The sequence below is a fragment of the Callorhinus ursinus genome, unplaced genomic scaffold (assembly GCF_003265705.2).
Source record: "Callorhinus ursinus isolate GAN/ISIS: 27379988/994484 unplaced genomic scaffold, GSC_fseal_2.0 scaffold4, whole genome shotgun sequence".
In the NCBI taxonomy this organism is placed as follows: Eukaryota; Metazoa; Chordata; class Mammalia; order Carnivora; family Otariidae; genus Callorhinus; species Callorhinus ursinus.
The window spans coordinates 137,479,418-137,551,506 of record NW_027397066.1 but is presented as its reverse complement, the minus strand read 5'-3'; the positions used below and the strand labels follow the sequence as shown (position 1 = coordinate 137,551,506).

Below are 72,089 nucleotides of genomic sequence, written 5' to 3'. Positions count from 1 at the left end.
CGCTTAACCAACTGAGCCACCCAGGCGCCCTCATGGTGAATTTTTTTTTTAATGTATTATTGAATTTCGTTTGCTAGTACTTTATTGAGAATTTTTGCATCTATGTTCATCAGGGATATGGGCCTATAGTTTTCTTTTTTTAGTGGTGTCTTTCTCTGGTCTCGGTATCAGGATAATGTTGGCCTCATAGAATGAATTTGGAAGTTTTCCTTCCTGTTCTATATTTTAGAATATTTTTGAAGAGTAAGTATTAACTCCTCTTTAAATATTCGGTAGAATTTACCTGTAAAGACTTCTGGTCCTGGAATTTTGTTTGTTGGGAGTTTTTTGATTACAGACTCAGTTTCTTTGCTGGTTATTAAGTCTGTTCAAATTTTCTATTTCTTTCTCTTTCAGTTTTGGTTGTTTATGTTTCTTTGAACTTACCCATTTCTTCTAGGTTGTTCAATTTGTTGGCATATAGTCTTTTACAATATTCTCTTATAACTGTATTTCTTTTGGTGTTGATTATTATTTCTCCTCCCTAATTTGTGATTTTGTTTATTTGATTCCTTTCTCTTTTTTTCTTGATAAGTCTGTCTAGAGGTTTACCAATATTATTGATTTTTTCAGAGAATGAGCTCTTGATTTAATTGATCTGTTCTATTGTTTTTTAGTTTCTATATCATTTATTTCTGCTCTAATGTTTATTATTTCCTTCCTTCTACCAGTTTTAGGTTTTGTTTGTTGTTCTTTTTATTGTTTCTTTAGGTGCAAGGTTAGGTTGTTTATTTGAGATTTTTCTTGCTTCTTGAGGTAAGCCTGTATTGCTATGTACTTCCTTCTTAGGACTGCTTTTGTTGAATCCTAAAGGTTTTGCACCATTTCGTTTTCATTTTCATTTGTTTCCATGCATTTTTTTATTTCCTCTTTGATTTCTTGGTTAACACATTCTTTGTTTAGTAGCATGTTATTTAACCTCTGTATATTTGTGATCTTTCAGATATTTTCTTGTGGTTGATTTCCAGTTTCATAGTGTTGTGGTTAAAATATGCACGGTATCATTTTGATCTTGAATTTGTTGAGGTTTGTTTTGTGTGCTAGTATGTGACCTATTCTGGAGAATGTTCCATGTGTACTTGAAAAGAATGTGTATTCTGTTTTTTTAGGATGGGATGTTCTGAATATATCAGATGGATTTTACAGATATACCCTAATATTTATTTTTAATAATTTCCTCACCTTTCTTTGCCCTTTAGCCATTTAGGTTAACCCACCTAATATTTGTAGTTTTATTGTGCCTTTTTTTTAAATATACATCAAGTGGAATAACATACTATGTATTTTTTCCTGTAGCTTTATTTATTTGACATTATGTTTCTAAGGTTCATCCATGTTGCTGAATGTAGCTGTGATTCCTTCATTTTCATTGTTGCCTGGTTTCTATTCTGTAAATGTGCCACACTGTATCTGTCCACTCGGCAATGGCCATTTTTGAGATCACTTACAGCTCCTGGCTATTATGGAAAATTCTGACATAAACCTTCTACTGTGTACATTCTACTTTCTAGGTTTTCTTACACTGGACTCTGAGATACATCACTTTGTGCAGTGGCTGGTTTATCTGTGAATTGACACCACTTTGCACAAAACTTAAGAGCTGTAGTAGCCCTATGAAATTCTTGTTGAATTAGGACCAAAAAAGTTATTGAATAAATTAATGGAATATTTGTAGTGGGAGAGTAGGATTTTGAAGAAAATTGAAACCTAGATAAGCTAAGGGTAAATGAATTTTAATGGCAAGCTTTCAAAGGTCAATCTACTCTGTAGCATTCTATGAACATACCGTTCCTATTCCAAATCCTAGGTAGAAAATTAAGTTCTTACTTATATGTTGAGAGGAAAGACCAGAATGCTTACTAGCATTTGAAAATGAGAACATATTAGACATATGAGCTGTTTACAAGGAGAATGCTGACCACAGATCACACCGATGAACAGTTTCTACCATCTCTATTCAAGCTCACATCTCACTGTTCATTATATTAGCCTATTTATTAAGCTCCTTATTATACATTTAATAATTTATTTTTAGATTTCAAAACTTATAAAGGACTATAGGTAATTAAAAAACATTTTTCTATCTGTCAATTAAGTATTCAGAGGCATTCCAATTATTTTTAAGTATTCATGATTCAGAGATAGCCTAAGGCTGATAAGAATGTTTTGGAGGGAAGGCAGCATTTATCCCCTTTACTCTCAAATTCCCAAAGGGTTTTAAATGCCTTGCAAGCATAATACACAGAATGGAATAAAAATGAAAACAAAAATATAAGAAATTTTAGAAGAAAATCTGAGAAGATCCAGTTACAGGTTTTGAATAATTTATTACCTCCAGGTAATTCCTAAGGTACAGGGGAACACTTTGCATTATCTGGAACAAATTACATGCTAGAAAATGGAGAGTTGCCAAAGAAAAATTGGCAAAACAGAATCCTGTTCTTACAGTCTACTTAAGTTCAATTTCAGAGTAATAATGAGAAAAGAGAGGAAAAACTGAGCCTCTCTACAAGACTAACACCCAAGAAAGAAGACTGTAGTTTAAGTTCTACATTGTTCTAAAATAAACATTGTAATAAAAAAATAAAATAAATAAAAATCTGTAATCTTTTATAATAAAAATAAATAAAACATTGTAATTTCTACAATCCCACTATCACAATATCCTGAAATGAAATGAATGTCATTTCAATTGGGAGATCCTCAATCCTGATCCCAAAAGATATTTTAGTACCATTAATGTGCTCATAGGAATAAATATAAGGGCATTATTGAAGGAAAGGCCTGGGCATGGCAAAACAGTGAAGCAAAATGCCAAAATACCATATTTTTAAATTTCCATCTTAATTCTCTTTTTTCTTCCTACTAGGAAATATACATTCCCTCCTCCAGGGGCAGGGGGAGGAGGCATACTTTTAACTCTTAAAATCCTTGTGAATTTTAATCTATGAAGTTTAAAATATTGCTTCACCTGTATTTACATCCTTTTGTGTGTGTCTGAGAACATTTAAGTTATAAACTCTTAGCAAATTTCAATTATACAATATAGTATTTTTAACTATAGTCAAAAATGTGTTAATTAACTCAGATGGTGGGAATCCTTTACAATATATACACATATCATTTCGTTGTACACTTTATTTCAATTTTATCTGTCAATTATACCTCAGTAAAGCTGAAAAAAATGTAGCTCTACCTAAAACCTCTTAAAACAAAAGGACTACCTTTAATCATTAGAGGCAGAGTTTTGAGAAGAGTACTAGACTCTCACTACTGAGCATCCCACCTCATCTGTAACATGAGGGCAGCAGTCATCCTGGCTAGATATCCCCTGTAGATGGGTCTAGCATAATCAGTGAACTAGCAAAAAAGATGAATGACTCCATCTGTAGGGAAGATTTTATTTGTGTCTTTCATTAGGAAAACTTATATAGGACATACACCTGTCTTCCCTTATAAAAAAAATAGATCAGCTATTACATGAAATGAAATGGGACTTGTCTTTTTTTTTATTCATCCAGATTTAATAACAAACAGTGAAGTTTGATCATTCTTTAAATTCAAATAGAATTGACTACCATAAGTGTTCTACGGGATGCACAAATTGAAGACCAAATGTATACATATATCAAAGACTTCACTTGAAAAACCAAAGATTGCTCTAAGTGCATTAGTGAAGATAAACAATGCTCAGGAGTGATTGTGAGAGAGTTAAAATAGGAAAGAAAGAACAAAGATGTTCCAAAACAGTCTTCAAAGATAGCCCCAAGGACTTCATTAGAAATTCCCTGATTAAGCAGTTGGTGAGTCTGTGTTCTAGTCCTGACTTCTCCCTCAGTAATTTCGACTTGTACTGGTTGCTTAGTCTCTTTTTATTTTCTGTTTCCTTTTCTTTTACACGAAGAAATAATGCATTACTGAGGACTGCAAATTATTGTCATAATATATACCACCAGTATACATTAATTTTCCAAAGCAATTCAAAACACTGTTTTTAGGTTTTTAGGACCTAAGATTTGTGTTCAGCAGAAAAGAACACTAGAACTACTCTTTGTTGTCTGCCATGGCTATGGAAAAGAAAGGATGTTGTATGACTGCCATGCATTTTTCTGACTAGATAACTTCCAGGGTTCTTCACTGTGCTTTCTAAGTTTTACTTTAGTTCTTTTGTAATTTATTCTGTCTTGGTATTTCTTTTTCACCTGGTGATTTTCATTGCTTTATTAAAAAAAATTTGGACGTGAGATTAGTAGTGGGAAGTCCGGATCCTCCTTCATGAAAAATTAATATTGTCACTAAGTATTGGCTTGGCACAGTGTCCCCGCAGGGGTGACACTAATCTCTCATACTTAATTAATCATCAAGATGGCTAGAGGCTTAGCTCTTATTAAAGTTCTTAAGAACTTTACTCAACAACTGCCTGTCAGTCCTTTCTATCAAATATACAGAAATTTGAGAAATAGAAAACAATATGGTTTAGTCATTTTTAATGTGATGAAATAATGGAAATTTATGACCCACTTACAGTAGAATGGAATAAAAGCACTAACAGAGACACACTACAGTGAAGTGTGGTAAACAGGGCCATGAGATAAAAGAATGGTTAATGACATGGTTAACTAATGTCCAACTAATGTCCAGAACCTGCTTCACACTTGCTGTGCTGGACCACAGATGCCATTCTTATTGGGGAATAAAATCATTTACATCAGCCTCTTGTGGCATGGAAGGAAAAAAGTCCCGACCAAGTACAGTATTTCTAACATTGTTTCCAGTCTTGGCACAAACTGGTTTTAAGCACTCTTTTTCTATCGAAAGGTTGTTCAAACACAATTTACAGTGCTTTAGTCTCCATTTTTCTAGGTGACACTTCTGTTACTTTTCTTCTTTTTCACTTACTCCTGGATAAGATTATTCCTCTAAATTCAACCTTCCACTTCTGATTTTTCACCCATAGTCTTTATTTGTGCCCACCTCTTTTATCATATTTCAAATCATTCCATATTTATATTAGCTGCAAATACAAGTGGATTTTCCTCTTCCGCAGCCCCAGTAGCCTAAATAAGAAGGGGCTGGCTACTCTCTCTCTCTTCCTCTCTCCCCCTTCCCCACCACCACTTTCTCTTTCTCACCAACTGGGCTGAATCTCAGTTCCACTATTTACTTGTTGTATGACTTTAGACAATTAACTCTCTGGGCTTACATGTCCTCATCTGTTAAATGAGTATCTCAGTAATCTTTATAAGGTTGTTATGAGGAGTAAGTATGTTAATATTTCTAAGGAGTTTAGAACAGTTTGTGAGATACAGTGTTATGTAAACGTTCATTCACTAAATAAAATTCAAATAACAGCCTAACAGTTTCTCCAGTGTGGGGAGGACAGGTTGGTGTTTGTCTCAGTAAAACCAAATCTCATATTAGCTGAGAAAGTCACTTCTAGTCTTCTTTGTCTCTGCCTTAGAGATGAGCACTTAGCCACTCATCTTTATTCACTGATACTTTGATATCTGCATTAAAGTCTTTCTTTTACTTTCAAGTCCTGCCATCATTCTGGACTATAAAATCCATAGATGACCAATTCATCACATTGGCTTCTCAGTTCTTCTCAACTACAATAATCTTCCCTTAGACTTTACTAGCCAGACTCCAAGAATTAACTGCACAAAAACACCAACAAGGGGGCACCTGGGTGGCTCAGTCAGTGAAGCATCTGCCTTCAGCTCAGGTCATAATCCTAGGGTCCTGGGATCGAGCCCCGCATCAGGTTCCCTGATCAGCGGAGAGTCTGCTTCTCCCTCTGCCTCTCCTGATCCCCCTGCTTGTGCTCACTCATGCGCTCTCTCTGTCAAGTAAATAAATAAAATCTTAAAAAAAAAAACACCAACAAATGGGTGATCAAGGCCTAAAATCAACATGAGCTGAAGTGATGAAGAAATCTTGCTCTGCTAGCAGGGCTCTGGCCTTATGTCTCTACTACTCAGTACCTTTCTATCACTCAAATCTAGTAGTCTTCTCAGACCAATAGCCTTGAATTCCCACCGTCCTCATTCAACATATTATGCTTCCTGATTATTCACTTATTAAGTCTATTATCTCCGTCATCTGAGCTCATGGAGAATGCCAGCTTATCAATACCCTTCTTATTTCTCCCTACCTATCAGAACCTTCTTTGAATCACTTCCTTTCTAATATAAATTAGATTATATAAATTAATGCTTATACCTAAATTTCTTAAGCTCTCTTACCAGAAAAGTCTCAACTGTGGATGAATAAAATTGTCCCCTTTATCTATGTATACACCCAAAGAGCTAAGCAACACTGGAGAATCTTACACATTAGGGCACACTATTGCTACCATAAATTGATGGTCATTAATCTCAGGATTGCCCTTAATATTGTTTCATAGTCAACTAATAAATGTAATTGATATTCACTTCAAATTTTTGTATTTACTATAACAAGTTTTCCCCAGTATTTTCAATTCAAACCCCAGAAATGTCTTTGCCTTTTATTTTCAGTGAGAAAGAAAATTTTAGAGAAAAATTACCTCATTTTTTCACAACCAAATACAAATAGTCCTTATTCTTTTCTCTACTCTTCTATCACAAGGATGGAGTTATATTTCTTTCCAGCTAAAATCTATAAGTACTTCCCCCTTACCACATTAGTACTTGAGCAGTCTCAGTTTCTATCCCAGAAACTTAGGTTATTGATGATCCTTCCATGACTCCCTTTCCTTTTCCTTATCTTCAATCTCTTTATTATTACTAGAATATTCCTGTCCATATTTAAACTTTTTGTTTATGCCACTTTCATTCTAGCTACTTGCCTTTCACAGGTGACCTCTTGAAAGAGTTTTTTGTACTCTTTGTACTTTCCCTTGGGTTATCGCCCATTAACTACTCAAACACAACCATTGGATTTTTGCTTAAATGGCCCTTAGGTAAAGAATTACCTTCATGCTATTAAGTCTAGTGGACATTTTTTTCAGTTCTCTTCTGGCTTAATGCTTTCTGGGTTCTCTTTTCAATCTTCATTTTTTGTTTCCTAAGTGGTTATTAAATGTTGAAGCTTCTCATAACTTTGTCCTGAACCTCTTTTCACTCAATAGTCTCTCTAGGAGATGATGATGATGATGATGATGATGATTTAATATTTACTGAGCACTTAGTTTTTGCCAGGCACTACTCTATGAACTTAATATATTTTAAATAATGAAATACTCTTGATACCTCCATAAAGTATCCACTATCATTATTCCCATTTCTAAAATGAGAATACAAGACATAGAGGAGGTTGATAAACTTACTCAAGATACTTCAGCTGATGTATGTTAGGACCAAGATTCAGATCTACTCGGGACTAGTCAATTTGATGCCAGAATTCATTATCTTAATCACTCTTTTAAAACATGTAGTATAGAGACTTAGATATCACCCATTTTTCTGGCTTTAGTTATATCTAAATATTGTTGATTCTTACATCTACGTCTTTGACCTAGACACCTGTATTAAGCTGTTTTGAATATTACATGACCATCTCAAAGAAACATCCAAACCTTAATTCATTGTCTTCATCCATACCTACTCAATAGATTTATTCTCTACTCTTTCTACTATCAATACAGGAAACTATCATTTACCTAAAAGCTCAAGGTAAAATCCTAGGAGTTATTCCCATTTTCTCTCTGTCCTTCACTTCCCACTTCCCTATAAATCAACAAAACCTGACAATTTTATGTTCTGTGTTTTTACTGAGAGCATTCCATTAATTCCATTCCTACTGCTACGTCCCCAAACCAAGCCAGGTTACCTCCATGTCTCACTCAAACTAATATAATAGCCTCCTAATTGAGGTTTCAAAGTCTCTAACCTTGTTTCTTCTGATACTTTTTTTCAGATAAGCCAGAATGATGTTTTTAAAGTGGAAGTATAGTCATGATATTGCCTGCTAACATCCTTTAATAAATCCTATTCTTATCAGAGTAAAGCCAAAATCCTTAATAGGGCCCAAAAGGCCCATCTCTCAAGCTTCACCTAGAGCTACATTCTTGCTCATCTCTGTCCTCCAGTCCTACTCTTTTGACCTGTAAATTCTTTAGCGTGACTGTTTTCTCAACCTGGAGTTTTCCTTCTCTCTCTATCCAGCTAATGTTATTTGTTTTTATGTCTAACCTTAATTTCTCTTCTCTGGATATTTTTTTTTTTCTTTTGAGTCTCAGACTTTGTTGGGTCCCTCTTGATATATTTATATAACATAGTTCCTAATGATTAACTTAGATATGTATATTTAAAAAGTGCATTTTTCCTAAACAGATGGTAAACTCTCTGATAACCATGATTTGCTTTTAAGGACTATGTCCCCTGCACTTAGCATAGTATATGACATAAAGTGAGCAACTGCAAAATAATTATTGTTTTGCTAGGTGATTAATAACTTCTTTATAGGGAAATTGTTTTAGATATTAATACAGCTACTTGCACAAAGTGTCTAGGCTACCTGAATTTAATGATAGCTGATAACCTACATTGTCTTACACTTTTGAATTCTCATCAAATATTATACATTCTTGATTTGGTATGTGCACATACATGTGTGTGTGTACGTGTGTGTATGTCTGCTGTGTTGGGAAGAATGGGAAAGGCAGGAAAACTAATTACTCTAGTTTTTCATGATTGGGAAAAAGAGTGGTACTTCTTATATATATTAGAAATAAAGATTCCACATTTTTAATATTTATACTCCTCTTCTACAGAGTAATGAGCAGGATGAGTAGTGTTTTCTTTCATGGTATTTTCACTATTTTTTTTTCACTTTTCAATTAGAGTTCTGATAAATTCCAGTCTCTCATTTTGTTCCTCACAGTAACCATTTCTGGGGTTTGATGTGTTACATGGCTTAACCCATTCTTCAGGTGATAAAACTTTAAAAAATGTATATAAATAGACAAAAAATAGTGCCTACTTACATTTCAGTTGGAAAAAGCAGCTAGTTGTATGTAGCTAAGAAAGGTAAATTACAGACTTGAAATTTGTCTTATTGATATATAGTCGGTCAAAGTATAGTCTAGAAGGTTTAATGCCTACCTTAGATGCAAGTAAGTAGGTCTGTATTGTTAAATAATCAAATTAAACTAAATTTGAAGATCTAATTGGCTTTATTAAACTATTCATGAATGGGGCAGCACCCAATTAACTAGTAGAGGGGCACTTCAAGAAGTTGTACAAAATGGAAAGAGGGTGGGCCAAGAAAGTTATTAGCAAAAGAAAAGGATTGTTCCCAGATAGAACACTTTCTAAGGGGAAAAAACAAGGTGTCTTATCATGCAAATTACCTAATTTTTCCTTGGGGGTGGGAGTGGAGAAGACCCATGTGGCTGACTCATTGGTTGACTACAGCTTTGATGGAATTTGAAACTGCAATTAGATTATGTATTAACCACCACTGTGGGAACTCCGTCTAAGTGAGATCATTTTGGAAGTGTGGGGTTTTTTTTAAACAGCAGTGGAAATTGCAATGAAAATTGACACAGTATGTTCCACACAATGTTACTAAACTGAAAAGAGTTCATTTGCCTGTGCAAAACTGAAAACCAAAGACAGTAGCATGGTCTTCTGCAGAGGGAGGGAAAGATTCATTTGCAAAACATCCAAGCAGGGAGACAAGAGTGGGTTCTAATCTGTCTCCCCGACTGGGGTTAGAACAAGTTTTTATCATTGTAGGGATTGGGATTGCATACATATTGAAGGAAAAGGCAAGGAAAACGTATGGCTCTTCATGGGGACAGATGGAGCATGTGCATAGAGCAAATATACATGTAACATGCATCCTATGTTCACTTTGGGGTGGAGACTCAACATTAAAATGAGGCAAACTCTGGCCCCTGACATCAGAAGGTCACCTGTAGGACAAAGAGAGGCGCTATGCACATGCTCTGAGAGTCAGTATTAACTGGATGGGGTCTTGGGCTTGTTATATTGGGTAAAGAATGAAGGCCTTGTTAATAGGTTGGAACCATGTGACCACCTGTGTCAGTAGAAGACTCTGTGGAGACACCTATTGAATTTATTAGTGGGGGCTGAAAAGAAAAACTAGCTGATTAGAAAGAAACACCTCTGAAAAACAAGCTTTAAATTTCCTGTTAGTCTCAACGTTCTTAGTCCTATGGGGCACGGTTTCAACAAGAGAATACGTTTACCATTAAGATGTTACCCACTAAATCATTATAACGTAATCATGAGGAAATGCCAGACCTGGAACATATTTGTTTTTTAATTCTGACATTGAAACAGGAACACTGTATCCCAGAGTCAATTTTGGACATGTTATTCTCAGAAGAACACTTCAAATCTGTAGAATAACTGGTAAGGATATTTTATGTATTCTTGAAAGGTACTCTATATACTTAACAGGGGCAGAGATGAGGAAAGTAGACTGAAATCAGTAAACAGATTCTTAAACCTGGAAGAAGTCCTCATAGCCAAGCTCTTCACGTTGAAAGTGAGGATGCTGAAATTGAGAGAAGTTTCCTTGATTGAGATGTGTTTCTGGCAAGCAGCGGATTTGATGAGAATCGCTGTTTATTGACTTATAAACTGTGCTTCTTTTTTTCTATTAAGCATTTTATTGGGCTAGATTTTAACAAGGAAAGAAAAAACATTAATGTCATATTTACATGCACAGGCTACTGAGCTATATATTTAATGTAGCAAAATACATAGAGAATTTCCTAACTAAAAGCTTTTCTTAAAATAATGTGTTTTGTACAATACCATGTGAATAGTTATAAAGGTCATTTAGACAGTAAACAACTAAAAATGGGGATGTAATAGTGAGAAAAAACACTGTAAAATTTTAAAAAATTACAGAAGGGCATTATAATGATATATATTGGGAAAACCAATGAGTGATACTGATGAGACTTGAATATTTAAACAAGAAGTAGAGAGGAAATTCATTACTTATAATTCGTTTTTAGAATTATTCTTTGAGGAGGTGAGATGCCAGAAAATATTTTAATCAAAGGATGGAGAATTCTTGGCAAATAGGAAATGAATTATAAATCGTGTCAAATATCTTCTGTTTCCCCTTCCAGGTAAAACTCTCTAAACTTTCCCAAATTGTTCTGTGCCCTGAAAGACTGACATATTCACTACATCAGTGAGATCCCAAGCTCTCTGGATTCTGGCTTCTAATTGGGCTAATGTGCAGGAGACCCAAAAGAGAGGGGAGCATGAGCTCAGGCTGTTTATTTTTCTAGTTGTCCTTGGCTGGTTGAATCCTTTAGTAGAAGGCTCCTTAGAGGGATGTTGTCCAACATCACCCTTTTCCTTTCTGGGTTCAGGCAACTCTCCTCTTGTTCCTTCCTGCCTACTGGGTTCACATCCCTGATGGGAGTAGTGCTGCCTTTCTGCACAATCCTTTTGTTGTCTCTCTACTTTAGCCTTTGTAATTATGTTCTTTGTAAATACATCCCCTTTGACAGATTTCAATTTTTGTTATTCCATTTGTTTCCTGTTGGATTCCTGATTGAACAGCAATTTCTCCAGGAAGTGGCCCCAAGATAAAGGTCTTTAAAATGGGATTCTGGAACTTTGTTTGTTATATATTTAAGGAATACAAATTAATTCCTTTTGCAGGTAAAAATGAGACAAAAGTAATTCACAGTGTTTGAAAAAAAAATCAGAAATATTCAAGTTATCACCAGAGGGACAGGGGATAAAGTGCATATGTTGAATAAGGTCTTGGGAGAACAAGGGGATGTGGCACTTAGTTACTATGGAGTGCAGAAAACAGTTAGCATAACAGTCCAGAGATTGCTTTCCTTAATAAGGCCTGCTTGCAAGATTGGCTCTTGCCTGGCATCTGGGAACTTGGACTTGGGGAGTGTTCTGACTGTTTCCAGAACCGCTAAAGAGTAGTTCATTATGCCTAAACTATTTGTGCAATGTGTTGTTGTTGTTGTTGTTGTTTTCCCACAGCTTTATTACAGTATAATTGACAAATAAAAATTGTATATATTTAGGGCGCCTGGGTGGCTCAGATGGTTAAGCGTCTGCCTTCGGCTCAGGTCATGATCCCAGAGTCCTGGAATCGAGTCCCGCATCGGGCTCCCTGCTCCTTGGGAGCCTGCTTCTCCCTCTGCCTCTCTCTCGCTCTCTCTCTCTCTGTGTCTCTCATGAATAAATAAATAAAATCTTTAAAAAATAAAAAAAAATAAAAAAAATAAAAAAAAATGTATATATTTAAGGTGAGCAACTTGATGTTTTGATCTACCAAATAATGTGTTTTACATTGAACACTGGCTTTCCTTTGAGAGTCTAGAATTTTGGTATGTGCTGGACAATGAGGGCCTACCTGACTAGCCCTCCATAAGACCCCTAGGAACTGAGTTTCCACTGAGGAACCCTGGTAGATGTTTTGTCACGGCTGGTTGCTGGAGAAATGAAGTAGGTCCTGTGTGACTCCACCGGTGAAGGACTCTTGGGAGCTCATGTCTAATGTCCTCTCCACTCCATCTAATGTGCCTTTCCCATTGCTGATTTTGCTTTGTATTCTTTTGTTGTATATATGAGAGTCTTGTCATCCTTCTGGTAAATCACTGAACCAGGGGCTGGTGTTACATAGAGTAACAAAAAACTTAGAGTGATTTTGCAATCACCTGGTTACTTCCTAACACTCTAGAGAACATATATAGAAAAAGAAGTACAAATTGGGAACTATGGAAACTATGGCAAGTTAAGAACACACATGGAGAGCCAAAGGTCTCCAAAGCAATTTTGCAATCTTATATTTCTAATAGTCACAGGGTAGATACAGCTGAGAATCAAGCTCAGAATTGCAAGGGTCTCAAAGTAGCAGCATGGGTTATACACTCTATCCCAACAGGTTTCTTACACTAAAGTCATGACATTGATGGGGAAAGGGTGGGGCTGTAAAACATGGGCTGGAGACCTTTGGGTAAACAATGTCAAAGCTGAGAAATCTCAATATCCAAATTTCCTTTAAGTGTTTCATGCTACAGGTGTCAGGCTATTCCCCTGTCTGCAGGGTCTTCGTCCATCTCTGCATAAACCTTTCCTGGGTCCCTGGCTTCCAAGCTGATACTAATTCTCACAGGACCCACTTTCCTTTCTTTTTCTACAGGCTATCCCTGAGTTCCATCCTGACACAGTCTAAAGTGACCGAGAGGTATAAGACAGGGTCCAGGAGAAGATAACCTATATATCACAAGACTTCCTCAATCTTTATCTTCAGGATCCCAAGAAGCATGTGTGCCTAAAGGCTGTATGATACCAGATGAAGGGACAAGTTATAGAAATCTCAGATAGTTCAAATTTATTGACAAGAGTGAATCAAATTAGGATTCAGAATTTAATGTATTGACATGAGTACTTGGGAGTGATAATAAAAAATATGCCAGAATAGTAGACTTAACTGAACAATGGGCTACACTTAATGCAATCAGCATGCTAGCATACTGTATTCTAAGGAAACTGAAACCTCGGGGAATTAGGAATATTGGAATGAATATAATAAGTAAGAGTTAGACCTGAGATCAATCATGTTATTATTTCCATGATTCTAGAATGTATAGCTGGAGTGTATATTTTTAGTAACTGGTAGAATATTAAAATTATCTGACTAAAAAAGTAAAGGCTAGGGGCACCGGGTGGTTCAGTCAGTTAAGCGTCTGTCTTTGGCTCAGGTCATGAACTCAGGGTCCTGGGATCAAGTCCTGCATCGGGCTCCCTGCTCAGTGGGAAGCCTGCTTCTCCCTCAACCTTCCACTCTCCCTGCTTGTGCACTCTCTTTGTCTCAAATAAATAAATAAAATCTTTAAAAAAAGTAAAGGTTATTACAGTACAAATTAAAGTTCCCAGACCCTCACTACCAGAGAGGATGTGCCAAAGCAGTAACACATTCTTGAAATAACCACAGAAATTAAGGACTCTATCCAAAACTACAGATGCAAGAATGGTGATTCCATTCCATTCCATTCCAACATATACTTGATATATCTGTTTGGCCAGCAAAAACAAAACAAAACAAAATGTCATGGAGAATTTCATTAGGTTGTCATGAACTAAACCAAGTAATGATGCAACTTAGAGCCACAGTTATAGATGTGTTGTTTTTAGTGGCACAATTCAACACACGTCCTTGTTCCTGATATTTAGCTATTTATTAGTCAAGTGTGCTCTTCTCTATTCTAAATCAGCAAAATCAGAAATAATCTACATATAAGTAGCACTCACAGTATTCATATTTCATGTTCCTGCCTTGTCCCTTTGCCCATTCTTTGGCTCTCTTCTATGATATCATTTGGAGGGACCTAGATCATCTTGATATTCCAAAAAAACATCACACAGGTCCACTACTTTGATGACTTGATGCTGCTAGGATCTAGTGATCAGGAAGTAGCAAGCATCTTCTATGCCTTATGGTTGAAAGTAAACTCTGGGAAAATTCAGAAACCTGATCTGTCAGTGAAATTTGTAGGGTGCTGGAACCCGGTGCTTGTCAGATTATCTCTTCTAAAGTGAGAGATGAGAAGATGCACTTCAAAGTCCCATCGTGAAGGAAAGTGGCACAGTAGTTGGGGAAACTTTTGGGTTTCAGGAGCAATATATATCCCACTTGGACGTGCTATTCCAATCTTTTTATGAGGTGACCTCAAGGCCACAGTTTTGAGTGAATCTCAAAGCAAGAAAGAAATCTGAAACAATTTCAGTCTGGAGTACAAGCTGTTCTGCTGCTCAGGTTTTACGATCAAGCAGGATGGAAGATGAGCATGGATGCTGAGGAACAGAGGTCAGGGACTCTTCCAGATAGCTTTCTTTCCACATCTACTCTCTCCCGTTCTCCACCAGGGCTCTCCTCCAGGAGCCGGGCCTGTGTGGATCATACCAGCAAGCTCCCATGCAGTCTGGCTTTTGTTTGGGTTAAACAAAACGAAAGCACTGGGCTGGGACCAGAAGGAGGGAGTGAGATGAGGTGAGGAGGTTTATTTCTGGGGCTTCCCTTCCTGAGAGTTTAGCTTGGCCTGGTGGTGTTGGCTCCACCCAACTCCCTTCCCTTCTCTTCCCCTGGTTCTTAGTGCAGAGGATGGTGACAGCTCTCCCTCCCGCCAGCCTGGTTCCTTCTCTATTTTCTGTGCTTTCTTTGCCTCTGCTTAGGTTTTGGTAATTAGTCTCTTTGTAAGTATACACTGTCCAAAAGATCCCAATTTTAGTCTACTCTTTTATGTTGGGATCCTGACTGAATAAAAGCAAAGCCAGTAGCTCTGCCCTCACCAGAAGTTGTAAAAAAAAAAAAAAAAAAGAAAAGAAAAAAAAAAGTGTGCTATTTGTCCCATTGGGGAACTGAAGAAAAGAGCAAGAAACTGGCGGAGAGAAAAGGCTTTGAATAGAAAACAATGAAGAAATTGAGATGACTTGCATATGCCTCTGCGGAAGAATAAGAGATGGTGAGTAGCTTTGCTTTTATTGAAAGTGCAACGAACCCTCCATAAAGATACCTAAAAGGGATGCAAGATAAATCTGGTTTAAGAAGGATGTGACGCTGGTATATGGTCTTCACAGTCCTCATCATTAGCAGCAGCAGCAGCAGCATCTTTGTTGACATCATAGTAACATATAACAGCAATAATAACACCAGCAGTTGTAAAATTCTAAAAAAGAACAGTATAAGAAAGTAGCCGCAGTATTTCTGTGTGTCAGGAAGTAATGTCGGGGTTTGGACAAAGCCACAAGTCTAAGGTTAGGGAGGTAAAACTGATTCCGGAGATATAAAGAAACAGATAATAAAGGGGATTTGACAGAAAATTAGCTTATATAATGTAGAATCCTCAGATGACAGCAATGATTTTGAAAACTGATAAAAAGAGTATTCATTCAGCCACAAATACTTATTGACTTACTTTTACGTGCCAGGCACTCAGATAAATTCTGAGGCTGTTCAAGTGAGCAGAACAAACAGGGTCTCATTTTTTAGCTACTTTTATTCATGACAGTATGAACAGCTTGTGAATAGGATTGTTATTATTTTATTTATTCTTGGTTATTCAATATTCAACTGAGAACTAGTTTAAATGCCAATTTTGAAAATCATCTAAAGGTCCCTTTTTCTGATCTCTATTTGGTCATATGGAACTATTTTGCATTGATGTGGTGTATCAGTTAAAGACAGAAGAAGAGGGGGCGCCTGGGTGGCTCAGTCCTTAAGTGTCTGCCTTCAGCTCAGGTCATGATCCCAGGGTCCTGGGATTGAGCCCTGCATTGGTCTCCCTGCTCAGCCGGAAGCCTGCTTCTCCCTCTCCCTGCTTCTCCCTCTCCCACTCCCTCTGCTTGTGTTCCCCTCTCCCGCTGTCAAATAAATAAATAAAAATCTTAAAAAAAATAAAGACAGAAGAGGAGAAAAGAAAAAGAGTGCTATTTGTCAAGGTAAGAAAGTTAAGCATGAAAAAATTAAAACTGGGATTCAAAACAAAATAACATTTTTAGGTTTCTAAAGCTTGTATTTCTCCATAGTTCTGGTCTTATTGTGTAATTAGAAACCAGGCTTGTAATAGTTGGAATTACAATTTCTATCCTTTTGGAGATGAGCAACACTTTGTGTTATTTACTCTTCTTGTAGAAACCCCCAAATTCTCTTCCTTTAGTTATATACTGTTTGTCATGTATATAATACTGACACCTGAAATAATTTTTATTCTTAGATTAATAAGATTATACAAATATTATTCTTTGGTTAAAAATATAATGCTTAATAAATTCAATTAGTTTTGAATTTATGGGATTTTCTGTGTTTTTAAGCTGATGATGAAAGCAAACATCTTAAGGCAGAATGTCAGTTTTATCAGTTGGGCCTGGTTTCCATATTCTTTTAAGAATGTTATTTATGAGGGCCGCCTGGGTGGCTCAGTAGGATAAGTGTCTGCCTTCAGATCAGGTCATGATCCTAGGGTCCTGGGATCGAATCCCAAATCTGGCTCCTTGCTCAGAGGGGAACCTGTTTCTCCCTCTGCCTGCCACTCCCCCTGCTCGTGTGCTCTCTCTTTCTCTCTCTCTCTGACAAATAAATAAATGAAATCTGTAAAAAAAGTTTTAAATGTTATTTATAAGAGAAAAGAGTTAAAAATAGGGATTGATCGTGTGCGTGTTCTTTTTCTTTCCCTCTACTAATAGATGAATAAAATAGTTATCAACAGAGAGACTAAAGAAGAAACCATTAGAAAATGTCTTCTGTAAAAATAAAGGAGTAAATTCAGAAAGGGAAACTATGAATAATCATAGTTTTCACGAGTGAAGTAAGGAGAGGAGTCCCAGGATGACAGATGTGTGGCAGGCAAGAGAGGAACAGTCTAGATTATAATAGTAGGGTCGAGGCCTTAAGGAAGGAGATCTCCATGAAAAACCACACAACTATTGTGTATGTAAGTGAAATATTTGATGTTGATTTTTGTTTCTGGAGTATGGGTGATCAACTTCTGTAAGAACACTGATGAAATGACCAATGAACTCACCAAAACATAGTAGTTATTTCTATTATGTAGTAATTAATTACAGAAGAGTTTCCTTTTTGGGGAGGAGGGGTACATACATTAAGCCCATTTTTGAAAAATAGAAAAAGATGATAACATAAATATTAATATAGCAGAAACCTAACATTAATGGTAAGAAGACCAAAGAGCCAACTACATTTTTATAAACTATGCATAAATCTTTTAAATCAACTTCATCATTAGTCTTTTCTCATAAAGTCTATTCCTAACATCAAAGTGGAGCATGTCTACAGATAGTTTTCTTTCCCAATTTACTTGATGCCAGTGCCAATTATAGAAATTAGCAGAGTATAAAAATAAGATACAAAAAAAAAAGGTAACCACTGCAACAGTAGAACCTGAAGCAGATAATTAAGAGCACCCCCCACGCCAAATACCTAACATTTAGAAGGTGAAAACTTTTAAAATAATAAATGCATAAGTTCTTGAAAATTCATGCCTTATTCCTATCACCACTTGTCCAGTGACCATGGAAAACCAGATCCCCACCCTGCCTGGGTCAGCCACTAACCATGGAATCCCATGAGTTGTACCAAAGCTCCAAAGTCAAGAAAAGAGTGACAATGTTGAGCTTCACCCAAGCCCTATACTTTCAGAAAACATCAGAGAGGAAATCTCCCTACTCGGGGCATCTGGGTGGCTCAGTCGGTTAAGCTTCAGACTCTTGATTTTGGCTCAGGTTATGATCGTGAGATAGAGCCCGACCATGCTAGGGGTGACACCTATTTGATATTCTCTCTCTCCCTCTCCTTCTGCCCCCCCACTCTTCCTCTCATTTTCCCACTCTCAAAAAAAAAAAAAAAGAAAAATAAATAAGTAAGTCCCCCTACTCTTTGTGTTCTCCAGGAAAGGGCTTTTGCAAAGAACCACACTTCTCGCTTGTTATCTAGATTAGATTTGAGGATGACCCTCTTATTTACCTAGGATAAGGCTGGACATATATGCTACAAATTCTATTTCTGTGTCTCACCAATGAATAGCTGAATTGTTTGTATCTACTGACCAATATAGACGAAATGCCCATTAACTTGACTTTACCACAAATTTTAGACAGGTTTCTCTCTTTCCAGGGACGCAAACTTTGACCCACCCTAGTGTATAGGCAAGCTGGGTAGCTTAAGCAGCTGTTAGCATGTGAAACAACCTTCCTCACGCTCACAGTTCCTTCCTGAGAATTGACAGACAGCAAAAAATTTCCTGATGAACTATTCAATCACTCCACCTTTTCATTCCATTCCCCCATACCTGGCCTTTTCTATCCTTGTCTGCTCTTCCCTATAAAACAGAATCCTTTTCTGCACAATCTTTGAAGCATTTATAGGTCTTATTATTGGAGAATTTTCCCTATTGTAATTGTCACTCTTCCCCTATTCCAATAGTATTTTCAAATAAAGTCTCTCCCTTAGGTCTGAATTTGTTTTTTGTTTGACAAGGGTATCTCCACATCTGGAGCCTCTTGGTAAAATGAAGGCTTCCTCTGACCCTCTTCTCTTTCATTTTCAATGTGACATCTAACTTTGTTAATTTCAGGGCATATCTACTGTAATAACGTCAAGTGTCAAATTTGCTTGATAAAATTGTGGATGAAAATGTTAGCAGTTTGTCTTTTTTGAAAATTTATTAAACATCAGGGACTTCATTAAGTACTTATCCTATATAATCTCTATGACAACACAGTAGAGTAGGTACTATTACTTAGGCCCATTTTACAAATAAGAGAATTTAAATTGAATGAGGGTTAAGTAACTTGCCCGAGTCATTCAGCTACTATAAAGCAGACCTATCGTTTCAACGCAGATTTGTTCAACACCAGATTGCACTTAATTTATGTAACTTTTATGCACACACACACACACATAAGTATATATTAAACTCGCTTTTTACTGGTCACCTAGAAGATTGGAGCAACAGAACAATCAAGCATTCTACATATTAATTCATGTAATTTTAGTATTTTAGTACTCTAAATATTTAGCAATATTTAGCATAGTTATTAACCTTGTAGTGATAGATGTGAATATGATCACTTGTAGAAGACATATAGAATTAAACACTAATGTTTAAGAGGTAGCCAGAGAAAGAGATAATTAAGAAAGTGTTTTTGAAAAGGTATCTGGAAAACCAGATGGAAGTGTAATCAAAGCTAAAGGAAAGTGGAATTTGAAGGATAAAACAGTGGATTGTTAAATGCAGGAAGATAACATAAAAAAGGACTATATGATTTTTGCATTTGGAAGTTAGTCTGCATTAACAACTCTGGCAAAGGAAGTTTAAGTGAAAGACTAAGAGAAAACTTAATGTTATAAAAGGGTGAGGCAAGGAAGTATGAAGATCCAGTACAAACTAAATAAATGATTGCACATAGAAACATGACTATAAATGGGTGGGTATATAGATATATAGGACTAACTGTAGGGAGATGTGGGAATAAGACAAAATTTATTTTTTAAAGATTTATTTATTTTAGGGAGGGAGTGGCAAAGGGAGATGGAGAGAGAGATTCTCAAGCAGACCCTGCACTGAGCATGGAGGCCAACGTGGGGCTCTATCTCAAGACCCTGAGATCATGACCTAAGCTGAAATCAGGAATCAGGCACTTAACCAACTGAGCCAGCCAGGTGCCCCAAGACAAGTTTATTTTTTAATACCCATATTAAAATACTATCATATTTATATACAGAGTTTGAGAAACAAATCTATAGGAAGATGGTGGGGATAATATAGTGGGAAGAGAAGTAATTTATGGAGTAATTCACTGCATAGGCAAGAGATAATGAAATCGAGTGTACATGCAGAGCCCTCAAGGGAGAAAAAAAATCAGAGGGAAAAAGAAAGTGAAGTCCAATTAGAATGATTTTAAGAGAAAGATGTGGGACTTCATATCTGCTGGACTATATTTTCTCACAGAAATCAGAAAAATGGTGGTATGCTGAGAGATGGAGATCATACATAGCTGTATTGGTGAAGATTTTCAAGAACTACTGGGAGAGTTGGAGAACACACTAAGGATTTGTAGATACCGCTGGGCACTGAATTTTTGCTAAAATTGAAGATCGTGAATTATTAGTCACACTTTTATGTTTGTAGCATTCAGCTTCTAAAAAGATATTTTTTATTTTATGGGCAACTATGTTTTCCATCACTTTCAATGGCAGGGGGTATTTAATTTGAATATAAATTCTTAGTTCATCTCACTTTATTTTAAAAAAACTGGAAGTGAAATCTATTTGAAATGTTAAAGTTATTTAAATGCATGAAATTTTACATCCATATTTAGGTAAATTATAAAACTCTGTGTCCCTAGATTTGATAGAAATGTTAACTGAATGAGACTGTGTTTTCATTTTGATGGTTGTTCTGGAACAGGAATCTAGCTATGCATTTTGATATGATGATTTAAAATCCAGTTTGACATGTACTAAAAAAATTCTAGTCAATAAATCTCTTTGATCTTTTTACTTTTTTCTGAGCCAAAGTTATAAGAATGTTAGCCCTTGTCTCTAAAGTTATTATCATAAAAGACTTCAAGGTCTTTTTTACCCCTCTAATGTCTGAACAGAAATCAAATTGAAAAAAAGCTATATGCAATTGTCTTTACTACACTATAGTGATATTATTGGGTTATTTTTCTCTGAAAGCATCAAGTAAACATTGACACTGTGCCATCCAGTCAAGTTTTATTTCAGATGGGCTGTCATAGCCCTAAGGTATACAAGCTCCTTTTGAAATCCAAATGCTTAATTTTTGTAAGGACTCTTTAACTCAGATTACTTTAGAGAATTATTAGATTTTAAATGCAATCTTCAGGGATATTAAAATATAACATGTTATTTATTAATTGTCAGGTTCACAACGTATCCATTATCTAATATAATTTCAAAGTGTACTGTGCTGTTGCTAAGATTAAAATTTTAAGATAAATATACCCTAAGGTAATTGACTTTAGGGATTTATTTATTTATTTATTTTTTAAAGATTTTATTTATTTATTCATGAAAGACAGAGAGAGAGAGAGAGGCAGAGGGAGAAGCAGGCTCCCAAGGAGCAGGGAGCCCAATGCGGGACTCGATCCCAGGACCCTGGGATCGTGACCTGAGCCGAAGGCAGACGCTTAACCATCTGAGCCACCCAGGCGCCCTTGACTTTAGGGATTTAAACCTCATAGATATGGATATACTGCTGGCATGTTTAAAGGATTTGTATTAAAATTCCTAGAATATGAAGTATTGATTTACTTACTTTGATATAAACTTAATCGTAGGGGGAGACGAACCATGAGAGACGATGGACTCTGAGAAAAAAACCGTGGGTTCTAGAGGGGAGGGGGGTGGAGGGATGGGTTAGCCCAGTGATGGGTATTAAAGAGCGCATGTTCCGTGTGGAGCACTGAGTATTATGCACAAACAATGAATCATGGAACACTACATCAAAAACTAATGATGTAATGTATGGTGATTAACATAACATAATAAAAAAAGAATACAAAGGATGTTGAATAAATGAAAAAAGTATAAACTTAAATATAAACTATTTTGTGACTAAATCTTACGTGCATGTTAAATCTAAAGAAAAAGTTAAACTCTTATTTTGTTCGCCTTTAGTTTCGCTCAGCATTAGATGAAATGCAAATAGCATAATAGGCAGGTAAACTGTGGAAAGATGTTCACAATATAAACTGTTTTGGGGATTATCTGCCAAATAATGTCTTCGCTTATAAGAAAATTGGTTAACTGGACCATATAAGATGTTTTGTACACTGTTGTCAGTGTCGGTGAAATAATAAACATGAATACATTTTACTTATGCCTTAGAGTATCTTGTGCCAGATGATGGTATATTGGGTGGGAAAAAGCATGCCAAATATCTTTGGCTAAGCTGCCATGATGCATATTAAGGGGTCGTGAACTAAATATACCTAGATAGTCCTTTGTGGGAGAACATGAAGGACAAAGAAGTTCCAGTCAGTGATTCCTAGCACTGACTGATGGGGGAACTGGACTTTGGCTATTTGCCAAATAAGTAGCCATCACTGAAGCACTGAGCTAGCCATTTGCTGATATTGTGGAGTGACGCATGGGTCATGGGGGAGGGAGGTTTGGAACCCATGACTGTTTTATGTTATTTTGTCTAATCACTGTAATATTTTTTTCCCCAAAGATTTTATTTATTTATTTGACAGGGAGAGGAAGCACAAGCATGGAGAGCAGAGAGGGAGAAGCAGGCTCCCCAGTGAGCAGGGAGCCTGTTGCAGGGCTATCCCAGGACCCCGAGATCATGACCTGCGCCATCCAGGCGCCCCCAATCACTGTAATCTTAACACTTATGTTACTTTATAAGACCCTGTGGGTCAAATTTGAGTCATTTGAATATCTCACCAGTTGCTTAACAGGGACGAGATAAGCTCTTTCTACTTTTGATTGTTTCATTTCCTCTAGAGTTTGATAAGGACGTTAGATAAGATGTTCCAAGGAAACTAAAGCCAGCTCAAAATAGGCGCCACAAAGGAAGCCCGAAGTCAATAGTTTTAGTACATAAGAATTCTCACATATCATGATGCTTGATCTTGGATGCTTTGCACATAGAAAGACTTCTAATTGTTCTATGTGGTTTGCACACATTATATCAGGAATTCATCACTACATGAAACCAAAATGTATGCCTTGCAATAAAAAAGTTCCCCCATTTCCAGCTTTACCCACCTAAATGTGGGAATCAGCTCAAAATTGAAGATTGTAAATCAGGAAGTTTATGATAAGACTACGGTTAGTATGGTAAATTTTAGTAATATATGTAATATATACCAATGTATGTAAGAATAGGCCTTTGTTAATTTACATATCACTAAGTGTGTATAACTTCACTGATAACTTTATCTTAATATATCCTCTAACATTTTTATTTTCTTTGCCTGAGATAAGTCAGTCTTTGGCTTTAACTTCAGACAGTTCCATTGCTCATTTTGACTGCTGATGTCCTAAGAAGTCTCCAGAGGTGGCAACCATGGCAATGTCAGAAATAGTAAAAATAAACACAGAATATACGGCATCACTACATTTTGTTAATGATATGTATGGTATGTCCACTTTATAAATGTATTATTTATTTAAATAATTAATGCTTTTACAAGTGAGAGACTTAGATGCTTAGTTGAAAATATTATTCTTGAACTTGGGAACAATTTCAAATAACATAGCAAACTTTCATCCTCACAGCTCTTTTAGATAAGCCCCGCTGACCTTGTGACATCACAGTCAAATTTCTCACAGAAGAGCCTGAAAACAGATCACAGGTATGCTCTGCCTTTTGAAGGCTCACATTATGACACTTCACTTTTATGACAGAACTGCACCAGTACCTGTTTTCACTAACTGAAGGAAATCCAAAGAGGATTTTCACTTTCATAAGAAAAGGCAAAACGGAAAACTGGCCTTCAGTGTTTGTTTGCAGCAAGTCCGTCTGGAGGGAGCATGCATCCCAAGCAGCAGGAGAGGCATCTGGAAGCTCCTTCCCAGAGAACCAACACTCAGCATCGCATCACAAGCTGCCACAACTTTGAACTGTGTCTGTGAGCATCTGTGATTTACCTCCATGTATTTTGTGTATCCATTAGCAAAATTTGCCCTAAGGTATCAGAGAAGCCTAAGAGAGGTTATTTTTTGGGTCTGGGAATGCACACATTTTTTTTCCATATAAATTAATGGTAATTGCTTCTTTGCTTTACACCTTTTTGGCTTATGAAAGTTTCCATAAGAATGCTCTACTTTTGTATAGCGGGGTGGAGGTGGGGAGGGAAACCTGTATTTGGGCGCGGAGTTAGAAATGGATTATTGACATGCTGAAGAACAAGAAAACTAAATTAAACTAAGCCAGATTGTGTAGTTAGATTTCATGGAGAAATAAAGACTAAAACATGTGTTTTCAGTCCTAATTAAGGATTTCCTTAAAATTGTAAAAAAAAAAAATGTGAAGTGATAGAGTAGAAAATCAAATCATCTAGATCAGCACACCCTTTGGGATAATAGCAAAGCATGATGATGGGGTTTCTCTCGCTGGAATAAATCAATGGTCTACAGGACAAATTAGGATTTGCTTTGTACATATCTAGCAAATTTAGATCTGCTTTCTACATTATACACAGTTCCTATTTCTTGAGCAGTTTCATTACCAAAAAATTTAAACCATAATCCATCTGCAATTCTTTTTTCTTTCTAAGATTTATTTATTTATTTTGGCAGGGGGAGGGGCAGAGGGAGAGGGAGAGGATTTCTCAAGCAAACTCTGCTGAGGACTCTAGGACCCCCAAGATTACGACCCGAGCTGAAACCAAGAATTGGACGCCCAACTGACTGCACCGAGATGCCCCATAATCCATATGCAGTTCTAAGTGGTTAGCTTTCTGTGTAATTATGGAGTCCAGGAAAAGATTATTCCTCAAATACCATAAACTTTGAAATTCTGCACAGGACATATATAGAAAACAAAAGAAAGCAAATTCCAGAAGCCAGGGGTGCCTGGGTGGCTCAGTTGGTTAAGCGACTGCCTTCGGCTCAGGTCATGATCCCGGAGTCCCGGGATCGAGTCCCGCATCGGGCTTCCTGCTCAGCAGGGAGTCTGCTTCTCCCTCTGACCCTCTTCCCTCTCGTGCTTTCTATCTCTCATTCTCTCTCTCTCTCAAATAAATAAATAAAATCTTTAAAAAAAAAATTCCAGAAGCCAGCGATTATAGAGTGAATGGACGTAACATCAATGAAAGAAAGGTGGGCATCAAGATTCACAATTGATAGTTGCAAAAAGCAATACCAGAATAGATACTCTCTCTACCAATTGAAAGAGAGCTTCAGTGCTTATACAGGGGTATACAATAAAGCAGTTTATAGAGCTTTCAGGGTAAGTGTTAAAAAGAAGAAAATATTTTTATTTTAAATATGTGATTACAGTCATGTGTGTGTGAATATATATACCACACATGAAGGTGTGTGTGTGTGTATATACATATATATATATATATATATATATATATATATATATATAGAGAGAGAGAGAGAGAGAGAGAGAGAGAGAGAGAGAGAGCATAACTATATTACATAAGAAGATAAAATAATTCTTGGACATAATACTGTGGAGATTTCATCCTAAATACTTGTACCTTATAAAATGGACTAGGTTTACACTTTCAACTCACTTTCAGCATGTTTCCATAAATAATGTCAGCTGTTTAAGCATTTAGTTAGTAAAAATGAGACAAAAGATTTTGACAGGAAATATGACATGACTCATTGGACAGTCAGAGAAGATGAGTAAGACAGCCAGTTCATCATGATGCCATTTTAGATAACTCATGGAACGGTGTATATTTAAACAATGGTGACAATGCTGACAGATCCCGAATTTAAAGTCTGCAAACCAATTAAATATAATGACAGGTGATGTTTATACGATATACATAGCTAGCTTTAAAAAGTAGTGCTGTCTAGTCACACTATAGTTGCATAAAGAGATTTATCACTAAATCTAATGAATGCTTTGGTTGATCATTAACTCACTCCTTTTTTCTTTCTCCTCTGATTAGTTTAGCATATTGAATCAAGGGACATCTAGATAAGAGAAAGCCATAGTATCAAACTGTATCAACTTATTTGTTCTTTAAACAAAGCTTTATTGATTAAGTAGTGGGTCTCCGGCACTATGCGACGAGCTAGAGTTTTAACTAACGATGAATAAGGGGCCAATCTCAAGGTGCTTATATCAGAGTGTGGGATAAAGATGAGTAAACAGGCAACTGCGAATGTAACATGTCAGGTACTATGGTAGAGGGTATATGCAGTCCCATGGAAGAACTGAATGGCACCTAACACACTTCCTTGAATAATCAGCATTTATGGGGAGAGACGAAGGATAATTAAGAGGGAGCTAGGTAAAGAGGAGGATGGTGTCTGCTTGTGTGCTTTCCTCAGCATTATGGCTGAACAGGTGTTCTGAATAAGCTTTCCATTGTAGGACCACTGGACAGTGGATAGGATATACCCTTTGTATCAGAGATTTAGAAATGTGGGGGAAAAATGGAATTGGGTGGTTATTACTTTGCTCAGTTGATGCTCTCATAAAAAGCTAAATAAAAGCAGAGAATAATGGTCAATTAAAAAGGCAAGTATAAAAGTTAAAGGCCTCCTTGGTGGCTTATACAGGGACAGTCACATCCTGCTGCAGAAGAGTAGAGAAAGTTCCAAAGAAGGTTAAACTCTCAACCAAGTAGATCTGCCATGTGAAGGTCAGCACCCTGTTTGTGAGGAAAAAAAAAAAAAAGGATGTTGATACAGTGTTGATGAGTTGAAATTCTTTAATCTATTTTTTCTGAACTCTCTGAGCCTGCAGAAGCAGCCGACTCCTCTGCAATAGGGCTAGAGCTCTGCCATTGCTTGAAGATGATAAAGATGTCTCTTACCTGCAAAACAACATGCATGCCATCAAGATCTGCACACACATGGCCAACACTTGGGTTAGGTCACACTGTAATTCAGCTGGGGATGTGCTGCATCTGCTGAAGGAGAAAAGGGACCATAGCCCAGAAAGTGCAGGACATAGACAATATGTATTGGCAGGAGCTGTGAGATTAAGGACAGGACTGACTTCTGGTAGCACCTGATGAAGAGAGATTTAACTTAATTCTTTTTTTTTTTAAGATTTTATTTATTTATTCATGAGAGACAGAGGGAGAGAGAGAGAGAGAAGCAGAGGGAGAAGCAGGCTCCCAAGGAGCAGGGAGCCCGATGCGGGACTCGATCCCAGGACCCTGGGATCATGACCTGAGCCGAAGGCAGACGCTTAACCATCTGAGCCACCCAGGCGCCCAGATTTAACTTAATTCTGAGTAAAGGCAGGTTATTGATCTAAGGACCCTCTTCAGATGTAGAATCTAATACCCCAGTAAGGACCCTGGAAAAGTATGCCAACACACTGCCAAGATATGCTAGAGAAGCATGGAAAAATCATAATCTGTATTAAGTAAGATAATAATGCCAGTTTCAGTGTGACACTATAGAATTAGGATTAAAGGTAAACAGAGGTGAGCATGTTGGCATGAATGTATTAGGAGTACATATGTTATGTAAAAGGTGGAAAAATCCCAAAAGGCCACATTTCACTACACAACCTGGAGGAGACATCACTTTCCAAATCAATGATGAGTTAGCACTGGGAAGGCCACCAGCATCACTCAGTTCAGTTGGTAGCTCTGCTCTCTAGGTCAGGGCTGACAAAAGACAATTCCATCGAAAGTATGGGCTTACAGATAGTGAGGAGGTGGATAGTATCCCCACAAAAGAGGCCTGGTAACAGCATTTAACTGTGGAAGCAATTACTGCAATAAGGGGCAAGGTCAAAAAGACAGCCAAGGATATTTGACCTACAAGGAATTATAGAGCTATAGGGGGTGGTTAATGGTGCATGTCATCCCTCAAGCAACAGGCGAGGACATCGCTCATCTGCCCATAGTGCTCAAGCAAGGATGTAAGAGAGCTAATCTTCCCTTCAAGAAGTGAACATGTGGACTATGAATAATAAATAAGAGGGTAAGGAAATTATTTGGGGTAGGAACCTAGTGTTCTCAAACCTTAGGTGCTGTGAAATAAGCCCTACTTCTACACAGGTGAGTCTCCTTCAGAATTTAATCTGAGTTTTCAGTGTTTGACATTTAAGCACCAGGTAATATTATAAAATTACACCATGGAAAATGATGTAAAGTTTATTATGGAGGATGACGGTAAATTTTGGATAAAAAATGAAGGAGTAAGTGTCAATTCCAAATTGAGGGCATCAGGAGACCCACCTAGTACTTCATTGATCTATAATCAGCAGATGAATCTTGTAAAGACGGTTCAGATAAATCAGGCGTCATTTCCAGAGCATCTCTATTCTTTAAGGAGATTAATACTTTTTGCAATCATCCAAAGATTCCACTTGGGGGAAATTTTATTAGGATGAGATTTTATTTTGCCTTTTTCTTTTCCAAGAGATGGGTAGTTATGCACTTAAACTCCAGGACAACAATCATTGAAAGCTAGAATGATAGAAGAACTTTTGTTATAAGACAGATAATATTAGTAAGCAATTTATCTTTGTCTTTCACATCTGTCTCTTTAGAACTGAATGAAGCAAGCTTTTTTCTTCATTTATTCCTTCCGTGTAGAGGGTCTTGAAAGACCTAACACCCTGACAGCACTAATCTTCAACCAGGAGAAAATTGATGCAATCTTTGGGTTGAAACCCTTACCAGTGGCTGACAGCAAAATGAAGAGATGGTCTTAGTGTTGTAAAACAGTGGGATATAAAACACAGGGAAACAGAGAACAGACAGAGAAGGTGGTGCTAGAAAATAGGTTCCCTAACACCATTTAAGAGAGACTGACAAGTGTCAAGGGGACAGCAAAATGAAGAGATGGTCTTAGTGTTGTAAAACAGTGGGATATAAAACACAGGGAAACAGAGAAGAGACAGAGACGGTGGTGCTAGAAAATAGGTTCCCTAACACCATTTAAGAGAGACTGACAAGTGTCAAGGGGAAATAAACAAAAAGCAATTTTGCACTATCATCTCTAGTACATGAATATATTTAATCATGTAATCTGATAATGGACTATTCCTATTTGACTTTGAAAAAGTTAAGGACATTACTAAAAGGATATAAATATAAATTTAATAATATTAGAACATTATAGGGGCACCTGGGTGGTTCAGTTTATTAAGTGTCTGCCTTCGGCTCAGGTCATGATCCTAGGGTCCTGGAATCGAGTCCCACATCGGGCTCCTTGCTCAGTGGGGAGCCTGCTTCTCCCTCTCCCTCTACCTACCACTCCCCCTGCTTATGCTCTCTCTGTCTCTCTTTCTCTGTGTCAAATAAATTAAAAATATTTTAATAAAATATTTTATTATTTTATTATTTTATATTTAATATTAATATTTTAATATTTTTTATAAACTATTTTAATAAAATATTAATATTTTAATAAAAGCATTTTACAATAAGCTGCTCTCAAGGTAACCTATATGGCTAGAATAGCAGGTAAGAAGGTGTTGGTCTGATCTGGATTGTTTTTTTCACTCAGAATGCTGGTTCTACTTCTATTTGAGGGGCATACATATTGCAACATTGTCTGAATTACTTCTTGATAGCACACGTAGTTAGAGTAACATCTTAATCTCTTATAGTTACTCAGTGTGTGTCTCAATAACAATATAATTTAAAATCTCCATGTATTTTATTTTTTCGTATTATTCTGGCTGTTTTTGTTACTACTGACTGAGACGCTGCAAAAATTCATTCACATGGTAAAAGGAAAGCATCACGATGCTTTTCTAATACGAGTGCTCTGACATGCTCCATGCACCATGCTTGTGCCTATGTAAATACTTCCCAATATTTTATCTGAGACTTTGATAATATAACTTTAAAACCTGGGTTCCCCCAAAAGAAGAGGCTGAGACAAAGGTTTTATGGGAAGGGATCGAAGGGAACTGAAATGAAGGAGGCAAGGGTGAAAGAGAAACAGAAAAGGCCATTAGGAAGATGTGTAATTGATTTGGCCATTGCTGTCAGCAAGTGGTGATCCAATCATAGGTCAGCATAATTGGTTCCAGGCTCCATTTCACTCTTCCTATAACTCATTCTTCACACAAGTGGCTTCCTTTCTGGGCAGTGCTTAGTTGGCTAACTCCTGTACTTCTATATAGTCTCAGTGTATTAGTCTGAATGCCATTTCCCACGGAGGAGTTCTTGAACTTCCTTATAGTTCTTTCTACTCCCTATTGACACCTTCGTAGCAGCTCTTCTTTTTCTTTGTAGCAACTCTTCTTTTTCTTTGTAGCACTTATAACACTTGTAATTGCTTGGTAATTATTGGTTTCACATTAACCTTTCTTAATAGGTGGAAAGTTGCCAAGGCAGGCGCCATGCTTGTTTCATGTGCTGCAATTAGCATAGTTTTCCGGTCCCTATCAGTCTTCAGTATAGTTTAGTGGGAATTTTTAAAGTGATAGAATGGATGAATGACAAAGTAGCATTTTATATCTTTTGTTTGTAAGTTGGGATAACATGCCTAAATATAAATGAATGAGACTGTAAAAGGTGAGGCTGTTAAATGTGGTTCTTGTAAGATACAGTCTTATTACCTTAGAGCCATACTAGGTGACCATCTATAAAAATAGTATCTATAATGAGATACTTTTATATCCCTCATCAAATTTCACATATATTTTCCATTGACTATTTTATTATGATATGTCTATGGCAGTATGTCTAATAAACTATAAAAAATGATTTCCACTGTGGTGCTAATCTCATTGAATATAAGATGTTCTGTTAACTGGTTTTAGTGATGTCTGCTCCCATGGCCTGCTACATTTTTGTTTTTAAGTTCAAATTTCTATGGTAATATGTTCCTGCAAAGAAAGTTAGTAAACTTTTTTTCCCTTGTTTGTGTAAAAGCTGAAGTGTAGACATGGGCAAATATTCTGAAGATGTTGAAGTCCTGCCAATATATTTATTAGGTTTGCTTTACCTGTTAATTCCATTAGCAATCAATGTGATTACACTGGCATCTCCTTAATTCCACCTATCAACAAGATATGATGTGTTTAATAAAAATGAATGCATTTCAAGACCTCCTTATTTAATAATGTAACATTTGTCATATATTTAACAAGACAAACAGTGGATGTCTTTTTAGTGAACAAAAATGAAGCAATAAATGCATATTTCTTATAATTGAAATTCAAACATGAATTGGATTAAATATCCAACAGAATTCTTTTAAATGTTTTAGATTAATTACAGAGAGACTTCCAATTTGCTGCACATCAGGAATCTAGAGAGATTTCTTATATATTCTAATTTTCTGAACCTAATGCTAGAGTTCTGATTCAGTATGAATGGAATAGATCTTAAGATTCTATATTTTAAAACATTTGAAAAAAGTTCTGATTATCAGTCAGAGTTGTAGTCCTTGGTTTAATACTTACACATTCAATTTGGCCGTATAATATATTCATGCTAGCAATATTTTCATAAGAATACAAAGAAGAGAGATATGCCAGAATGGTTATTATGAATAATTATCATCACATAAACCCCTCAGTTGTTTTAGTGAAGTAGCTAATACTCTCCAGACCTGATTATCTCTATGGCCAAAAGTACTGGAAATTTGGTGTCTAGTTACATGATTAGCTTTTTCTGAATTTACATAATAATTACTTTTCTAGGGCCTTTACTTCTATTTGAGGAGCAGTGAAAGATTATGTCAGTTTCAAGTGTCAAATTTTAAATATAGGTTACATTCTTTATACTCAGTTAAATTATTTTAATAATATTTTTCCTAAAAATTCCACAATACTGGCACATTCTAAGAGCTGCCCACTCAGTAAGTGCATATTTTATTTCAGAAATACATATCATGAAATTTTTAGAAAATAAATGTGCTAGAAATGATATAACTAACACATCATATTTATTTGCAATGTTATTGTATATTCTTTCTGGGGCTTTTCACCTGTGATTTTTAGGAAAACTTCCATTCTGTACCAAGTGCAACTAAATAATGAGGGAAATCTTGGAGAAAGTAGGAAAACAAATCCAGAGGTTTACTTTATAATGGCTTTCAATCTGTAATGCTTTTCATAATTTATGATTGTATCCAGTTATTCTCCAGTTAAATTAATATGCATTAATATGGTAGGGAAATTTTATTCCAGGACTATATAGAGAAACCTTGGTGCCTGTCAATTTTGCTGGGTGCCTGTTACCATAAGCAAGGGATGGTGATGGATGGGCTCACAGGAACCACTAAACAAGAGCCCTAGGAGTCTTCTATTTCCCAAATCCTCCTTGACGGGGATCCTGCCTGACCTGTCCCCACCCTCCATCTTTCCTGTCTCGCCTGGTGCTCTAAGTTGCAGCCACACTGAACTCTCTTCAGCTTTTCCAGGGAGCCTGATCTCCTGCCACCAAGCCTTTGCACAAGCTGTTACCCCCACCTGGCTAATTCCTTTTCAGGCTTCGGGTCTCAATATAGAGGAATGGGGCTGGCTTTATGGGCAGGTGACCTGGACCTTAGAAGAGCCCTGCACTTGATTTAATACTGTCTTGAAATTCTAAAAAATTTTTGAAAAAGGGCCCTGTATTTTCATTTTGTACAAGGCCGTGCAAAATATGTAGCCAGTCCTGGGGCACCTGGTGGTTCAGTCAGTTGGATGTCCGAATCTAGATCTCAGCTCAGGTCTTGATCTCAGGGTCATGAGTTCAAGCCCTGCACTGGGTACTTCTCAGTTCCTCTGGGTGATTGTTAAGTGGAACTCACTTAAAAAAAAAAATATGTATCCAGTCCTCTAGAGGTGTTTTGTTCTGGTAAAATGTCCCAATTCCCAATTTCCTTTGATTGACTGTATTTGTAGTCTCTTCCTCTAAGCTTTAAGTTCCTTAAAAACAGGAACCATTTGGTAGGCTCTGACTTTCCCTTTCCTAACAGTCCTAAGTTCCCATTTGGGAATCCATTTTGTTCAGATGGAGCTGACATCTTTCTTGGGCCACAGCTGGAATCTGTGACTTAGGCTTATCCAATTAGGTTTGCAGATCCTTGCGACTCATGACTAGGCATGTGACCAACCTGGCCAGATCAGAGTGTACCTCTGGGCGTTTGCTAGAACTGCTGTGACAAAGATGCTCCCTCTTTCCTCTGGACGTTAGCAAGCAGCCTGTAGCTTAGAGCTACTGTCAGTTGTCCTGGAACCATAAGAGGATCCAGGCTTAGGATGAGACTGACACCATGGAAGGAAGAGAGAAGAAACAGAAAAGATATAGGTGCTGGATCAAATGTCACCCTAAGTTTTCCTATGATTTTTTAGCTATGTGAGCCTATAAATTACCACTGTTGCCCAAGCCACTTTGAGTCAGATTTTCTTTTTTACATCCAAATGCTTCCTATCTGATGTTGTATTTATCTTGCTTATTATAGTCTTCCTGGTACGTACCATAACCCAGCATAAAATAGATCCTCAATAAATATTTAATGGAATAAATATATATATTATATATTTATATATAAATATATATTATATATATTTGTATATTGTATATATATTTATATATGTGTATATATAAATATATACACATATATATAATTTATATCTATATGCAAGGGATGTGAAGACAGACTTACTGCATTTCCTGATCTGAACACAGAAACACATATTCCTACAAGGCTGGTCTGGCATTAGAAGTAGACAAATTATGTGGTGCTTATGTGGTATGATTTCTGGAGAAGCCAGAAAACATATTTTCCTTTTTCTTCTTCCTGCCTTTCCAGAGTTAACATAGTTGTTGAGTATACAGATGCTGAAGAAAGTGGGTTCAAATTGTAACTCAGCCATTAACTAGATATGGAAAGACTCTTCAACAAATTATTTAATCTCTCTGTGCCTTTGTTTACTCATATGTTAATCACATCTTGAAAATGTGAATACCAATAGTACCTACCTCACAGAAGTATTATGAGGTTGACAAGGATTAACACAATTAATACATGTAAAGTATTTAGAATAATGCAGGTCACATGAAGAGCTCAAGAAGAGTCAGTTGTATTCTCTCCTAAACCTTTGCTACTTATTGACTAATCCCTGTTTTAAATTTCCCATCTATTTAAACACAAACGCACCAATGTATGATTTGGTTAGCCCAAATTTATCAGTCATTTACACCTTAATGCAAATACAGAAAGCTTCCTGGGAGTTGTTTGTTGAGAAAGGGTGAAAATAGAGAAAGAAAACACTAGGCAACCCCTTGAGAGATCAATTCATGAACAAGCAACACTGAGATCACAGATGTCAAAGGAAACTGGGAGCGCACATAACATGTTTGCACTGGGCCAACATATTATAAGAAGTAACAAGATAGACCCATGGCCACTTCAATTATGTGTCAGTGGCAAGAGAGAACAGTGCTGGTTTTCCTAGTCTCTTGAGCACTGGATAACTTTCTCCAAGGTGTCAGTTTCTACAATTCCACGTGCTGAGAAAACTTAGTTATAGCTATACTGAAAGAGGAAAGACCCAGCACAGACTATTGCTTTCTCTCTTGTTGAGGTAGTGGCCTAAAAGCATATTTGATTTTAGGGACCTCATGGTTCCCCACTAACACTCCCTGAAAATTCAGGTCTTAGAGTAAAAGAAAATTAGTAGATACATAAGATTTAATCAAGTTTTTTTTTGTTTGTTTTTGTTTTGATGTACAGAATTTGCCCTGGCACAACTATTCTTATATTTTCACAAATTAAGTGGTAACTCATAAAGATTTAGTCAAAGTCCAAGAGATTCAAACTAATATGTGGCAATATTGGGAATATTTTATTTCTTGATAAAGTTGTCATTTATTTACTTAATTGATTTCAGGAAGTCCACATTTTTATAAAGACAATGCTCAGGATTTGACAGTTTTCCTATCAAGCTTTTTTTTTTTTTCTTATCTATAGATGGTTTAGCAGTTGGCTTATTTTAAAATCCACAACGCTACCAGTTACTTGAAAATACAAACTTACCCATGGTTTTCATCTGGTTTGAATACTAATATTATTTTGTGAAGTTTGGAAGTAAGACAATAACCCCTTTTACTTTCTTTCTCTAATTTTCAATACAATGGAGGAATAAACAAGTATCACACAGGTAGATATTAAATATTCACCTTATAACTAAAAAAGAAAAAAAAAGAAAACTGGCCTGGAGAACATGTCTTTAATTTGTGGTCAAATGGACTTTTCTTCCAAATTAAATTTCCTGCTCTTTGTTGTGAGGTCGTTCTCCATGGCTCTTTTATTTTTCCACATCTTTTGAGCAAGAGGTTTTAGCAGATTTGTTTACTTCATTCTGGACTATTTTTTTTCAATTATGTTAATATAGCAAATGGCTTTGGAAGGTAGGTAGTGTCTCACTTCTGGTTAGACGGAAACTTTGTTTCCTGGCTGAGATAATAAAGACAATATCCCCTGTGGGGCAAAGGTTGGTCAGATGCTAGAACTCCTTTATCAATTTGGAGGTTTACTTAGCTGTAACAGAAACCCATTATGTGTGCAGCAACTACTTGGGCTGCTCTTTCCCACTTCCTTGGGACTTAGGGGTATGAGAGGAAGTAGAATTGATGTGAACATGAAGTTGATACCACCTGCTAAGCTATCAGTGATTTTGCATCTTCTGTCAGGATCTATGAAACTATGGCAGATAACTTGTTAGATTGCACAGTTCCTGATTTGGTCATTTCTAAAAAAAGAAAAGAAAAAGAAAAAAAGGTCTGCATACATGCAGGATTCTTTTCCTGGCATTTGGATGAAATTTTCCTTCAGAGTTTCTCTCTGAATCTTTGGTTTTTTGCTTTGAAGAGTACCAAGGCAGAAAACACCCATCAGGGTAACTGTGAGAGAAAAATGAGGGAATAAAATGCATAAAAAATTATATTTGAAGATATGATAGTATACCTTTTTTTTATATAAAGTGTGGCTTATACGTTTTTTTTTTTTTTTTTTGTACAAAATCATATGGCTGTATGTCTTCCTACTTAGATCCCCTCTGGGTGGAAGAGCACATCTCTATTGGACAAAAATCTCATACATCCTTTCAGATTATTCTACTACCTTCCTTGTTCTTTCTCTGATGACACCAGTCCCTTGTTGAATGTTGTAGAAATTGTACATTTCCAATGCCAGGTTTTTTTTTTTTAAGATTTTATTTATTTATTCGAGAGAGAGCACAAGCAATGGGAGGGGTAGAGGGAAAGGGAGAAGCCAGCTCCCCTCTGAGCAGGGAGCCAGATGTGGGACTCGATCCCAGGCCCCTGAGATCATGACCAAAGGCAGATGCTTAACCGACTAAGCCACCCAGATTTGTTTAAAATGTCAAATTGGAGATTGTGGAATCTGGCTTCTGGAATGGTTAGCAAGATGAAGTGAGTGAAATTTATGGGGTGAATCTTGACCAAAGAGAAATGTAACACATAAGAGTAAAAAGGCATGTCTTCTTTCTTTTTCTTCTTTCAAAGTATAAATCTGTTTGCAGCCCTTCCAACAAAGTCCCTTGGACTGAATGCATGCAAGTGCTGAGTCACCGATGGTATAGTGATAATGCAGTTTGTACAGCTGTAATCCACTGATGGTATTTTGATAAAGAAACTTATAAAGCAGTAACCAGTGTAGTAACACATCACTTCTCTTTGTACTTTTCCTGGACTCATTTCCTTTCCCCCTTATCTTCACTGCCTTGGTCTTGTAATTCCCAAATAAAGAATTAACATTCCAATCCATTCTTAGGCACATTTTTCTAAAGAACTCTAAGACACCAAATGTGTTCTCCAACCTAAGTGAAACTACAAGCACATTTAGGCTCTTGGAAAGCAAGATCCAAAAATATGAACATCAGAGAGAGACCAGAGTTTCTTCTCATGCCTAAGTGCATTAATACCCACTATCTATGTTCTGGTTTCATATCGAAGGACCTTTCAGGGAAGGCAAAACCAAACCTTTCCCCCAGAAAAGTATAGTATTCTTCAATGATATCTTGCCACAGCAAGATATTATTACGGAAAATTTCAAAATAAGAAAGTATATGCAAAAAAATATACGTATGGAGTAGCCATAATTGTGAGGAAAGATTTTTTAGGAGAGAGAAGAGTTTGTGTCAGAAATGGACTTGGCTTGCTCCTTAGTTTCTCTGCAGTTTGGGGTGTTTATTTTCAGCATTCATCTAGGAACATATATTTCAAACAAACATATTGGTATACTTTGGGAGAAAATTGGCAAGATAGAGGAGGTTTTTCCAAAAATAATAACAACCAATATGCTATACTTTTCTATTGCATTGCAATGCATGCGACCAGGAAAAAAAAATTATTTGCTTGTCTGTAATCTCATGCTAGGTAACTTTAGGTAAATTAACATGAAACTTTTATGATGCTGCCTTGACAATGGTATAAATATGTTTAATGGAGGCAGCAGCCAAGGTCAACAGATCAAAACTACATAGTTCACTGATTTTACTATAAAACAGATGCAGAGGTTTCCACTGGCTTCAGAACAGAGATTAAATTCCTTAATCTAGTATTACAAGTCTCTTTAGGATCTGATGGCTCCCCATGTCTCCAGCACCATCTCATACCACACTCCTTACTCCTACCAAGTTCTTCTCTTCCCACCACAGCCCAGCCAAGTTCACTGTTCTCCAATTTCTTTTCCTGGGGTGAATTTTCTTGTCTTTATTTCCAACTAACTCTTGCATATCCTTTAAGTTTCAGCTTAAAGAGAACTACCTACAGATAACCTTTGCTGTCTCCTCTGCCTTTCTAGCTTAGGTCCACCAGCTGGATTCTTAGAGTACTCTGAGCTTCTTCTATTCGAGATTGTATGCTAGTTTATAGTTAGCGCTAGTGCTAAGTACGGAAATTATGAACATAATATGTTTAGAGACTGTCATTTCCCAAATTACCTATTTCAGCAAGATGAGTTCTGAGTCTTTTGTGATACAGATGAACAAAGGCAGTTCCCAGTGGTATCTAAGGGGGTGGTGGTAGCCTGGAAATGGGGGAAAGATTGTAGATTCAGCTTCTCCTTACTGTCCATTATCACTATGCTTCCAAATTAATGTGATTGCCATCCTGACATCCTCATTTAGTAGAAATTCTGGGTTCAATATTGGCTGAAGAGATTTGAACACATAAGAAAGGAAAATTAAATATTCAAGTCATTCAGCAATAAGAAAAGTTCAAGTCAGTTTACAACACAGATAAAAGGAAAAAAAGATTCAATTAGAGAAAATATTTTCAACACTTGGGTTTCAGGAAAATTATGTGTGGAGGTCCTAATGAAAATATGTTCAGAGACAGTGGGATTGTAGAGAATTAGAGTGAAAAATTTATAAATGTTGCTAAGAGTTATGAATTGTAATCCCTTTGTGTCTTTCAAAAATCTTTATTAGAGAAAAAATTTCTGATTTTTTCTTTTTTTTCCCAAAAGTAAAACAAACTACATGCAGCTAATTAAAAAAAGAGAAAAGAGGTACACTTGGGTGGCTCAGTCGGTTAAGGGTTTGCTTTCTGCCCAAGTCCTAATATTGGAGTTTTGGGATCAAGCCTTGCAAAAGCTACCTGCTCAGTGGGGAGTCTGCATCTCCTGCTCCCTCTCCCTCTGCCCCTTCCCCTCTGCTGTACTTGCTCTATTTCTCTCTCTCTCTCTCTCTCACATTCCCTCTCAAATAAATAAATAAAGTCTTTAAAAAAATAAAAAAGAAAAGAAAAGAAACTTATATAGAGGACTGAAGATGAAAATCAACAATTCCTGACTTTATCTTTTCCACCAAAAATCTAACTGATTTCATTTTATTTCTTTTGCTGGTTATATTCAAACATCTAAAAAATAGGCAAATTCAGCTGATTTAGAATTTTCTTTCTTGTAGTCTATTTAGATAATCCACAGGCTTTTTCCTCTGCAAATTGAGGATTTTATTAAAAATTCACAGATTATTGTGACTTTTCCTTTTTTTTTTTTCTCAGAGTAGCTATAGGGGACATATTTTCCTCACTAGAATCATATCCTTGGCTGCTATTTGTGAAGATTATTGTATGAGATGTACTTCTTTCACTGTCACCTGTTTCTATATACACACACTTTTTTTTTTTTTTTCTTGGGTGGAAGAGGGAGAACCCGAGATCCATCTTCACTCTCTTGTTGCTACTTAAAAATTATATTTAATATCAGAGAAAAGGAAATCTTAAATTAAGGATTATATAATAGAGCTGATGGACTGCACTCTTAAAAAAATGACAATGTCAGGAAAATCAAGCAGAGCTGAAGAACTGTACTGCATTAATGGAGAATAAAGAGATGTAACAACTTAGGCAATATGTGCTTCTTGTGAATCTAGATTTTAGAAAATAAAACTATAAAGAAAATTACTTGAGCAATTACAGAAATTTTAATTTGGGATTGTGTGAATATTAGGTATTAGTATTATATTAGTGTTAAATTTCCTGAAGTGATGCATATAATTTTGTTATGTAGAACACCTTACTTCTTAGGAGATGCATGCTGAAATATTTAGTGGTGAAGTGTCAAGAGGAATGTTAGTAAGTATTTTTGAGAAGGCATGATACAGTCATTTATTGTTTAACTCTGATGTGATAAGAACCACGGAGTTCAGAGAAAAAAAACCCTCACAAATAACAATTAAACCCACTTTGGTTCAAATTCCGTATCTAGCACTTTGTGCTCTGAAGGGTGTCACAAATTTTCTGAGACAACTGCCTTAGTTGGGAAGTGAGAATAATACCTAACTCTCAAGTAGTTATAAGATTAAGTGAAAACTGTATGTGAAATGACTTTGCAAAAGGCAAAGTGTTGTGCTAGTTCTTCATCGTGCTTTTTTCCCTTTGCTTCCTTATTATCATCATTGTCATTACCCTTGACAATTTGCTCCCATTAAGCTTAGCTAAGACGAAGTTAGTCATAGATCCAGGGTGAAAGAACTGGTATGAATAAATGCAAGAAGTGTTTGTGTGCCCTTCTGACTGTTAGAACACAGAAATAATAAATAAGTTAATCACACCACTGCAGTTTGTGAATCACACCCAGTCATTTGTTATATCCTGTTTTTTGCTCTAGTGTTGATTAATGACTCCATAAGTGTCTGGTGAATGATAACTAAGATCATAACTGAAGCATGATGGCTGTTCCTGACATTTAATGAGAGTAGCAAACAATGACAATTATTTACAACTCTAAGACAAGAGATTATCTTAATGATAAAGGAAACAATTCATACATTAAAAATAAAAGGCAAAGAAGAATTAAAAAAAGTAACTTTCCAAGATCACTTCCAAAGCTCTTTTCGAAAGTTTGTAAAGGTCAGCGCAGTCTGTATAAAAAAAACAAGCACTGGCTACATAAATTTAAAATGTAATCTGATGAAGATCAACATGATATTTTCAAAGGAAACCAGGGGACTGTAGTTTGTTATTGGCTAGAATGGCAGATTGACTGAAAACTGAGCAATGGATAATTTGGCTCTACAATGTCAACTGAAAGTCAAATGTGACCCTATAATACTGTTCGTAGACGAGTCATTTTTATAACTTTCGCAAGTGATCTGATTGACAGAGTGGAGAGTAATTCTGTCAAACTCAGATGATGAAGATTTATGAGAGATCATGCATCCCAGAGAGAAAATTATTAAAATGATCCAAAACTAAATGAAAGACTAGGGAGCAAGGCCCTCTGTCATCTGGTTTCCTCTCCCTTCCCTAAAGCCTTGGGTTCGGGGGAGGAGCAGGGAACACTCAGGCAGAAGTACATGCTTTAAGAGCACTAGTGTGGCACTACCGATCTCTTGGTAATTTAAAGATTATTTCCTCCCCACCATTGAAGACCTAGATATTTCCTTCTAACACTTTTAGTTCAGCAACATTTATGCCAGGCAATAAACAGGGCAATATAGATACAAATTAAATAAAACACAATTACTATTATATTAGGGTAAGAAAGACAAATGTGTAACAGATAAATGCAAGACAGTGGGATACATACACTATGGTTCTGGAAAGCACTTAGAATTTAGAAGGTAAGGAATTAACTCTTTTATCAGGTAGAGCCAGAGGTAAGGGAAGGAATCATTAAGCGGTAATTCAGTATTTTTAGGAGAATAAAATGTTTATCCCACTGACTTGGTGAAGGTGATGGTACTTTCTAGGCAAAGGAACTAAATGGACCTGAATGAAGAATTGCCTACATCGTGTCCAAATCAAGAACACAGGGCGGCTCTTGGTAAATGTATCTAAAGGAAAGAAGCAAGAAGTGAGGCTGCAGAGGGATTCTGGAGGCAGATAAGAATAACTCATTGAGGTAGGAATGGAACATGATATATAAATAGGTAATGTCATATTCAATATTAAAAACAAAAACATACAAAGTTGTGAAAGTTGATTATTGTCTTGTATAATATGTTATTTGAAATTATCTGAATATCAGCCAATGAGGATTTTCCTCAGATTTTTTATAGACTAATCTAATACTATGTCTTTTTTTTTTTTAAGCTCCTCTATATCTGTCCATAACTATATTTGGTCCTTCTATTACTTTTATTACTTTTAATAATCTCCAAAACATTGACTGCATTACGGATACTCCAGAAACAAAAAGGAGAAGAAAGTCTATAAATACAAGTAATCAACTGACATGTTTGGTCAAATGACTTTTGTGTGTAATTTATGCCCAAATAATGTTTTGGACTTTAAGAGAAATGTAAAGTGCTGAATTTGTCACAGAATGGTATTTATTGAGTAGCATAGTCATGTAGAAGTCTGTGTAATCGATGTAGCTTTCTAAAGAACTTATTTTTTAATGTTTATATAGTGGCTAATATACCAACAAATTCTAACAGTAAAGACTCACTTTTTTTTTTTCCTGGAACTAGATTGATTCTGTAGGGAATTGGAAGCTATTTTCTGGGAGAAGTCATAGCACAGAATTAATAGCAGTCTCTGCTATCTTTCTTGAGCGGAAAAAAAATGAGACTGAAAGTTGAATGAAGTGCATGGTCAAATGCTTGACGATAGCCTGAGACATGTTTTTTATGACAAAGAATTTTCAGATTAAAGCATTATTTAAAAAAAATTGTTCCATAAATATGACACTTCCTATGAATTTACTCTTGTGAAATTTCTATTTATTGCCATGGTCTAGTAATTTTAAGAGATTTGTACATGCAAGAGAAAGTAATCATGAAGAGTACTTTCTAAAAGCAAAATTTTAAAGTAGCAATAAATGAAAACTTCATACATTTGGATTATACTAATACACATTTTATATTGAGAAAAAGTGATTTTTACAGTTACATATATAAATGTGCATCAAAAGCACACAATCTTTACCTTTATAAAATTATTTTAGATACCTCCTGGATGTTGAATGATGTTTATAAACACATAAAAGCACAAATAAGTAATAATAAATTATTTAAAAATCCCTATATTCAGTCATTGATTCTTCTTTTGATTACTCAAGATTGACTTCAAAAGAATTTGTGCTTTAGACTGCCTCTGAAGAGTTTAGCAAAAATATTATAAACATGGTCACACGGACTAGAGTATAACAGATTGTATAGAATTTCCATGTATCACCATCTCTTTAGTTCTATTTTCTTCCAATTCTTCTAGGATTGAGTTTCTTAAACATGTGACTTTATAGAATTTAAGTTATTCATCTTTAAGTTATAACTGGATGAAAAACACAAAGTGATTCAAAATTGTTAAGAATTCTCTAAAATACATCTTTCTACACTTAGCTGGGTTTATGTCCCAATATCCCCATTGCAAGTGGAAAATATCATTAAGCTGAAAATGCATTTAATATACCTGATCTATTGAACGTCATAGCTTAGCCTCACCTGACTTAAATTTGCTTAGAACACTAACATTAGCCTATGATTAGGGAAAATCATCTCACACAAAGCCCACTAGATAATAAAGTGTTGAGTATCTCGTGTAATTCATTAAATACTGTACTGAAAATGAAAAACAGAATGGTTGTATGGGTACAGAATGGTTGTAAGTGTGTGGGTTGTTTACCCTTGTGATTGTGTGGGTGACTTGGAGCTGAAGCTTGCTGCCACAGCCCAGCATCATGAGAAAGTATTGTACCCATGGTGCTAGCCTGGGAAAAGATCCAAGTTCAAAAATCAAGTATAGTTCCTACTGAATTTACATCATTTTCACACCATCATAAAGTCAAAAAAATTGTAAGTCACATCATCATAAGTTGGGTACTATTTGTACTATGAAATATTTATTAAGATAAAATTTTAATTACATGTGCTTCTAATTATGAAAATGAAATAGGTTAGTACAACAAGTAATTGTCTTGGTTTTGACATGTTCGGTACCTTACTTTAAACTCATCCAACTCATGGTATTTATAAATGGCAATTAAGGAAATATATATTATTTAAAATGATAGACTAGAAAGAGGCTCTTTTGCCATATTTCTCTAAATTAAGCAAAGCTCATTTGAATAACATTTTAAAAAATATATGCTAAATAATTTGTAACTGAAATAATTACATTAAGTTTACCATCTATATTCTCTGGACCTTCCATGTAGGGCTCAACAATGAGGTCTGAGTATTAGTAAAAAGACATGGGGGTGCCCGGGTGATGCAGTCAGTTGAGCATCTGACTCTTGGTTTCAGCTCAGGTCAGAATCTCAGGGTCCTGAGATGTAGCCCCAGGTGGGGCTCTGTGATCGGTAGGGAGTCGGCTTGAGGATTTTCTCTCTCTCCCTTTGCCTGCCCCCGCCCTCTCCCATGCTCTCTCTCTCTCTCTCTCAATCCCAATCTCTCAAATAAATAAATAAATCTTTAAAAAGGGAAATGGATTTGATGAGATTGATTAGAACTTATAAATTATTTGAGATAAATAATATTGAATAATAAAAGTCACCGTTAATCGCATTAAGCTATCAGTCTTCACGATAATACGTTTAGTGTGTCTGATATCTAATAATCCTGTCAGCTAGTATTATAAATCATTTAGGATCAAATGTTCAGGTAAGAGTGAAATGTAAAATTAAATGCACATTTTAACCACTACTACTTATTTCAAATTTCTTGATCATTTTTGTAAAGGGATTTTTAATCTGCTATAAGATATTCATTGTCCTCTTTTGACTCCTGAAAAGTTATAGTTTCAGAAAGAATTACTTTACAGTTCAGGGTGTTTTTAACACTCCAGTGAAAGCACAAGCCTGTAGATAATCCAAAGACATTTAGCCATCTGGCATGGAAAGATAACTCTATTTCCTTTAGGTAATTGCCTTGAAACCAAATCTAACTTAATGCTTCTTAACTTTTATAAGTAAGCTAACAACTTAGGGATCATTTTACCAAATTGATGGTGCGTGTGGGTTGCAATGGAAAGTTTTGAGGGACTGATTTCCATAATACATCATGCAATCCGAAGAATGGAGCTGGTATTTTTAAATTGTTTAATGAAGGAGTTAGAGTAGACATTGCTAACTAAAGAAGTCTGAGAAGAACCTGCTTAGTGTTATTTGAGACCAATGGATAAGGAAAACTTAACATAATTTTCACTCCCTTCTATCTGGATGGGAACATGAATGTTCAAAAATATAGTCCCTCCTATTTCCTCAGGGTACTTGATTTATAAAGTCATTATTCTTTCTGGTGTCTTCTGCCTCTCCTTTACCACCATTTTTCTCTTCAGCATATAAATATGACTCAGTCCTTCTGATCTTTACTCCACAACTTGCACTATGATTGTCCCTCTATTTTTGTCCCATTTTTTTCCTCCGTTGAAAATTAAGCTGCTAGAAAAGTTAGTGTAGGTTCAATTCCTCCATATTCTTAGCTTTGATTCATTCTTAAAACCACTGATTTCTTATTTTGACTGCTATTATTTCAGAAAACTTTTTTTTCCCACCAATTAGCTACTAGTTCTATAAAACATACATGCATACACACACACACACACACACACACACACACTTTTCCTGGAGCTATAAAGTCTTTGTTGATCAGGCCTGTCTATCTTTCTAGCCTTTTTCTCCTTGTGCTCATTATCCATATGTCTTCCATTGCCCACTCCTTTCCATTCCTCTAACATATCATAGCTCCTATTCATATATTTTAACATGTTATTTTTCCTTTGACTAAATATACTACTCCCCTTTTCTCATGCAGCTAATTTCTACATTTCCTTCAAAACCTCTTCTCATTTAAAAGTCTTTTCTTAATGTCTAATCAGATTTAGATGGCACCTTCATGGTCCTATATTCTTGTATACACAGACATATCATAGAATTCAACAACAGTATCTTAGCTGTTTATTTACTTTTTTATTTAAATAAGTTCAGGCATCACATTTTATTTGACTTTGTGTTTTCAGACCCTAGCCCAGACCTTGGAATATAGTAGGTGTTAAATAAATGGGACTTCTATCCCTATGTCTAAAGAATAGTTTGGTGGTGAATAGAAAGTTTTCTTGCTTAGGAATCTGAAAAGTTCAAAGTGTTATTTATGGTAAGGGAAAAATATTTGGAAAAAATATAATGAATTTGGTTTGAGCTATGCTGAGGTGCCTAGGGATGTCCAGTTCTGTATTCAGCAGGTGGGTTACCCAGAGAAATTATGTCCAAGGAGAAGTAAGGATGATGGAGGATGGCGCCACAGAAAAAATATGATACAATCTTGAGAAGAAAAAGGTCTAAAGTGGTGAAAAGAAAACCTAGAACATCTAGTATCACAGAAATCAAGCAGACAAAGGTAGATTCAGGGGAAAAAATGGGAGTTACCTGAAAAGATAGTAGTAGAATAATGGGCTTAAAAACTCCCCCAGATTTCTCTCCTGTGGCCTTTCTAAAACTGGCTGAAATGAGAAAAAGAGACAAATTTTATAGTAGTTTACTAGACCTGAAGCCTCACTCTGAGACTATTTAAACATATATCTGTGTGCATTAATAATGGAGTGGAGGGTGGAAAGGCTGACAAGCTGAATTCAGCCTCACTACGCACTCATCAGTTAGACAATGAGTTTTACAGACTGTGCTCTTGGGTACTCCCTATGTTCCAGGCACCACATTGAGAGCAGGGAATATAGAGCTTAATGTAAAAGACATGACCTCTGCTGTTAAGTTATTGGGGAGGAAGCTTAAGAAAGCAGATACAGAAAGAGATTTACAGCACTCCTGGAACCATGTTAATTTTTTGAGTTAACAAAATTGATAATAGTCCTTACCTTACAAGGCAGCTTTACTAAGCTTTTTTTTTTTTTTACAGGGATGGATAAAGATATATCTGAGAAGGAACTTAACATTATGATGAAATGAATCTGATCCAGCATATTTTCCTCTCATCAAGACTAGAGGGAAGTGCTGACCTCAGAATTCATCCCAACCCACCAACTCAGTGCTACAGAAGGGGTTTGGAGTAAAACGGCAGACTGTATGTGGGTTGATACCACCAGAAAGCTGTTAACACTTGGGGTCAGGCAATTTTGCCCATTATGGGACTCGCACAGTTCACATAACATAGAAGGAAACTCAACTTATGGAAACATCTTTGCCTCATGGAATCAACAGATCTTTACCATGAGGTCCAACTGAGTACACTTACATTTAGCAAAACCCCTCCACTACAGAGATGGGTTTCTAGATCTAGAATGCTGGAGGTGGCAACAGTAAAAGTTATGTTGGCAGCAGGTCTCTAGAATTTTTCTTGGCAGCGTAGTGATTAAGGCAACTGAGATTAACAATGTATGTCATGAGCGTGTATGTATGTGTGTGTGGGGGGGTGGGAGTGTATCAGGGACCAATCAATTAATTATGGAGCTTGCTTAAAGAGCTCAGTATGTATAAAATAAGAGTGTAGGAATTATACCTTCTAAAGATTAAATGAAAGCAATAAATAAAATCTGTGTAGTTACAAAATACAAATATTCTCTTATTTTACATTTGAGAAAGGGCAAGTACATATATAGCATTAATGAGCAACGCCTGTTTTGGTTAGTAATTAACCTGTTGCAAAAAACTTATTGCTTGAATAGAGTCCTGAGTACAAATGAAAACATGAAGCAATTTAAAGCAAACAGTACTATAGACTATATGAGAGAAAATGAGTTTTAGTTCTCAAGTAATCAGTGGGTACTGAGTTAGGATAAAGTTGAATAAATAAACAGTTGTGTACCACCTTAAGTAACCTCAATGTAATGTGGAGAGAAAAACCTTAGAACATAAAGTCATCTATTTTAGCAAAATGATAGAGAATAATTCCAGATTTTAATGCAACTTCAATTCATTCATCATCACAAAGTGGGGAAATGGTGAGTGCTACTTACTTTAAGAAAAAAAAACAGTTTTAACATTAAAGTGTAATGCCAATCATTTAGTAGAAATTGCAGATAATTTGTGCAGTACATGTAAAATTCAAAGCAAACTGAACTTGGACATCATGATTCAACACACAACTGCCTACCAGTGAGAATGGTAGAGTATTTTGAGAATTAAGAAGAAATCTGGGTGGAAGGAATGTATGCTGGAATTGTGGGTGGAACCTAAATGATATTGGATCCAATATCCAATTGGACATTGGAAGCCACCTTATATATCACAACTGATAATAATCTGAGGCCCAAATTACAGAGACATAGGAAAAATACTAGTATCATTAGACATTTGAGGAACTGCATGCACAAGTCTGTCAAAAGATGGTGGAGACCAATATTCCTGGAGATACTTCCATACTTGTCTTACAGTAAAAACTACATGCAGACTCACTAAATTAAAAACAGAACACAACATTGAGCTTATATGCCTTTGTACTCATATAGCCAGTTATTTCTCAATCAGGAGAGTCATCTGGAAATCAGAGTGGAACCCAGCTGTGAAATGAAAGGGTGCTTTCAAAACTTGGTAGAGTGGTATATTATACATGGCAGTACTGTGGTGTCAGATTATTATGCAGAAAGTCATGACAGAGATGATCACAGTTCTAGATTTTACCACCCCCATCGGGTAACTGAGACTAAATATAAGATTATATTTTCTGGAGAGGCCTGGGTGACTCCGTTGGTTAAGAGTCCGACTCTTAATTTTGGCTCAGGTCATGGTCTCAGGGTTGTGAGATGGAGCCCCTCGTTGGACCCTGCCCTGGGTGTGGAGCCTGCTTAGGACTCTCTCTCTCTCCCTCTCCTCTTCCCCTCCCCCACCTTAAAAATTATATTTTCTGGCCATCATAATTATATTATAGGGGCTTAAGCAAAATGTTATCCAAATAAACATGGAGAAGACCCATCTAAAATTCCCTCACATTATTTGGGCCAAAATTGAAGACCAGGTTAGAGTTATCTTGATTCATAGTTACCTAACAGGAACAAAAAATTACTTCTGAAACATTTTGCAATAACAGAAGCATGTAAATATAGCATGTAAAAATAATTAAAAATAAGCATGTTTTAAGAAGTGATTTCACAAAGTAATGAATAAAAATGGTAAATGATTACTTTGCATCCTTAAGAAAATACTTCCAAAACAAGATACATACACACCACACACATACACACACACACACACATAATAGCAGCAATAACAAAAATATAAGTCAGCTGAGGAGAGGAGCTCACAGAAAGAACTAAGAATAAACCAGAACATCCAAATGTAGAATTTACAGTAAGAGTAATACCACCTCTATGGAAGACAAAATCAGGGCCATACAGTCAAAGTTCAAAAATAAAATCTAATTTCAGAGAAGAAGAAAAAGAGACAAAGAAAAACATGGGGAGACACTATAGCTATGGAGGACAGATGACAGATCTAATGAATAGATTTCCCGGCAGAAGAAAGCTAAATGAATTGAATGGAGAGTTCTGCTTGTTATAGATATAAATAGATGAAAGAGGGGCACCTGGGTGGCTCAGTTGGTTAAGCGTCTGACTCTTGATTTTGGCTCAGGTCATGATTTCGGGGTCCTGGGATTGAGCCCTGCATTAGGCTCCATGCTCCGTAGGGAGTCTGCTTGAGGATTCTCTCCCTCTCCCCCTGCCCCTCCCCCTGCTCTCTCTCTCTCTGAAATAAATGAATAAATCTTTAAAAAAATAAAATAGATGATAGATAAATGATAAAGACTGATCTATTAGGCATAAATATGCATATAATGCTATGCATATTTTATATATGTATATATCTGTTTATTGATCTATGTATCTAAAATTCAGAAGGATTGGCATTAAAATATTTAAAAAAACAAATGACTGAATTTGTTTTAGAATTGAATAAAATTGTTAGATTACATGTAGAGCAGGTTAAGTAAAATAAATATACACCTAAACAGATTCTGGTGAACTTGTAGCATCAATGAGAAAGTGAAAAATTAAAAGCTTCCAGAGAGAGAAGATTTTCTACAGAGGAAAAGCAATAAGACTGACAGCAAAATTTTCATCAGTAGCAATAAGTGCCAGAAGACCATGGAGTAATATTTTCAACCTTTTAGACTCCATTACTGTCGACCTAATATTCTATTCCTAGAATAAAACAAAAGTTATCAAGACTGATGATGAAATTAAGTAATTTCGGACATTAAGGACTAAGAGAGTAGGCCATTCATAGTAAATGCTTGAAAGACAAACTGTAGCCTAAAAGAAATATGATATAGAGTTATAAACACGGTCAGATAAGTTATAAAATATATTGACCTTTAACTATTAACTATAAAAATAATGCTTTTTTCATTTAAAATTTGTCAGAATGAAAAATCAATGCATAGATTAAAAACTTGAACAAAATTATACAATTAAGTAAAACAGGAAAATAAATATAAGATTATTTTAAAAACAGCAGAGAACTTGATTTTTTAAATTTAGAATCTGATTTTTTGAAAAATATAATAATATAAACCTCAGTATCTCTCTCTGAGGGGGGAAATAAAATACCAGAGGCATGTATTCTTACTCATAATTATTTTTAAAAAGTTTATACTGATTTTTAATAGGCACAGGGATTAAAGATTGTTTGCCAGTCTGGAGGTGACTTACTCTTCCTTCGAAAGAAAGGTGTGAATGGAGGGTGGGATGAGAGCAGGAGTTTCCTCTAAGACTGAGTAGTGACACAGAAAGGTTAACTGATTTGAGATGGATTCCCTTTTGGTTGGCATCCTTTGAAAGATTTAACTCTCTGAAAACCTCCATAGAAACAGTGTTTTAGAAAATCAGTCCTACTCAACAGCAATGTTTGGACGCAACATCTGTGCTAACTGGGATGGAGTCTGGTGCTTCTCCAAACACAAGCACAAATGAGAAAATGTTCTCACTGCTTTACCTTGCCACTGAACGGCAACTGTAAACCTCAGACAATGACTTCTGATAGGTTTGATGGTGAGGCTGTTCTTCACACCAAACATGAAACCTGAGATGGTACAACAGGGCTAAATCAGACCTTTCCCTCATCTCATATTGTTTTGTGCTCTGTACTCAATTTCACCAGGAAAAGAGCCAGTGTTTTCTTAGGTTTGCACTTTGAAAACCCAATAGCCAGGGGTAAGAGCCAGTGTGTTCTTAGGTGTGCACTTTGAAAACCCAATAGCCAGGGGTAAGAGGTTTCATGCCCAGAGTCTGATATCCAGCCCTGCTTGCCATATCTCTGTGCACTGCAATAGAAGGATGCTCTGTTTATCCTATTGCTTCTGTTTCTAAAGTTTTCTCACTTAATACGATTGCTATAGGAATTTTTATAAAAAATTAGAATATGTTGCTACAAGAAAAGGTATAATCAAATCATAGGGAAGAGTTTAGTTCCTTTGGTAGGTTCATTCTCAAAATTTCTGTGCCCAGTATTCCATCCATTCCCTTCCCTATTTCTATTTAATATATACTATATAACAACGTATAAGTCGAAAAATATAGGATGGGTGGTATGACTGAAAACTTGAATAACATCGTTTTAAATAACATAATGACTTATTTTTCTCTTTTTAAAGAGATGTCCAGAAATAGGTAGCCGAGGGATAGTATGGCAGTTCCACAGGCCACCAAGATCCCAAGCTCTTTCTCTTTTGGTTGTACCATCCCTGCTTAGCATGTTTTCTCCATCCCCTGCATGGACTTATTAGTGCAGGCCATCCATCACACAAACTGTCACCATCATGTCCAAGTTCAGAAGGAGGAAAAGGAGGGCTGAGTTAGCTCCCTTAAAGAGGTTTTCTGGAAACCTCACCAAACTATTTCTATTCATACCGTCTCGGCCACCTCTCTTGCAAGGCATTCTGGGAAACGTTTTTTTCTGGGATCATAAGGACCCTAATAGAGGAGCTGTGTTTAAGGCAGAAGGGATGATTTTTATGTAACTAGGCATCATCAACAAGTGTTTGCTATAGTGCTTCACTTTTAAGATAGTGATATGCGTTTGATTTAAAGTATATTATTTAGGAGCACCTAGGTGGCTCAGTCAGTTAGGCATCTGACTCTTCGTTTCAGCTCAGATCGTGGTATCAGGGTTATGAGATCAAGTCCTGCATGGGACTCTGCGCTCAGCATGGAGTCGGCTTGAGATTCTTTCCCCTCCCTCTCTCTCTCCCCTTCTGCTCTTCCTCTCACTCATGCTCTCTCTCTCTAAAATAAAATAAAGTATATTATTTAAATTAAGAGGTGGCAGATAATTAAAATACTTATTTAACTATATGGAGATAAAAAGGAATGAGAGAATGGTTATAATATAAATCAACATATGTTATTGTGGCAAGTTAATAAGCAACTATTGAGAAGTCAGTTTTGATCATTGACAGTAAATCAATTTTAAAATGCATAAAACTGAAATGTCAAGACATAATATAAGCAACTTATTTCTTGATATGAAATAAACCAGAAGAATTAAAAGCATATACAGTTAAATGAAGGGAACATAACTGACTCTGGGGAGGAAGCCTAGCTTTGGGGAAACAGAGGCCAGGGGGCTATTTGTTTTCTTTATAAACCCTATTTTATAGGTACTAGGTTTAGTGTTTCATAGTGTACTGTTTTTGTTTGCTGGCATTTTGGTTTTATTTTTAAATCATGTTCAGGTATTACTTCGCTAAAATTCACTCATTCACAGAATCTTGTCTCAAAGCACATGCATTTTATATTTCTCAGACATTCATTTGAAGTATTATATTAGAACTAATAAGGGAAAGTAAAAATCATTAAGTATTTGTTTCTGACCTTAAAAAGACTAAAATTTAGTTTGCAAATATACATAATACAAAGTAGAAATGGAAAAGCACTCGAAAAATTGCAAACAGGAATTTAGGAGAGGAAGAAATGCTCTATTATTGAATATATCATAGAAGGCAGATGGATTTATTCTTCCATAATAACCATTTCACAACACTTTGTTTTCATTGGTTTTACATGCTTCCTTAGGTTACAACCAGAAATTCGGGCAGTAATTTTACAAACTTAACAGGCAAAGTAGAATGGTAGTTTGGGGAGCAATAGAAACCAACCTACCTGGAGCCAAGATATTTGGTCAACCAAATATCCACCTACAAAAAAAGAAAGAGCAGAAGTATTAACTCGACGCACACTGGACAGACCACTGCATTTGGAGACAGCAGAAGTCCCACCAGACCATTAGGTTAAGCTACATGAATTACGAGAGTGCCAGCACAAGCAAGCTTGGCCATGGAAGCATTGACACATTTCAAATACAGTAAACTAACCGATACAATAGAATCCTTAACACAAAAGCAACTGTAAAAGTCAGTTTCGTTTACTAAAAACATACTTTTTCTTTAAAATTCTGTTTACATCTGTTAAAAGATAAACTGAGGCGTATTCAATATTTTAATGGCTTATTTACACAAAAACGGGTTCCAATCAAACAGCGCCAAATAGTAAATGGTTTGAGGATATCCACGCACAGGTGCCTTCTAGAGGCTTTTATACAGAAAAGGTGGAAGCCAGGGATGGAAATTACTGATTGGCTACAACTTAAAGCCTAGTGGGCTGTGATTGGTTGTTCTTATGTGTCAGTTCCCTAACCCTGTCAGCTTTTTGGTTTGCTTGCGTAAATCCCAGTTTGAAGGATTACAGCAGGGGAAGGAGAGCGGCTAGAAACCGTCCTCACACCTTACGGCCTCAGTCCAGTTACGGCACTGTGGTATTAGTTCCTACTCCCAGGAAATTTAGAATTGATGGGTCTTCTCAGTTGGCCTCCACCATCAAGTTCCCAGCTGTTTGGAGTACCTTCACCGAGATCTACTGACCAAAGTGAGTGGAACGTTTCCTTTTCTTTTTTTTCTCTTGTGTTTGTCCTTTGACGTAGGCTGGGGTAAATTTTCGTCACGAACACGTAGGACTTTCCTGTTTAATTGGAGTGGAGGACATGGCTTTTGAAAGCTGGCTGTTGGCCTCGTTGATGTTTCTTTAAAAAAGGTCTGTGGTGATTAATTCAACACTTAGTGTGCTGTAGAAGGAAATAGCCCAGGAAGTGGGGCTTTAAAAATGCAAAGCATGCTAGTGCTCTTTAAGGAAATTACTGAGTAAGTATGCTCTGTGAAGTAGTATATGTTCTCTGAGAGCCTGAGTGTGAAAACAGCGTAGTTTCCATTTTGTTATTTCTGTACTTGGCTTCGATTTCAACTACCCCATTTAATGTACTTAGTACTTTACTGTGTGGTAAGTGGTTTTATCCCAAAGATTACATAGAAAATAAGAGAAAAGAAAGAGGCAGTGCTCTTGAAGGAATGTTTAAAACTGCCTTTCCTCCCAACCATACCTAGCTCTGTTTGTTACAGTTGTAAAGTAAAATGGATAAGGGGCGAAAAGAGGGGAATATTATCTTTATTTAGATTTTTGGTCCTTTGCTCCTGATAAGGGAAATCTGAGTGTAAACCTTTCCTGAGCAGTTAGTCAGAGGGAGGTTACCCCTGTCGGATTGTAGGTAAAAGTTGGTTGTGAATTTATTCTCTTTTGTTTTGGTTTGCTCAAGGTATTTTTCTCAAATTAGAATAGACCTTATGTTATGATCTAGAAAATGTGCACCTTGTTCATTAATTCCAGTTGTGGAGTCCTCCCCTTAGTAGCAGTCTCACTCTCATCAGTAATTTTTGACTTATTCTCTATTATCTTTTATGTTTTCTGGGCCTCTGCTTAGACAGGTGAAGTATTCCCTGGCTATTGTCTTGGCTTCTAAATCCTGGATAGTTTTTAGTTAATAGTTTTCTTTCTTTCTTTTTTTCTTTCTTTCTTTCTTTTCCTTCCTTCCTTCCTTCCTTCCTTCCTTCCTTCCTTCCTTCCTTCCTTCCTTCCTTCTTTCCTTCCTTCATACTTTTCTTAATCATTACCTAACACAGTTTACATCTTTTATGTTTTGATGCAGATATGGTATAATGATATAGAATTTTGGATAGAATGGGGGAGAGAAAGGTAGAGATCCTTGCAAATCCCCAAAGCCATCTGTATTACAGTGTCTTTTTAGGGAATTAGCGTATGTGCCAAAATATCTTGTTCCTTGGAATTAGTCTGGACAGGTTCATTTGTTTGTGTGTATGAACAGAATTCCTAGTGGGCTATTTCATTAAGGCTGTGGAACCTGGGCAAGATTTTCAGATCCGACATTGCCCTTTAGATGAAAAAATAATTTTCTTTTTTTTGGGTTTGAGATACACCTTCTAATCTTCTCATAAAAAAGATTTTTTTATATGGAAAAAAATTCCTTCTGAAACACATTAAGCTTCTTCGAGAGTTTTTGGGGCCAAGAGAATGAAATATTATAAAATGTGATCAAAACTGATAAGAGTAAGGTGGTTTTTAAAGTGATTATTTTTATTATTTTTATGTTTTGCTTTTTTGCATTACAATATCTTACATTGAGGTCATGAAACTCAGAAACTAGTAGTCTATATTAGCCACCTTAAAGTGATATAAAACTGGAAAGATGATAAAATACATGAAGTCTTAAGTCATCTTAGGAAAACAAAAGTCAAGTTTTAATATAGCTAGCCTTGCATCATGTTTTATCGATGATAAATATATACATACATACATCACTTTCCTTCTCATGAAACCACTGTATTTAGTAACATTAACCTCTGTCAGGACAGAGTTGTACAAGCAGTACACACATATTTCATTCACTGGCCAGTGATTGTCTTTAAAGGTATAAAAAATTCTTAATTTGCAAAAGGCTATCCTAAAATAGCCTTACTCCAGAGTGCTGGTGGAAAAGAAAATTCAGACACCTCTCTGACAGGTCTCTGAAGGGTTAGTGCAGGGTCTCTGTGGAGCTGGAAACATAATAGAAGCTAAAAATTAGAATAGACAGGAGAATGTGATGGCTCTACAACTTATGGTATTTATTTATTTATTTATTTTTTATTGTTATGTTAATCACCATACATTACATCATTAGTTTTTGATGTAGTGATCCATGATTCATTGTTTGCATTTAACACCCAGTGCTCCACGCAGAACGTGCCCTCTTTAATACCCATCACCAGGCTAACTTATGGTATTTAACCAAAAACTAATGCCAAGAATACCAAGGTAGCATTTACTTTGATGGAAGAACATAAGACAGGGCGCCTGGGTGGCTCAGTTGGTTAAGCGACTGCCTTCGGCTCGGGTCATGATCCTGGAGTCCCGGGATCGAGTCCCACATCGGGCTCCCTGCTCAGCGGGGAGTCTGCTTCTCCCTCTGACCCTCCCCCCCCTCATGTACTCTCTCTCTCTCTTTCTCGCTCTCTCAAATAAATAAATAAATCTTTTAAAAAAAAATAAAAGGAAAAACATAAGACACATTATCTTTGGGAAAGCTTCTAAAATATCAATGTCTTGTTATACTAATTCTTTTTTTTAAAGATTTTATTCATTTGAGGCACATAGATACAGAGAGAGAAAAAGAGAGCATGAGCAGAGGGAGAGGCAGAAGCAGGCTCCCTGCTGAGCCAGAAGTCTGATGTGGGGCTCGATCCCAGGACCCCGGGATCGTGACCTGAGCGGAAGGCAGACGCTTAATCATCTGAGCCACCCAGGCGCCCCTGTTATACTAATTTGTAATTGTTATATCAACTCTTGCTACAGTGAACACATCTGAGGATAATTCTGTTTGGAAATAAATAAAAATTAAATTTTTTTCCATGTATGGAACTAATATGTTTTCCCTTTTATTGTCTATTTGATGTCAGCCTCAATAATCAGTGTCTGCTCTGTGTGTGTGTGTTTAGTTTTGGTTTGATAGATTCATGTACTCAGGTCCTTACTGGCTGTGGTATGTAAGAGTGGGTGTCAATAGGTATTAAATCTCCCTGAGTTAAATTCCAGAAGTACAAGCAGTAAAATGTTTTCTAGAATAAAACATTCATGTAAGGTATGAAGAAGGCAATAAAGTTGGAAAATAAATTGTCCATGTGGTATAAGTTCATATGTTCCAAGTTTTATAATTTATATTTAACATACTGGTCTTTAGAAATGGAAGCCACTGGAGGATCACAGGATCTCAAAGTAAAAGCAAATGTTATTCAGACGTACTGTGCAAAATACTTTAAAAAATAACTGGATACTACTTTGTACTAGGAATGGCAGAGTGGTTTCATAACCTCCAAACTAGGTAGGTTGTTATACCATTTACTTTCTCTGGTCATTCAGTGCTTCTGTGATATGATAACATGGCTTATACATAATATTCAGTGTTTAGTTTTGTTGGACATGACTGCTTCTGGTGAGAAATGTTGGGGTATTCATTTTTATCTATCTTAAAAACATAGGCTTATCAGAGTCTTTTAAAGTACCCACCAGAGGCGCCTGGGTGGCTCAGTTGGTTAAGCATCTGCCTTTGGCTCAGGTCATGATCCCACGGTCCTAGGATCAAGCCCCTCATTGGGTTCTCTGCTCGGTGGGGAACCTGCTTCTCCCTCTGCTCCTCTCCCCTGCTTGTGCTTTCTCTCTCTCTCTCACTGTCAACTAAATAAGTAAAATCTTAAAAAAATTCTTCTAAGCACATTCACCTGTAGGTAACTGAATATTCTCAGATTATTAATTATGACTACACAGAAAGTTTCCAAAGGAATTCCAGTAAGGCCACAAAGCTGAAAGCCCCCCCTTCTTTTTTTTTTGGAGTGAGCACATCCTTATATCTGTGACACCAACAACCATGATCATGCCTTAGCTATCTCTCTTTTAATTCTCTTTTATTTTTGAAAAATAAAAATGCAAAAAAATAAAAATGAAAATGCACACATAAAAATAAGATCAAATGTCATGTCAGTCCATGCATGTGCACACACACACCTGCATACCCCAAAGATTTTTACAAAATATGTATAGCAGCTTTATTTATGTTAGCTTCAAACTGGAAACAGTCCAGGTACCCCTTGATAGGAGAATAAATAAACAAATTGGGATAAATGTATATAATGGAATTCTACTCAGCAATGAAAAAGAACAAATTATAGATTAAGGAGTGAAAACATCTTATACAAACATACATTATGTATGATTCTATTTATATGAAGTTGTAGAATTGGCAAAATTTCTCTAAGTTGAGCAAAAAAACAATGCTTGTTTGTGGAAAAATGAAGGAAGTTTGGGGTCCAGGGCCCTGTTATATCTTGAGAGTTTTGGAGGGTTACATATCTGTGCACTTGTCAAAATTTAGTGAATGTTTACCCAAAGTTCTGCATTTCATATATGTAAGTTTAAACTTCCAAGAAAATAAACTTGCAAACAAATGCTAAATTCTCTTAAATGATATGTAAGATGAAGTATTTAGGGAAAGTCTACTATTGCCTGAAATTTACTTTGAACGTTTCAAAAAATAAGACTGATGGATGGATGAATAGAGGAATGGATCAGTATGTTATAAAGTAAGCATAGTAAAATGTTTAAATATAGAAATTAGATGATAGTGAGTATATCGATGCTCACTGAAAAATTCTTTTAACTTTTTTCCTATTTGCAAATTTTCATAATTAAATACTGGAAAAGACATCTTTTTTGTTTGCTTTTACTTTACTATAGCAGTGAACAAAATAGCTGGTACTTAGTGAGTGCTCAATCAAGTATTTGAAAGAAAGAAATAAATGGATACATAAATTAAGAATGGAAATTATGAACATGAAGCCCCAATAAAATATCCAGTTGTCAAGGCCATTCCCATGCTGTTTTACTAATCATCTCCATGACCCCAACTAAAACCTGACTCTACTCTTCACTTTCTTCCCTGGACAAATGGTGCCATTCTAGCATTCCCAATAGCTGAGATAATTCCAAGAGAATCAAATTCTTCCTTAGCCACAGAGGATCAACAGGTCTTTTAGATCGCCTCTAGGATTGAGGGAGAAGGGAGGCAGATGAAGAAGTAACAGAAAGAGGTTATTGTATTTTTTGTGGGTGTGTGTTTTTTTTAAGATTTTATTTATTTATTTGAGAGAGAGAGAGATAACAAGAGAGAGTACAAGCAAATGGAGGGGAATGGGGAGAGGGAGAAGCAGGCTCCCCGCTGAGCAGGGAGTGCAATGTGGGACTCGATCCCAGGACCCTGAGATCATGACCTGAGCCAAAGGCAGATGCTTAACCGACTGAGCCACCCAGGTGTCCCGAGAGGTTATTGTTTTGACCGTAATATTTTCAGAAATTCTGTAATCTTAGATGATTTGAGGTTTTTATTGTTGTTGTAATGCTTAATACTTCTTAATGACTGGTCTTTCAGATTTGTTTCCTCTCCCTTCTTCTGTCTAAGATGGAGCATGGATTTAAGAAGGAGGGCTATAGCTTATGAGATCTCACAGTAATAGATAGGATGATGTGACTGTGGTATCCCAATTTTGTGTAGGAAAAGCTGGTCTCCTTGAATTGCTAACTGTGATACAGAATTTGTCTTTTGTGAATATCCTGCTTGCTAAAATCCATGCCTGTGGTGAATTGTGGTCTTTTCTCCTGCTTCATCATCTTACCATCTTCTTTTGACTAGGTCTGTTATTAATTTCTTAGGGCAGCAAAAACAAATTACCACAAGCCTGGTAGCTTAAAGGAAGAAGAATTTATTTATTCTCTCACAGATCTGGAGGCTAGAAGTCAGAATTCAAGGTGCTGGCCGGTTAGAGTGTTTTTAGAGCTCTGAGGCAAAAACTGACCCATATCTCTCTTTCCTAGCTTCTGGTGGTTGTGACTAATCCTTGGCATTCCTTGGTTTTGCAGATGCATCACTCTAGTATGCCCCTATGTTACATGGCTTTCTCTTCTATATGTCTTGCTGCCTCTTCACATGGCTTCTTATAAAGACACTAGTCATTGGATTTAGGGCCCACCCGAATCTATTTATCTTAACTAATTACATGTGCAAACATCCAATTTCCAAATAACGTCACATTCTAACATTCAGAGTGGACATAAATTTTTGGAGGACACTATTCAACCCACTACAAGACCTCATTGTGATTCTTGCCAGCTTTGTTTGAATCCCCGAAATCTGATTTTAGTTTTCAGACCTGGTATAGGCAACCTACCCTTGTAGCCCTCAGGCTCAGGCCACTTTTCCCTGTGGAAGTAACCACTTTTGACATACTCCTCAAATAGATTTCAGCTGATATTCGTGTCCCTCTTCATTAGAAATGCAAGATATTCTGTTTTTTATTCTTATAAATTGCAAATAATAAAATATTATTAATGCAGGGACTATACTTTGCGAATCATTGCTCTAGACTTAACTATCATAGTTTGTCACAGTTGGTCTGAAAAGATCTGGACATACATCTGGACATATTTCCCCATACCTCCTCTCAGATGGAAGGTCCCAGGTTTTAAGTTTTCTACCTTCTCTGCATAAGACCCCTTTCATCTTAGCATAACAAGCTTCATTGGCTACCAGTTCTCAGAGGAAGCGATATCCTAACCATCCTATGGGAGAAACTCTATGGACTAGTGGCCTAGACTGGCTGTCAATATGTAAAATGGGAGATAAAGAAATTTATAGAATTTTTTCTCCTAGAGAAATCCTGGCACTTCAATTTATTATTATTTTTAGTTCAGAAGCTTAATTTTGAGTTTCTTTTTCTTTGCTTTCCAGTTATCTTAACAAACTGAATTTCTACACTCTTAAAAGATAAACTGAAGTACACTGAAATTTTGGAGTTTATTTGAGTAAACATTAATTTGAATCCTGGTGGTGCCAAGTTGAAAATGGTTAGGAGCTCTCTACCAGCAGGATGTAAAGGAAAGGCTTTTTTTTTTTTCTTTTTCAGTTGCCCCATCCCCCCACCCCCACTCCCCTCCAGTAACCCTCAGTTTGTTTCCTACGATTAAGAGTCTCTTATGGTTAGTCTCCCTCTCTGGTTTTGTCTTGTTTTATTTTTTCCTTTCTTTCCCTATGATCCTCTGTTTTGTTTCTTAAATTCCACATGTGAGTGGGATCATATGATAATTTTCTTTCTCTGATTGACTTATTTCATTTAGCCTAATATCCTCTAGTTCCACCCATGTCACTGCAAACAGCAAGATTGCTTTTTTGTTGGCTGTATAATATTCCATTTTATATGTATATCACATCTTCTTTATCCACTCATCTGTCGATGGACATCTGGGCTCTTCCCATAGTTTAGCTATTGTGGGCATTACTGCTATAAACATTGGGGTGCAGCTGCGCCTTTGGATCATTGCCTTTGTATCTTTGGGGTAAATATCCAGTAGTGCAATTGCTGGTTGTAGGGTAGCTCTATTTTCAACTTTTTGAGGAACTTCCATACTGTTTTCCAGAGTGGCTGCACCAGCTTGCATTCCCACCAACAGTGTAGGAGGGTTCCCCTTTCTCTGCATCCTCTCTAACATCTGTTGTTTCTTGACTTGTTAATTTTAGCCATTCTGACTGGTGTGAGGTTTCTTGACTTGTTAATTTTAGCCATTCTGACCGGTTTGATTTGTATTTCCTGGATGCCGAGTGAGGTTGAGCATTTTTTCATGTGTCTGTTGGCCATTTTTATGTCTTCTTTGGAGAAATGTCTGTTCATGTCTTCTGCCCATTTCTTGATTGGATTATTCGTTATTTGGGTGTTGAATTGGTAAATTCTTTATAGATTTTGGATACTAACCCTTTATCTGACATGTCATTTGCAAGTATCTTCTCCCATTCTCACTTGTGTTTTCCTTTGGTCACTGTTTCCTTTGCTGTGCAAAAGCTTTTTATCTTGATGAAGTCCCAGTAGTTCATTTTTGCCTTTGTTTCCCTTGCCTTGAGATGTTGTCTAGCAAGAAGTTGCTGTGGCTGAGGTTGAAGAGGTTGCTGCCTGTCTTCTCCTCTAGGATTTTGATGGATTCCTGTCTCGCATTTAGGTCTTTCATCCATTTTGAGTTTATTTTTATATGGTGTAAGAAAGTGGTCCAGCTTCATTCTGCATGTGGCTGTCCAATTTTCCCAACACCGTTTGTTGAAGAGAGTGTTTTTCCATTGGACATTCTTTCCTGCTTTGTTGAAGAGTAATTGACCATAGAGTTGAGGGTCCATTGCTGGGTTTTCTATTCTGTCCCATTGGTCTATGTGTCTGTTTTTGTGCCAGTACCATATTGTCTTGATGATTACAGTTTTTATAATAGAGCTTGAAGTCCAGAATTGTGATGCCACCAGTTTTGTTTTTCTTTTTCAACATTCCGAAGGAAAGGATTTTGTAGAGCAGACACTGAAGCAAAGCAAGGGACTTATTTGATTGGTTGTAGCTTAAGTGATTGTCCTATTTGGGAAAGCCTAGTTGGCTGTTTGTGATTGCTTGTTGTTAAGTTTTGATTTCTTAACCTTGAGGCACTTATGAGAATTGACTCTGGCTTAGGTTTTGGTTTGCTTATATAGGCTACCAGGGTATTAGAGCCACCTTAATCTAATGGCCTCCTTGTTTAATTACTTTAACAGCACCTAACCTCAATCCAGGGGCAAATGGAAACCTGAGGCTAACCAGTTTACACACATGAAAATGCAGAAAGAAAAGTGATTAATAAAAACAAAATGCCATACTCATATTTTTAATTTTTAAATGAATGCTTCTCAATAGCCAATAACATTCTAGGCCATATGTGTGCAATATTTTACATATACTAATTATTTTAATAACATACAACAAATGGATGTATCCTACCATCCTATCGCATATTGTTTTTCAGTATTCCCTAGTTGTCACAGCATTTTTCTCATTTGCAATTCATAACTTCAAGAATTATAGTGCTTATTTTTAGCTGCAAGCATTGAGGCTCAGAGAGGCATAAGGTCATAGAATTATTACAAGGAGAAATCAGAAAAATCTCATCTTTTATGAAATCTAATTTAGTGCTCTTTATATCTATCCCTAGAGAAAGATTATGTAATTCAGCTTTTAAAAATAGTATTATCTTAGGCATCTCATAGAATTTCTTAGTCTGAGGTTTGTAATGTGTATCTCGAACAAAAAATAGAGGAAAAGGATTGTCTTTCTGCTCCATAGGATTATTAAAAGAATTAAGTAACCATTACCTAAAAGCTTTTAAAAAATTAAAATGAAATAAAGTTATTTTGTATAAGGCTTACAGGTGCATAACATGGTACTTTTTGTAGTGTTAGCTGACTACTCTTAATATTCATTTCTTCTTTATTTCATACAAATAAAATCCTGTTTTTTTAGCTGTTTAGAAATAAATGCAGAAAGACTAGTAAAATTACAATGTCAGCAATTTGTAACCTCTGACAAAATAGTAAACCTAGGCAATAATCTTCAATGCCTGCCAATACCTTTATGTTGAAGACTGCCAGAAAAATTTATATTGGAAAAGAGAGGCTGACAACACCTGAATTCTTTACAAAAATTGAACCTGAATTTTATCTATGTAAAAGTGCACAGAAAAAATGGAACATAGGAAACAGGTATCTCGGGTTTTTTGCCTTTTGCAAAATCTAAAATATGGGAAATTCTCCAAAACAACCTACCCAGTTTCTTTAACAAAGTGCTTTTTCCCCCGAAGTTTTTTTTAAGAGAGGTAGAACCAACAGATTAAAATTAAAAAGCATGTTAATCACATGTGGGCCTTGTTTTGATTATGAATTGAACAAATCAACTGTAAAAATATAAAATCAGGGAAATTTGAATAGTGACCGAATATTTGATAATGTTAGTGATTATTGCTAATGTTTTTTTATTGTGATAATGTGTTGTTTATGTTTAAAGAAAAATATTTTATCTTTTAGAGATATGTACTGAATCATTTATAGATTAGAAGGTATGATGTATACTTGTGGTTTAAATCTATATTTGGGGAGTGACTGGTTGGGTATATGTAGAATAAAATAGGCTGGACCATAAATTATTAACTGTTTAAGTTCGGTAATGGATACATACCCATTTATTTCTTTCCTTATTATACACTTAAAATTTTCCTTATTGAAAATTAAAGCTCTAAAAAAGAAACCTAAAAATAAATCTGTTTAAATTTTTAAGCCCACTTTTATTTTATTTTTTATTATTGTTTTTAAAGATTTATTTATTTATTTGAGAGAGAGAGAACCCACATGAGTGGGGGGGGGCAAAGGGAGAGGGGGAGAGAGAATCCCAAGCTGACTTCCTGCTCACCGAGGAGCCTGACAAGCGGGGCTGGATCTCAGGACCCTGAGATCTTGACCTGAGCTGAAATCAAGAGTTGGATGCTTAACTATTGAGCCACCTAGGTTCCCCAATCCTACTTTCAAATAATTTTATCTAAATGAAAAGGAAAATATTAATGTAAAAACATGTGGGATGTTATTATATTAAGGAAATGTGATAGCCATGTATGCTTACAGTAAATAAATGACTAAAATTTAATGATCTAAAATTCCAGTTGAATTAGTTAAGAAAATAAAAGAATAAACTCAAATGATATGGAAAATAGAGTAAATATAAAAAATAAGGAAATGGAAAACAATGATGCAATGGATATCGAGTATATAAATATAAGCTCTCAGTAGATGATTACAATTTCTTGCCAAATTAGGAATAAAAGGGCATTTCTTTAATTTGATAAAGTCAGTCTACCAAAAACCTACAGCAAAGTATTAATCATAATATGAAAACATCATGAGTGATCCCTTTAAAATCAGGAACTAGGTGAGCATATATCACTGTTTCCAGACAATATTGATCTGGAAGTTCATAGCTATGTCAGTAATATAGAAAAATAAATCAAAAGAATAAGTATTTTAAAGGAAGAAACTATACTCTTCTTATTCACAGATAATATGCTTATTTACAAAGAAAACCCAAAATTGCATACAGAAGAAATACTTGAATTAATCATAGATTTTAGAAAGATGTGGAAGAAATGTGCTTACTGAAATTCATTTGCTTCTAACTGTGGGGTTTACAGGTTTGTGTAGTGATTCAGAGGTCAGAGTGAAGTTTCCTAGCTTTTCTCAATCTGTATGAGGTCAGACACTGAAGCTGAACCTCACTGACACTGAATGCAGCTCTCACCATCTAATCTTTAAAAAAGGAGGTGTCAACATTGACTGCATGTTAGAATCACTTGGGAGCTCTCAAGATTTCTGGTGCCTAGGTTTCACCTCCCTTTCATTGGTCTGTGTTATACTCGGAGCATCAGGTTTTTAAAAGCTCTCGGATTCTATCATGCAGTTTAATTGAGATCTGCTTTGAGAAGAAAGTTGGAAGTAAACAATTTCAGTATCTCTCCTCTAACCTCAGGACTTCTGCCCAAGATGCTCGGCTTGTAGTGCTTATCTTCATATTGTGCTCAAGGATTTCATGTGCAATGGCTCAATTTATCTGAGTTGTACTAGGACTTCAGCTTAGTTTGAGGCACATCTGAACTAAAGTGTTGAAACTTATTTGTTCCTTAGTGCAGCGTTTACCCCACACCCCTGATGATTAGGGTTATCTATTAAAGATACATATTTCTAGACCATTTTCCAGACTGAAGGATGGGGGGGTTTGGGAAGATGCATTTCAAATGAGAGCCCCAAATTCTTCTTATAATCAAGTAAGTTAAAGAAAAATGCCACATAAATGAAGCCATTAACACTATTAAATTTTAGTTTATAGTTTACCATCTTATTTATCTATTTTATTGATAAAACAAGTAAAGGTTTGTTTTCTATGAGGAAACATGCTTACCTTTATTTACTTCAAAAGGTACATGAGGACGGGCCCTTGGGTGGCTCAGATGGTTAAGCGTCTGCCTTTGGCTCAGGTCATGATCCCGGGGTCTTGGGATCGAGTCCCGCATCGGGCTCCCTGCTCTTTGGGAGCCTGCTTCTCCCTCTGCTTCTCTCTCTCTCTCTCTCCTCTCTCTCTTTCCTCCTCTGTCTCTCATGAATAAATAAAATCTTTAAAAAAAAAAAGGTACATGAGGACATAGAGGCATCCTAGTCTGTGTGATGTCCTCCAAAGAGAGAACAGTCTTGAACTCATGACAGATTTTGCTTCCCCAGGACAAGGAAAGACATGACATCACCATCATGGCTTTGGATAAACAATGGCTTTAAATCATAAGTTTTGTAAAGATTATTATATTCAGACAAAATGCCCAAAATGTTTATTTAAATGGCCTGTAAACAATATTCCAGTATGAATTATAACCTTAGCAATAGGAACTTTCAGACAATGGTGACCTACTTTAAACATTCTATTTTAAGAAAGCCTAAAGTTGGCTGGCTTTAACTACAGGAGAAAAGAAAACCAGCTAATTGCTGTTAGAGCAAGTGTTCACTCTGATTCCTGATAGAGATTTCAATTACATTAAACTGTTTCCAATCTGCACAGTTGATAGGGAGTTATTAGAGTAACATTATGAAATTCACTAATATATATGCAAATATATGTAAGTACATATTTCAAAGGCATTGGATTTGAATGAGAATGCTTCATTTTAATTGGATTTTGTGATACTTTATATGCTAGAGAAATGTCTACATGAATGTTTCAGTTAACATGTAAATCTCATATTGTGTGAAAACACTTGACAATTTTTATTTTTATTTTTTTATTTTTTTAAGATTTATTTATTTATTTAGAGAGAGTGAGAATGAGAGAGAGAGAGAGAGAGAGAACATGAGAGGGGGGAAGGGTTAGAGGGAGAAGTAGGCTCCTCGCTGAGCAGGGAGCCCGATGCGGGACTCGATCCCGGGACTCCAGGATCATGACCTGAGCTGAAGGCAGTCGCTTAACCAACTGAGCCACCCAGGCGCCCAACACTTGACAATTTTTAAAGCACCAGGTATACTTGGACCTAAAAATATGTGTCAGTTATAGGAAATTATAGTAGTTTGGGTGTACATAGGTCTTGAATAGTACAATATCCCTGGTCTCTGAAATAAGTTTTATATCACAAAAAAGATGGTTTGAATAGGGTGAAAATATCACCCAAGATGTTGAAGACTAATATTGTTTTTCCAGAGCTAAATATCTCTTTATTAGGTAATGTGAGAACCATTCATTCTGATGAAATGGTTCTTTAGGCTACAATCTGAAATACGTCTAATTCTTCCATACATGAAACTCTTTAATGGTTTTAGAAGGAATTAAATGCATTGGGCAAGAGGGAATTTAGGTGAAAATACTTGTTTTTTTCCTCTAAGTGAAATATATTGTGAAGATACTGGAAATGTTTGCATAGCTCTGTTAATGAAACTGCTCCTTCAAAGAAACAGCTATGAATTAGATCAGAGCCATAGGCATATTTTGCCAACCTACTAAATAAGTGTTTTTAATATTGGAAAAGAAGTTGGTGCACTGAAACAAACAAACAAAAAACATGAAGCCAAGAGAAATAGAGGACCTTATGGATTTTTATCTTTGATGGCAGTGCTTTTAAGTTTCTGATTTTTTATTTCTTAGTGTAATTGACTAAGTGATTTTACAGGGTAAAATGAAATGTAAATATGCATGTCTTGATAAATTGGGAAATTTCTCCAGTGATCTTTCCTATGAAATTTGTAGTTTTCGTGTGTATGTATGCATAAATGTATGTGTATACATATGACTTTATGATATATATAACTATATGTTGTTAGAAGGCTGAAGCTGAAGTTTAAAATATGTATGTAATTTGAAAATCGAGAGCAAGAAGCTTCTCAATGACTATTTGCCCCTAAATTTACATTGATTCATTTAATGTAAAGTATTCCATTCATTCACATTATGGACTTGCTGTGCTAATTAAAAGAAATATATGTATATTTATTTCTTGGAATGCACATGTGTCATTGCTGCTTTTAGGGAAAATATATGGCAGTACCATTAGAAAAATCAAATAAGTTTCAAAGACCTTTTTATTAGTAACGGTATCTTTAAATTAGGTGGTTTGAAGGTACATTGACTTTTTAGAATAAGAGGAGATAATTTCTTGTACTACAGGAGTGTGTAATGCCCTTTTGGCTTCAATTTGTATCTTACCCTACAATTTTAGATACATAGGAGACAATGTTAATTTGTCTCCTATGTACCTAGGAAATGGAGACTGAAGGAGGAAAGAATGACTGCAAAATATTAAGCTTCATGTAATAATTACTGGTTTGTCATGAGAATGAGATAACAATGTGGGCAAAACACAAAGTAGGCAGTCAATAAAGGCTAGTTGTATTGGTTTTATTCACAGTACCAGATTTAGCTAACTTCTGGTTTCCACATATATGTTTGTCAAAACAAGAATCCTGTGAAACTGCAGCTAGATCCATTCAAACCTCTTGCTACAAGTAAACAGGAAAAAAAAAATGAACAAAATGGTAGCTGGGTTACCATTTATGGACTAAATATTGCATTTGTTCCTGGAAATAAGAGATGAATTGATAGGGGTGTCTCAGTTGGTTAATGTCTGCCTTCAGCTAAGGTCATGATCCCTGGGATGAGCCCTGTGTCCAGCTCCCTGCTTACTGGGGAGTCTGCTTTTCCCTCTCCCTCTGCCTTCTTCCCTGCTCATTCACGCACTCTCTCTCTTTCAAATAAATAAATAAAATCTTAAAAAAATAAGTGAATTAATAGGGAATGCGACAGAAATGAGGAATACTGTTGTGTAAAGGACAGACATCTGTGTCAGAGTAAACAGTTGGGGACTGTGTTCCAATGTAGAAAAAATGTAGGGAGAAATATAAAAAAATGAGAAGTAATGACAGTATACTTGATATGATAACAGTTGCAAAATAGAGTAGTTAGGATAAAATGTACTCACTTAATAAAGAAGAAGATAAAGCACAATCAACATTGTATTCATTTCAAGGAATAGGTACTTACTCTGACTTTAAAGGAACAAATTCAGAATATAAGGTTCTCTGGATATATCATTTGAAACTATTTTAGTGAGATCAATATGTATTACTAAAGTAATTTTGACACTATGGGCTGATGAGTTTAGTTGGATGACAAATACTGCATTTCACAATACATCTGCTTTCCTGATTAGGTATCATGTTATTGATGTAGTGGTCAAGAAAGTTCAAGAAAGAGACAATATAACAACAGAATAGCTTGAAGTACTTTGCACAAGAAGGGTAGCATCTGAGTATCTTAATATTACAATATAACCAATGATCCTCAGAGCATTTGTTTCTGTAATCTTTATATCAGGAATAATCTTAGGTATGGGAATTTAAAGACAATGTTTTCTTTGTATACATCCAGCAAAATGGATTTCACGGATGGCCTGAGCTAGTGCATAGGAACTTTTTATTGTTTGGTAAATCATCTGATTTCAGTCACCAAATTCTGTTGCTTTACTTCTATTCCCAACACTTTTTTTTTTCTATCAGAAGCATTTATTGATGTGCTCTTTGCAATCACTTTATTCCTAAAATTCAGAAACATTTTTATTATATTCCCACGATTATACTAAGATTATCAACTGCTATTGTTTTTTAATTAATTTTTTAAAAAATTTTTTAAAGATATTATTTATTTATTTGACAGAGAGAGACAGCGAGAGAGGGAACACAAGCGGGGGAGTGGGAGAGGGAGAAGCAGGCCTCCCACCGAGCAGGGAGCCTAATGCGGGGCTCAATCCCAGCACTCTGGGATCATGATCTGAGCCAAAGGCAGACACTTAACCGATTGAGCCACCCAGGCGCCCCTGGTATTGTTTTTTTAAATGAAAATTTATTATTTTTTCATTCAAGAAGCTATCATGCTATATTAAAGGCATTAAAAGAATTGTAAATAATGGAGAATGAAAGAGCAGTATAAACCTAAGGATCCTGTCAGAATAATATCTTTAAATGAAGAAATGAACTGAAGCTCAAGGAAAAAATACTTTCCTCAATTAAAAAAAAGTCTTTCATGTTATATTTAATGTTAAAATGGACAACTAGGAACATGTTGATCCACTGATTTGAAATAAGGCTGAAGATAAAAAGATCCACTTCTATTTTGTTTTCATCTTCTAAAAACATGAGAATTTATCTTCAAATCTGGAAATATATTACAAAGAATTCAAAGAGCAAACTGCTTTCTGAAAGGTGAAGAGCCATTAGGGAAGAGCACAGATGCTTTTAGAAAATTAATTTACTTTTGAGGCTTGTTCAATTTATATTACACAGTATTGGAATAATTTACAGATATTGCTCACTGTTGAACATCCTTGAGAAATCATGAAAAGGAAAAGAGATTCTAAAATATAGAAGATTCTATTATCTTAATTTTTTAAATAACATTATGAATTGGATTTTCTAAAGTTATAGGGAAGTGAACTTGCTGCAAACTCTTCCCTTTTTTATTATAAGACTCTTCTAGTTTAAATTATGCAGTGTATTCTGTTTATGCATTATCTTCAGAATATTTTTCCTATATTCCAGGCACACCACAATATTTTTGTTTCTTAAAATGAAATATACATCCACTCACATTGTCATGCTTGTTCTGTAAGGTACTTAGTTTTTTTTTTTTTAAGATTTTATTTATTTATTTGACAGAGAGAGAGAGGGAGAAGAGGGAGAGAGAACACAAGCAAGGGGAACGGCAGGCAGAGGGAGAGGGAGACATAGGCTTCCCATTGAGCAGGGAGCCAGAAGCGGAGTTCCGATCCCAGGACCCTGGGATCATGAATTGAAGCAAAGGCAGACGCATAACCGACTGTACCACTCAGCCGCTCCTGTAAGGTACTTATTAAGGAATAATGTGCATATAAGTTACAAATAAATTGTATAATGATCAATTTTTAAAATTCCTCTTAGTCATGGTAAGCACAACTAGAACAATATACAAAGTTCTCATCTCTGTAGAAGTACCTCTTTTCGGTTTCTTTTCTCCCGGAAGAGTCACCACTATGGCAACTTCTAAAATCAAAGAGTAGTTTTTCAGGTATTTTTGAACTTTATATATATGCATTATGGTCTCTTTTGTGCCTGGCATTTATTATTTTAACATTTCAGTCATGAAGTTCATCCATATTTATGTAGAAATTTGTAGTTTTAAATTTTTCTTGCTGTATCACATTCCAATATGTGAATATATCACGATTTCTATATCCATTCTCAGTTGTTAGACATTTTGGAAGTTTAAAGTTTGGCACTATTATGTGTAGTTCTATAAAAATTCTAATGTATCACTATGTATCTGCTGAATTGTATATGCATTTCAGTTGGCTATAAACCTAGAAATGGAATTACTGGGTAATAAAGTATATGTGTTACACTCTACTAGATATTGCCAAACAAATCACAAAGTAGTTGTATTCTCACTAGCGGTATATGAGAGTTTAAATAGCTCCAATCCTTTATAGCACTTTGGTATATTACATTATTTATTTATTTTTTTAAAGTTTAGGCATTTTTTTTTTTGAGGGGGGCTTATGTATGGCATTTCATTCTAGTTTTATGGTTCTTTTTTCTCTGAAAATTAATGAAGGTGAGCAATTTTTCATTATTCATTGTCCATTTAGATATACATTATTATAAAGATCCTGTGCAAATCTATTGTTCATATTTCTATGGATTTTCTGCTTTTTTCCTATTGATTCATATAAGTTCTTTATATATTTTGCATTTAACCCATAGCAAAATTTGGGAAGAGTTATCTATAATATTGAATATCTTTTATTTCATGAACATTGTATAATCCCTTTATATTTTTAGATTATTTAAATTTTCTCAACAGTGCTTTGCAGTTTTCAGTGTAGAAGCCTTGTATGTTTTTATTAGTTTTATTCCTCTGTATTTGATGTTCTTGATACTACTGAAATGGTAGTTTTATGAGTTTCATGTTGTATTTGTTGCTGGAGCATAGAATTCTTTTTACATATTTACCTTGTATGCTAACTTTGTAATCCAGAGATTTTGCTTAATTTTACTTAGTGATTCTTAGTTTTCCCAAAGATTCCTTTGGATTTTCTAACAATACAATATTATATGTAAACAATGACAGTTTTATTATTTCTTTGCCAGTCTTAGGCTATTTCCATTTCTCACCTCATTGAATGTATTAAAAACTCCAGTACAATGTTTTATCTAAGATTAAGAGAATATCCTTATCTTATTCTCAAAATCAAGAGGAAATTTTTTATTTTACAATTAGGTGTGATGTTTACTGTAGCCTTTTTTTTTTTTTAAAGATTTTATTTATTTATTTGACAGAGAGAGAGAGGGAGAGCGCATACAAGCAGGGGGAGCAGCAGAGGGAGAGGGAGAAGCAGGCTTCCTGCTGAGCAGGGATACCAGTGCTGGGCTCAATCCCAGGATGCTGGGATTATGACCTGAGCTGAATGCAGGCGCTTAACCGACTGAGCCACCTAGGTGCCCCTACTGTAGGCTTTTTGCAGTCATTTCCATTTTTAGTTTGCTAAGTTTTTTTTTTTTTTTTTTAATGAGTGCTAATTGAATTTTATCTAATCTTTCCTGGATCCCTAGATGTGAGCATTTTATTTTTCTTCTTTTATTTTTGTTAATGTGCTAAGTTAGATTGATTTTTTAACAGCTCTACTAAGATTTATTTCACATACAAGTGCACA

The 72,089-nt window shown here is 35.9% G+C and overlaps 1 long non-coding RNA gene across 1 annotated transcript; it reads left to right on the top strand.

Annotated features, from left to right (window-relative positions):
• Nucleotides 1-15,360: 15,360 nt before the first annotated feature.
• LOC141372525 (uncharacterized) lies at nt 15,361-46,853 on the top strand. The gene is made up of 3 exons (XR_012377802.1): nt 15,361-15,508; nt 24,053-24,170; nt 46,469-46,853. It is a non-coding gene; the product is annotated as an uncharacterized lncRNA (long non-coding RNA).
• The last annotated feature ends 25,236 nt before the right edge of the window (nt 46,854-72,089 follow it).